Raw genomic sequence first — 61,573 nt, forward strand, 5'->3', positions numbered from 1 at the left:
TTATGGAAATATTATTTATTTTGCTTGTGACTTAATTTATTATCAAAAGAACTTTAAGCATGAATTGTATTTTTTTATATTTGTACTAAATTTTTGAATAAGACGAATGGTCAAACGTTGCAACTAAAAAATCAAACATGTTACATTTTAAAACAGAGAAAGTAATAGTTTGCCAGAACTGATATTTGTCGGTGTCAAAACGACATAGAATCAATGGCGAGAACTAGAAATTTAACAAAGGATTAATTACGGATTTTTAAGGTACGTTAAATGACTGTGAGTACCAATCGGATTTCGCGCGTATAAATTCTACAAGGTAACATTAAAACTAAAATATATATCTTTGCGATAAAATTATGGGTCATATATTATTTTAAAATAAATAAATAATAAATATATCTTACCAAAATTTAGAATAAAATATATATTAGATATAAATATTACCATACTACTATTGCTGCAAGTAGAAGGTAAAATAACATTGTCCTTAATTAGACTAGACGCGTCTCACGTGCATCTTATTCATATATGGTTAGACGACTTTGATTGACATTATCGTGCATGTGTAATTGTGTATCGATCATCTCCCGCGCGCATTCAACTACAGTAGCAGACGGCTGGACGTTCACCGGGGATGGAGGTAGCGCTGCGCACGGCGGGGTGGCTGGTCGGCAAGCTTGTGGACCTGCTGTCCGGCGACCTGCTCACGGCGCTGGACAACAGCTAGAACCTGGGCGCCAACGCGCACGCCATCAGGGCGGAGCTCCTCTACACGCAGGGCCTCCTGCACAAGGCGGATGGCCGGAATCTCGCCCACAACCCATCGCTGGCGGCGCTACTGATGCAGCTCAGCAAGCTCGCCGAGGACGCCGATAACGTCCTCGACAAGGTCGACTACTACCGCATCCGCGACGACATCTACCACATCCAAGAGGCCGGCGACGCCGACGGTCTCTTCCGGCGGTTCACCATCAACGCCCGCCACGCTCTCGGCAAATGCCGTCGCTCTTTCACCTCCTCCTTGTCGTGCCGTGGCGCCGCCGCCATCGCCACGGCTGCCGAGCCACGCCCAGTTGAAGCGGAAGAAGTATTCTTCAATAGATCCATGGAGTCCGAGAGAATCAAGTCGCTGATGGCGCAGATGCAGCCGCTGTGCGCCAAGATCTCCAACTTCCTGAGGCTAGAGCTGATGGGCGGCCCAACGCACAGCAGCAGCAGCACTGCAGCACTGGACACCGCAGCTGCTTTCAGCGAGCGTGTCATCACCACCACCTCAACCAGCCTCGAGGCCAATCTCTACGGGAGGCAGGAGTTGTTCTACACTGCCACCAAGGAGATCACCGGCGTCCGCGAGGGCCTCACCGTTCTCCCGGTGCTCGGGCCTGGGGGAATCGGCAAGACCACCTTCGCCCAGCACCTGTTCAATGCCGTGAGGGTCAAGAAGCACTTCCACGTTAGGATCTGGGTGCATGTCTCCCTCGACTTCGACATGCTTCGCCTCACCAAGGAGATCTTCAACAGCATAGTCTCCGGTGAGCAAAGTCGACGAAGCATTAATGTGATGGAGCCACAAAACCTTGAGCAACTCCACAGACAGCTCGAGCAAATGCTGCAATTCAAGAGGTTCTTGCTCATCTTGGATGATGTGTGGTCATGTGGCAGCGAGTACAAGTGGAACAGGTTCTTGGCCCCGTTCAAGAAGACGATGGTGAAGGGCAGCACGGTCATAGTCACAACTCGATCTGAAGAAACTGCAAGCATGGTTAAATCTGGAACTGTCGTGGACATACGCCTAGATGGCCTCGGTCCTGAGGCGTTTTGGGCCTTCTTCTTAGCATGTGCCTTCGGTGACCAAAAACCTGCAGACAACCACAAGGAATTGCTTGATATAGGAAGAGAGATTGTGCAGAAGCTCAAGTTCTCCCCGCTCGCGGCAAAAACCGTGGGTCGGTTACTGAAGAAGGATCTTAGCAGGCAACACTGGAGTAGAGTTCTTGACAGCAAAGCATGGGAGAATGGAATTAGTGTCAACGAAATTATGCCGGCTCTCAAGCTTAGCTATGACTGTCTCCCATTCCATCTACAAAAATGCTTCACATTCTGCGCCCTTTTCCCTGATGATTACCAGTACCAAGAGTCAGAGCTGACTCACCTGTGGTCAGCACTTGGTGTCATAAACTGCAGCGGTCAGAATGATAGAATTCGAGACATAGGTATGCAGTACATTAACGGACTGCTCAACAGTGGGATTTTTCAGAAAGTTGATGGGGTAAAATTCTCACATGAAAAGGGCAGAGAAGTAAAGCACACATACTATGTCATGCATGGTTTGTTTCATGAACTAGCACGGATCATCTCATCACGTGAATGCCTCAGCATAGACTGCTCCAACCCCAGTCATGAGCATACCACCCCACCATCCATCCGACACTTGTCCATCAGGACTAGATGTAAAAGTGAAACTGCAGATACTGCAGGCAGTCTCAAGGATGAAATTATAAACCTCAAGGAGCAAGTATGTATTGCAAATCTGCACACTTTGATGTTTATTGGGGAATTTGATGAAAGGTTCTCTGGAGCTTTTAAAGAAGTACTTCAAGAAATCAAACATGTGCGTGTGCTCCACCTTTTCCAAACAATGGTTGAATTTCTATCCCCCAAACTTATCCACCTCCGGTACTTAAAAATTCAAGCATCCCAAAATCCAATGTACACGCAGTTACAAACCCAAACTCCTGCTGCAAATGATCCCCAGACATCCTTACCCTCCAGCCTCCCTAAATATTATCACTTGAGATTCTTAGACCTGCAAGATTGGACGGGCATGAGTACAGTGCCTGAACACATGCACATCAGCCATCTCATACATTTGCGCCAGTTTCTTGCTAGCAAAGAACTCCAATCCAGTGTTGCTGAGGTTGGAAAGATAAAGCCATTACAAGAGTTGAAAAAATTCCAAGTTCAAAGGGAAAATCGTGATGGATTTGGGCTTCAACAGTTGGGGCAGTTGAGAGATCTTGGAGGAGCACTCACCATCTCCAATCTACATAAAGTCAAAACAAGGGCAGAGGCAGAGAAAGCTAAGCTCAAGCTGAAAAGGAATCTAGTCAGATTAAAACTAGTTTGGGATGAAGCTGGTACTGAACAAACCGAGGAGGAAGCAAATAGCATCGAGGGTCTCCAACCACCTGAAAATATCAGGGAGTTGTGCATCAAGAATCATAAGGGTAAAACTTGTCCAGTTTGGTGTCACAGCGCCATGTCCTTCAAAGTCTTAGAGGTTCTCCACTTACATGGTGTGTCCTGGAACCCACTTCCCCCTTTTGAACAAATTCCTTACCTCAGGAAGCTTAAGCTGGAGAATATTGCCATCGAAAACTTTGAAACAAGGGGCAATTGCCTAGAGAATCTGAAGAGCATTGAGTTCATTGGTATGCTGAGCATGAAAACATGGGTGAGCACAAATTTGTTTACTCAGCTCGAGCAATTAAAAGTTTCAAATTGCCCACAGCTGATAGAGCTGCCGTTCTCACAAAACTTGCAGCTGTTGCAAACATTGAGACGAGAAGGTTCCCGTCCTGACTTGCAGATTCTTAGGATGACTGTTTGGAGGCAATTCCAGGCTTTTCCTTTGGAACAAAAGTCCTCAACAATGCCAAATCTGCGTGAACTTGTTGTTCAGGACTGTCCAGAGTTGTATCTACCTCCCTTGCCTTATACATCTAATTTATCTCCCTTGCCTTATACATCTAATTTACAGTTGGTTGAAGTCACAAGGAAGCAATATAAACTTCTGTACAACAGATACACGTTGGAAGTCGTAAGTCTGGATCTGGACAGCAATTTGTGTGCCTTGGGTAAACTGGATAATGGATTGGCATTCCATCACATGCAACAGTTAGTTCGTGTGACCATCAAGGAATGCTCGTCTGTGCCATTAACTACCCTGCAGAAGTTAGGCTCACTAGAAGAATTGGCTATAGAGGATTGCAGTAGCCTATCATCTGGGATAGGAGTGAATGGTGTCGTCCAGATATCAATAAAGCATCTTGTGCTCAGTAACTGCAACATCACAGGGAAGGAGCTGTCGGAGATTCTTGTTTGCTGTCCTTGTCTTTCTCTTTTAGAAATGGAACATTGCACTGGCGTAACAGGGCTGTGCATGCAGAAGAGCAGCCATGGAATGGACGGTGATAGTGGTACTGGTATGTTGCGATTCCCATCCAAGTTCGCCAGCACATTAAGGAGATTATTTATATTCTCCAAGAATAAGCTGGACCTGACTGTGAAGGGTGAAGTGCTCAGTGAGCTCGTGTCCCTCCAGTGGCTGCAGCTTGGGCAGTGCGTCCTCTCATCTAAAGACAGGTGTCCTGCTAACGATGAACTTCCCCTTGAAAACAACCTCAAAGTATTGAGGGCTTATGGTTACGACATGCACAACCTGGACGGATTGATGACAACAATTGCAACTGTCATGGCTGGTTCCAAGCAACTGGAGGAGCTGGACATTTGCAGCATCTCAGGTGTCCTCGATGATCCGATCTGCCGCCGCCTGTCAGACTCCCTGCGCAGATTAACCTTCCGGAGTGACATACTGGTGAAGGACTTCACAGAGGCGCAGGACATGGCGCTCCGGCGACTCACGTCAGTCGAAGAGCTCGTCTTCTATGGGTGCAACAGCTTGCAGTCTCTGCCCCCATCGTTGCGGTTCCTTCCTTCCCTCAAGAAGCTCGAGGTCTCCTTCTGCCACTGTGAAGGGGACACCCGAGACCTACAGAAGCAATGCAGCGATCTGAGGCAAGATATTAAGGAAGTTGTATTGACCTTCACCCCATAAATCTTGTTCCAAGGTAATTTACCTGTTAATTGCCTCAACCATTTTTGTTCCTTTTAACCTTGCTTCTCTATATATACTGCAAACTCAGTACTATATGATTGAACACCAACTGAGCTCCTTTATTATTTCTAGTGAGGGCAAACTAAACAGGCTAAAACCTGCTCCTCATGCAATAATGCAAACATAAAACATGCAAACGAAATATTTTATTTTGTGTTATCAAATTTATTTTCCTTTTACCATTCCTAATTTAATGTAGCACATGACCAAAGCATTTGATACTTGCAACAAGAGTGGGTTAGTGGACCAAGAAATTGTGTTTACCTCCACTGTGCACTGCTCTGGACGCCCTGTACTCGATTGTTCTCTAGCTAACGCAAGACGAGCATTGATACCATTTACTTGCATGTATAATAAATTTAAATATATTCTCCAAAAAATAATCCAGTTATATACTCCTATAAGAGAAACTGAGGATGTTTTTTTATAAAAGAGAAACCAAAAACATCATTCTGATGGCCTTTAAATAAATAAAACATTGTGTGGGAGCACACACAACATTGGTGTTGGCTGCTAATGAACAAGTAGCTTTTATCCCCATGTCACATCAGGAAAAGAGGAACTCTCAAATATAAACAAATGAAATCAAATTTTTAGCCCCATAATATACTTGTGATTCCAACTGTTTAAGAAATGGCAAAAACTAAATCAGGGCCAGGCTCTGAAAGATATATGGCTCCCGTCGCCAGTTGCTAAATTCCAATAAGGTGCTTACAATTTACAAGATCAAAACTGATTGCTCTATCGGAACTATTGACAGCACAAATAAAATAATCCATCAGTGGTTTTTGAATTGTATTTTACTAGGTTAAAGAATGGGCAGTAAGAGTCAAAATGGGCAGAGGGTGTTTCACTATATCATTGGGGATTTTGACACTGCGACATTCAATTGAACACCTCATGTGCATGGCAAAAATAGTTTACTCACTCATCGCAATTAAAATCAAATGGGCAGTAAGAAGTCAAAATAGCTTTGCTCGTCCATCACAGTCAAAATTAAACCGGAAGGAAGAAGACAACAAAAGAAAAAAAAATGCATTCAGTACAACTCTGTTGGCCCGGCGTTATAGCGGCGTGAATCCCTTAGGCGCTCGAGAAGATGATGTCGACGACCGCGTAGGAGGTGGCGGCTGATGGGATAAGCGTTGAAGCAGCAAAGGTGGGCGGCGGGCAATGGAGCGCGCAGGCGACAGAGAGAAGATGGAAGAGGCGCGGGAGATCGGCTTGGAGGGGGGGCGAAGATGACTCAAGTGACTCCGGATCGGTGACAGCGTGGTCGTGGGTTTTTCCGTGTGCACGGAGGCGGTTGACGAGCCGGAGATGGGGGTGGCGCGCTCGGAAACGGTTGACGAGCCGGAGAGATTAGGGGCAATGCAGAGGGGAGCGGCGAGGTTGTCTGCACGCGGGGAGGCGGTCGACGAGCCGGAGATTTTGACATCCTGGACCTTTTCGAAAACTTATTTTACAGACAAACTCTTAAAAAAACTTAATGTATGAACAGATACTTTTAACCGCGTCAACGTCATTGGCGTCGTCGTCCAATAGGACGATGCCAACATCATTAATGCCATCCTCACCAATATCATTAGTACCATCTTCCAAGTCATTATGTTAGATTCATTTGTCTAGATATTGACGCCGTCCTATTCAACCACGATGTCAATGACAACCTATGCCGTCCTATTCAATGACGACGCCAATGATATTAGCGTGATTAAAAAGATCTATTCGTGAAATAAGTTTTGTTCCAAGTCTGTTTGTAAAATATGTTTCGAAAACAGCCAGAATGTCACAATTCCAGACCGGTGCGGTGTTGGAGGTTGTATGCGAATGTGGGGGCGTGCGAACGATGGATTCGACGATCTAAGCGTTGGATTAGGGGATCGAATGGTTCACACACTCTATGGGTCTGCTTGGGTGAGGATTCAACACCACCGCTACGTTTTTTCAAATGCGGTTTGTGTTTTCCTTTTTTTTTCCTCATACGTGTCGTGATTTTTGTTTGTCTGTTAGTACGTTCAAAACGGATCGAAATTTTTCCGGAATCCGGACTTGTCTTTTAAAACGGAACCAATCGGTCCGAATTTTTTTGGAAACGGTACCAGGATCAGATTTTTTCGAAACCGAAAACAGATACGGTAGGAGGACTATTCGCCATAATGTGAAATCAGTCGGAAACTTTCGGGATATTTTTCCGAAACTCCGAACAACAGCATCAATAAATTTTGGTCCAATGGCCCAATCGGGCCAGCCAGGCCCAAAGATTGCACTGAAGTCTGAAAGCCTGATACAGTGATGCATGACAAATTTTTTGAATTTTGAAATTTATTTATTAAATTATTACAAATTTAATTTTGTATTTAAAAAATTCACAGATCTAACCTCCTGCCGCCTATAGGAGGCGGAATGCTGATGTGGCAAACGGATAGCCGGTCGGGAGAGACGGCCGGCAACGGCGGCGCGACCAAAATTGCGTTTAGCCCCCTACCACCCTCTGTAAGGGCGGCAAGGGATAAATGCCAAAATGGGTCGGCACGGCCGAGAGGGGAGGGAGGCAGGGGTGGCCATTTTGCAGGCGGCCCCTGCCGCCCGCCCATACAGAGAGCGGTTTATTCGGTGGCTTATATAAGGCCGCCAGCCCCCTCCCTCCTCCTTATTTTCCCATCCCCACTCCACTCACTCTGAGTTGCGGGGAGAACTACATTGCGGCGGAGCTCTGCTGGATATTCGCTGTTGGGAACTACATAAGTTTTCCAAATATTTTGATATGCGAAATAAATGTTGTTTATATGACAGTTGATTTAGCATGGGAAATTTAGTTCATACAAAATTTATTTATAGTGTAATAAAACATAGTAAAATAGAATTAAGTTAAATAGAAAATAAAAGTAGCTTATCTTGTAGTTAAGAAAGTTATTAAGTACAATTAAATTTTGTGCAAAATGTAGTTAGGCTGTAATGTAGTTAACAACATAGTTGCAGTTTAAATTAAGCTGAAAATCTAATTCGTTGTTAGCGTGCTGTTGTTAATGTAGCTTATACTTAAAATAGAATTATTGCTTTAGCATGCAATAAGTATTGCATGGACTTATTATTGCAGGAAATTAATGATATAGTTAATGAGAAGTTAGTTTAGTGGCAAGTTGATGTAGGTTATATTGTATTGTACAGTATAAAAAACAAGATTTTGTTTATTTGAAAATGTAGTTAGGTTGCGTTGTAGTTAATAATGTAGTTATAGTTAGTCTGTAATATAGTATAATAGAATTCGTATTGTAACATCGTCAGAATTTTAGAGTAAAATTTTTGCGAAAATATTTCAAGTTGTCGTTGTTTGTTTTGTCAAGTTGGAGCTCTTAGAGTCCATTACATTTCTTTTATCCTTTCCATTCGCCGTAATTTATCTAAATCTTCGTCATCAATTCAAATTCACATGCATTTAACTATCACCTAATTCCCACTATTAATCTAAGAGTCTAGCATGGATCCAAATTTCTTTTGCAATCATTTGATATAAAGTTCTTATCAAAAAAAATCCAGTGTTCATAAGAATCCCTATTCAAAGTCATACCGATATCCATAGACTGCAGTCTTATCTATTTAATTTTATTTTATTCAAATTATATCCAAGTTCCATATCAAATCTCTACTTAAACATCTCTTATCATAAATTTATCCTGTTCACGGACAGATTCACTCCGTCTTCGGGATTTGGCCTGTTTAATTTTTTCCTTCGTCGGTCGACCCGTTTTTCTCGGATCAGCAAAAACCAGTGCATCTTTTTCGGTTGGCCCAAGCCAGCCAAGGTCGGCCCACTCCCATCCACCGTCGTAGATAGAACTCATCCGCAGCGCTCCTGCAACCGACGTCGTCGTCGTGATCTTTCTGCCACCCGACCGCCTCTGGGGCCGACATCGCTAGAAGCTGCAGTTGTAGTCGGCAATTTCGTCGACATCCATATATTTTGCCATGTCGTGATCCACGCACCATTTCTCTCTCCCTCTATTGCTACAGTTCGTCATCCAGAGCCCAGTCGATCCCAAACAAAAGTTGTGTTGTTCATCTCTCTGTTCGAGCTCCCGTGGTAGAGCTCGAGCTAGAACTCCACTGCCACCATTAACGATGTTCATCCTCTTTTGTGTCCGCCCCGTTGGTCGCCACAAAGTCAATGTAGGCCACCGTGACCCCTCCTTCGTCTTCATGAAGCCACACCGCCTCCCACGGCCGGAGTCGTCGCAGTCAGACTCAATTTTGCCAGAACTCGAGTTTTGGTTACCGACGCCCGTCTGCAAAATTCATCGCTTCCTTTGCTCCATCCTCCAAGTTGAAGGTAAAAATGGAATTCTTGTACTTTCTCACGCGTTTCCCCTCTATTTTCTCCTCCAAATTTATCGCCAGAATCATGGTGTCACCATCTCCGGAGTTACTGCTGGCGTTCCCCTGTTCCTCACCGTCGGGTTGTACGGTGACCCGCTGCTTCGCGCCGCCCCGCGCCCAGCCTCCTGCGCTGCTGCCGCCGTCGCCCTTCCCTTGACCTCTCTGGCCGTCGCGACCCTGCTGAAGCTCGCCGGAGCGCCGCCGCCTGGCTCTGTTTCCTTTGTTTGGCCTCCACGGCGCACGTCGCGCCACCGTTGCCGACCATCCCGGCGTCCGCCGAGCCCACATCCGACTCCGCCTCAATCCCTAGAAGCTTCTCCGTCTGTCTCCCTTGCCAACCGCCGTCTCCACCGTTGTCTTCACGGTCGCCGTCGTCGGCATGAACCAGCTCCCGCGGCCGTTGGCCCTCTCGCCGTGGTTCTGGCCGCCGTAACTGAGGGAAACGGAACCCCTTAGGTCTTGTTCGGCTAGAGAGGGATTAGGCGGGATTGGGTCACAACCCCGTGGATTTCTCTCCCGCGAAATAAATCCCGGTTCAGGGAAAATCGCTGTTCAGTTAAGCCCAGTCGGGGTTCTAACCCGACCCATCCTAGGATTTTTCTATTTCGTTGGGAGGGGAAATAACCCTCTCCATCGGTGGTGTGGAAAAAATCTCATCTTATATGATAATGTGTACACTCTGAACCCGCTACTTTCTTTAAATTCCTACTAAAATGAACGGATGTTTTTATGGAAGGGATTATGAGAAAATTCGAAATTCAAACCTCACATGGATTGAATGACACGGGTGGTGTTCACCTAATCCCCTCCGAGATAGATTACTCTTGGGGATTAAATCCCAAGTAACCGAACAAGATCTTAAGACCTTAGTATCTCGGTCCCGGGGCTCGCTTCCCCTCTCTTTTCCGCAACCTCCCAGACCGCCGACGATGCCGGCTGCCGGCTGCCTCTCTCACGTGAATCATCAGAGATGGGACAAGAGAGAAAGGAAAAGAAAGAAGAGAGAGAAAACAAGATTTTTTCTATTTAAAAATAATTCCAGAAGACCCTTTTAACCGCATATCAATTTGACCATCCGTTTGATCTCCGATTTCAAATCTGAAACATATTCTAGACTTCTTGAATTATCCCAAATTCAATTGCATCGGTTTCGTCGCCATCCGAGACTCCGAAGTCATAACCTTAATTTTGGCCGGTCCTAGGGTTTACTATTCATTAATACCGGCGAAACCACTCGAAATCATCCTTTAACTCAATATATTATTATTTGGTTAGCCACTCTACTATACTGAATAATTATGTTGTCAAATCCGGAGTTTATCCTAACATATCGACGATGTTTGAAGCGTTGATTTCATATTATTTCTTTCAACCCGACCTCATTTAATTCCTAAATTCTTTTATTCTTATACGCTAAACCATACACAATTCAAGTTATTGATTTAATTTAATATCTCAGTAATCTACCATCATTATCTACCCATTCGTTTGATTTAAGCCAACCATACCTGATCCTTGGACTATCTTTCGATACGCATGATTTAATCTTAAATGTGTATGCAACTCAATCGGTTACTCTTGTTTCGAATCTAATCATTTGCGACCATTGACCAATTATGGACCACTTATATTTCTTCTATCTATATCAATTTCTTTGTTCATGACAATACCTTGAGTTAAATCCTAAGTCTCTTTGTTGCTATACACATAAAACCACCCGCTCCTCTTATAAAGCCACATATGATCATAGCATAACTATTCCAATTAACAATTCAAACTTCCACCATTATCATCTGTTATTGTAAGCCCTAAGCCATATCTATCCAGACCTTTAACCCTAATATTATTTTTCGAACCAACCAGAGTCTATTTAAATCCATCTATCCTTCATTTTGTTATGATATCTCTTAGAATCACCACATCAGTCACACGACATTAGTTTCACAACTCATACAACAACCTAGCTATAGACATCCTCCTAAATCCAAGTTTACTTTATTTACCACAAAATAACCTTGTCTGACTTATCGTCTTCTCTTTCGACACCCTAACACATAGCCTCTCCTATATACAGTTTAAGCTATCACCTCTATTCAATGGTTTAGTAAGTTCTAACCTTTAATTAGCCATTATCTATTTGTATCCCTGTTTTATCCGAATCAACTCTTACCTCGAGTTGTGCTCGATCTTTATTACGTGGAATTTAAATCAATCTCACCTTATGCAAAACCATATAAAATCATATCACAATTTCATGATATCTTCTACTTCTGGACTATATCATACACTACTCTGACTCTAGATCACAACCTTATAGGTATACAATCATAATTTTGATCCTATATCAGTCAAAAAACCTTCCAAATCCCTTCCATCACCCATTCACCCATCCAACTTTTGGTTGTTATTTTATTGTTTATTTATAACTTTTAGTTTTATGGTTTTGTTTATTGTTTATTGTTGTGTGCGTGTGCTAGATCATATGGAAGAAAAGTCTATCAAGCCGCTGCAAGAGCTGATGTGGACCTGTTGACATTAAAATGTGATCCGACATGTCACACACGAAGGCCTGGGAGTCAATCTTAGACAGCTCCAGTGCATGACCTAATTCGTAGAACGATGCACGGGCTTGCCAGTTAGTTTGATCCTGCAACTGACAAGATAAACAATAAAACAAGTCCATCGACTATCGAGCCGATAGGTGACTTGATATCCAGCCGATCGGATGCTAGTGCAGCAATGGTTAGTCGATAGGAGAATCGATCAGTTATAAAAAGCTTGGATCAGCTAGAAACTTGATAGAAATAGAATTAAAGTAAATATTAGACCAACGTAATCCACTAAGTTACTTATTAATCTTAGCCGATCGGACGAGCCCCTATAACCAAATCAAACTAGACATACAGAGATTGGACTTAACCAAGACAGTATGCAGTCGAGCACGATATAATTATAGGAAACATGAAGATCGATAAGGCTAATAAATAAACCGATGAATAACTTGGAATAAACAATGAATGCTTTGCTGCGATCGGCTAAACCCAACTTGCATATAATCCTCATAAGCCGATACAACATAAATAACTGCCGATCTAAATAAATTAAGTCGATTGGTGTAAAAAGAACATAGTAAGGCAGTCGGCTACTCTACTGATGTAAATATAATGAACATATAGATCGGCAAAGATCATCGGCTATAACAGTGGATAATCAATCAAGATCTATAAAATATCTAACTTAGCTTACTAGAAATAATCATAGCAGATCGAACCCAACCGAGACAGTTCAAGATTACGCCTAGCAATGTCAGGCTAGATACTAAATAGATCTGGATTGCTAACAAGCCAACGAGCCGATCGCTGATAACTTATCGACTGGTACTCCGATAAAACAATGAGCAAAATACATCAATCTGATAAAAACCATCTGACAAACGTAATATACTAGATCGGACCTAACCGAGATAGTACTAGATTGAATATGTTAAACAGCAAATAGCAAACCAACGTAGATCGCCCAAAGTGGTCGACTAGATCAACTCAAAACACGAAAGTGATCTAAGTTGAACTGATACGATAACTAGCAATCGCGCAGCTAGATTAGAAGATCAGACTGAACCGAGACAGTTCTAATCTAGTCGAACGATTACCGTGGCCCGGCGGAATGATGGACTTACCCCTCCGCCGGAGATTGAAGCGATGCAGCCCCGCGTCAGGTGCCAAGTTCTGCCGGAGATGAAAACCTCCGACAAGAGGGTGGCGATGCGCCGAAAATAGTTGATCTAATTGATGTGTAGATGGAAAACAATGACCATGGGTATACATATTTATTCCCTCGGGTTGAGGCTAAGCCATGTTGGACACGACATACAACTCCTAATAGATAAAAAGAAATAACAAACTCCTATGTAGATTCTATCTCTAACACACAAGTCCCAATCGGACTCTAACAACCTTAGAGATAAATGAAAAATCTAAACTAACTCTAATAAACAGATAAAATTAAATTACACGGACTTTGATTATTCCCGAATCTATCTGTAACATTCCAGGCCTAATCGGACTCTATTTCTTATCCGATCCGGACTCCATCGGCTGAATCCGAGTCGTATTCCGCCTGGTCATCTATCCGATTGCCCTGTTTCCTGTCTGATTCGGTCTTTAATTATAGATTAATCCACGCGCGCTCGTCGCCGTCGCCACGCGTCGCCTCCGCTAGCTTGTCCGTGCCGCGCATGTCGTCGTCCTGTGCCGCTCGGCCGCCGCCTCTCTCTCCCTCGGCTGTCACCGACGCTCGCCACCGCACGAGCCGCTACTCCCGTGCGTCGTCACCGAGCGCGACACCAACGCCACCGTCGGGCCGTCCCACCCTGCCACCTCTGTTTCCTCTTCCTTGTCCCTCTCCCTCCCTCGGCTCGTCACCGTGCACCGCATCCTCGCACGCTGGTAGCGGCGCGTGCCGTTGCCTCAACGCGCGCAAGCCACGCTGCCATGCCGTAGCCCCGTCCTCTCCCCTCCCTCGCACCGCCGACGCCGCCCCGCGTCACCGCCACACTACCCCGCGGTCTCCTTGCCACTGTCCGCCATCGCCCTGCACCGCTCCTCCACCGCCGTGCTGTGTGTCATCGACCTCACCGCCGTCGCACCTGTGCCTCTGCTGCCTCACCGCTCCGCCGCACGCTGCTGCCTTTGTTGCACTGCCGCTTTTCCCTGGCCGCCGCCACCTCCTCCATGCCTAGCGCTGCCATGCAGATGCGCGTCGTGGCCGTCCCACGCTGCCGTGCGCCGCAAGCCGCCGTCGCATAGCCATCGCCGCCTTCCCCGCGTCGCCAAGCCACTGCTTGCCGGTCGCCGCCGCCGCCGCCGTACGCAAGCATCGCCGCTCGGTAGCGTTGTCGCTGCGTCGCCGTCTCGCTTAGCCGCCGCCGCTAGCCGCGCCATCCCCGTGCACCACCCGCAGTTGCCGCCTTCGCGCGCATGCTGCTGGCTGCCGTGTGTGCTCGCCGCGTGTCACCCCGCCGGCCCTCGTCGGTCACCGCCGACCAAACCCGTCGCGGGCCGTGCGCCACCACCGATCGTCACCCTTGCCTCTCGACGCCGGCCACGTCGATCGCCGCCGCCCGGTGAACCTCTCCCTCCTCCGCTCCGGCCAAGGCTGAGCCATTTCCCTTCCCTCTCTCTGTTTTGCTCTCACTGACGGGTGGGCCCGGCTGTCAGTCTCCCTCCTTTCCTCTCTCTCACCGACAGTCAGGGCCCGCTTTTAGTCTCCCCTCTCTGTATCACTGCCAAGTAGGAACTATGTGTCAGCAGCTCCTCTCTCCCTTCAGCCAGCCTGTGGACCCAGTCCACGGTGCACCATCGCCCTTGAGTCACTGCCTAGTGGGCCCATCCTATCAGCGACTGCCTCTCTCCTCGCTGATGTCATCGCCTCGAATTAATCGCGCAATAATTCAATTACAGTGTTTCCTGTTTAGTTTAAAAACCTAGAAAAATTCAAAAATTCATAACTAATTCATCTAGTCTCTGTTTAAGTCCATTCAAATTTCATTGAATCCAGAAAAATACCAAGAATCCATTAAAAATAGTTGCTTTCTCTCTTTTAGTAGTTTTATAGCCTGTTTTCGCCTGTTTGCCATAGGTTTTCCGCCCGTCACAGCGCTGATCGTTCTCGAAGACATCGCTGAAGTTCCTTATCGATTAGAGCAAGGCAAGTGGCACCCCATCCTTGAACATATTGATCTGAATATTATAAAATTCCCTGCTTTACATTCAAACACGTATTACTTTATGCAAATTTACTTTACTTTATTTTTTACCTATTGGGCAATTACATGTATTTATCTGTTGATTTCCCATTTATTATTATTGTCATCCCAGGGTTAATTTGACTAGAATTAGGGTTAGGCAATGCTTAGTCATGCTTAGTTCAACTAGCTCATGGGGTAATATTTCATAAATGCTAGACTGTAATAGTTCTTGATGATGATTAATCTCTCGATGTGGATTAATAACTACTAAAATATTGCTTATGGTGGCTGTGGGTGCATGGTTTTAAGAGTCACGCCCATGGCAGTTAAGGACCGGTTCTCAGGAAACCCTAGGAGTCTTACACGTACTAACCACAAGCCGTGAATGGGCAAGGTGGGATTTGAAGCGTAGCTTTGAACTTTTTGACGTACCCAAGCAAGGGTGGGACATGGCATACTGGATGACCACCGTACCCTTAGTGTGCGACATCTTCGTCGTGCCGCACTGTCCACACCGTGTGCTACGCCAGTTTGGTCTCCTTCGGACCTTCCCAGTGCCAGTGCATGCAGCCTGCTGCCGACCACAAGTATGTAATGTTGTATTGTTGTAATTAGGCATACGCCATTCATATGCTAATTAAGCCATTTTCAATTGCAGATTTACTCGATGTAGGCATGGTCTAGGGACGCGTTGCGTTCCACGACTACAAACTTACGTGGCCGACTGGCTCATCACTACGGAGGAGACCGTTTTGGAGGAACGGCTGCACACTGACGCGGACTATGAGGAGTACCTTCTTTGGTACCAGGCACGGACCCGTACCCACGTTACGCACACCCCGATGGAGCCTGTGGCACATGCTGCCAGGGTTGGTGACCAGTACCCCACGCACCGTGACCAGGAGTACTTTCGTGCGATCAGTCATTCGTCATCATCGAAGACTCTCATTCTGTATGTTCTTTGGAAGTAACGCATATTCTTTGGCACAGGTGGACACCACGCATGCGATACACGGCGAGGTGGACGCACTTGTCCGACGTTCCGTCGCCTGTAGAAGAAGATTACAGCTGTTGTGCGTGCACTGAGTTGTCATGGCGACGACGTTGTTGCACGACGGGGTGGCGGTTCCTCGATGTGTGGTCGTGATCGATCATCGACCCAAGGTACGAAACATTGCTGGTGAAGCATCACATATGACAATATGATATATGTACCAACAATTGAAGTACAAATTACTCGACGCTGTATTTTTGAGGCACAGTAGCGGGAAATCAACGCAGGCTGTCGAGTTGTCGAGGCATGGAGGAGGTACTTCCACTCAGGTAACCAACACGTCAAAGTAGGCTCCGTGGACGGGGACGCACGGTGCGGGAACATCATCACAGGTGTTAGGAGCAGGTACTCATCGAGCGTTCTCCGCGCAGCAAGTGGGGACCTCCACACAGGCGCAAGGTGGAGGTACGCAGGGATGGGGGTCGTCGCAGCCTGTAGGTACCATGACGACTCCCATCGGCACATTCTTGTAGGTGGACCTATGGACCTAGACGACGTCATCAGCCACATCGTCGATGTTGGCATGGGCGACCGGACAGGCAATAGGGTGGTTCTCCGATGCCGGAGGGACGTGGACCCTTGAAGGAGGTTGGACCGCCCATCCTACTGGCAGGTTGGCGGTACACGACAGGAGGTAGCTCGTCGGGATGGGGTTCGGGGGTTTTGGCGGCGACGATTTCAGCACTGATTAGGATGGCATCGACACCTTCTAGCTTAGTGGAGCTCTGCTTCCCACGTACGTAGTTTCCTACCTCCTCGACTCCACTACTCCCCACTCGTACTACCCGCGGCGTGCCACTAGATCCTCTTACGTACTCGCACTCGCAGGGCCACGTGAGGGCGCAGGGGAAGAGGGGTAAGTGGAGCAGGAGCTAGGTCCGGGGACTTAGGGTGGGGGTTAGCTAGTACCTATTTGCAGACTTGTGTTCTAGTTCTATTTACATTTGTCACCCAGACTTGTATGTACCGATATTATGTATGACTTTTTGTACCACTGCTTTGTACATGCTTCGTTCGTCCTATATCATGTCGCAACTAACGATGCATCGATGTTCTCCGATTAGTAGATAGCTGCCATGGTGTACTCGAAACATGACAGCCCAATGGCATCCTATCGTGCATGTCTGGCCTACCGTGGCTGAGTAGTCACGTCCTATCGTGTATGTCAGCCCGACCCATGGGCGAGTAGTCACAATCAAATTTCATTGCACCATGTGCAAGCATTTACATCAACCATAACAGGCCCCACTCGTCTGAACGACAACCTGTGCTCAAGTTGTCACAATAAACTATCAACGAATCACGACAACAAACTTGTATAGCATGCAATAATACCTTAGGTTCAAATATTAATCGCAAGCTATACACAATGTCTTCTGAACGATTGTATCTTGGTTTAGCTAGTTATTTTCTTTCCGCATACTAGGCTCTAGGCGATTGTATTGTATGCAATAATATCTGTTCGCATGTCAAACCTATTTGAACACCTAAACTAAACTAATATCGCTTCCAGCTAATGTTCAACCCGTTCTCCTATCGACATACAATCTAACGATTCATAAAATAAATAATTAGCTGCAACATTAAAAATTTTAATCCCCTTATATATCGATGCAATCATCTAAATCTAAGAATACAAATATAAACTTGTCTAAGTACAACTCTTTTAACTTATTAAATATACTTTAGTTCACAATTTATTTTCATTTCGTGTTTTTATGCAACAAAGATTGCCGTTAACCGAAACTACATACCACTCTTAATATAAATAACTTTAATCTAACACTAATTTATACTAGAATATTTACTTTAACATTAAATTTTATTAACATTAAAACTAATGATTCATAAAAAATTTATTAGCCGGAACATTTCAAATTTCAATCCCCTTATATATCGACGGAACCAACTATGAATATAGTTGTATAAATTTATCTGAGTACAACTCAATTCACTTAACCAAAATTTACTTTAGTTCACAATTTATTTTAATGACATAGTTCAATATTATAATAATGTTTGCCGTAAAGCAAAACTACAAAGCCAGTTTAATAAAAAGTAGCCTTAATCTAATACTAATAACTCTAAACTATTTTTACACATACTTACCTAAATCTAACACTATTTGTAACACCAATTAACATTTCTAACATTAACCGTCCTCTTTCAGGGCGGCAGGGGCCACCTGCAAAATGGCCACCCCTGCCTCCCTCCCCTCTCGGCGGCGCCGGCCCATTTTGTATTTACCCCCTTGCCATCATTACAGAGAGGGCGGAGGGGGCTAAACACAATTTTGGCTGTGCTGCCGTTGCTGGCCATCCTTCCTGGCCGATGGCCATTTGCCACGTTGACATTTCGCCCTTCTAGAGGATGACACAAGATTAGATCTGCAATTTTTGAAATGCAAAATTTAATTTGTAAATAATTTAATAAATAAAATTTAAAATTCAAAAAATTCGATACCTAAGTACGTGTTGTGCTGTGCAGCTGCTGCCGCCCCCGACTGCTGCTACTACGGCGGTCGTGCCTTGCTGCTCATGACGCCAGCTTTGACTCGTCGCCCCAGATTTATATGTTGTTTTAGAGAAGGCGTGGATATATATTTTGAGGTGTTTTGTATTACGATAAATTTTTGATATCGTATTTGTTCCGCTTCGTATTCGTTGCGATTTCGTTTTTGATATTGCCCTTTCGTTTTCGTATCCAAGATTTCTGTTTCCGGTTGCGGTTCCAAAAAATATGAAAACAGAAATGGTAGAGATGGTTTCGTCTGTTTCCGATGCGTTTTCATATGTATTTATTTTTGTAGCCGCACATGTCGGGGGTACGAAGGGGAGAGGGAAGACGGCTGAATGACTCTCTTTTAAAAAGTACTCCCTTCATTTCACGATGTATGAGTTTTTAGCCTTGCTAGACATATATATATATAAATTATATATATTTATTAATTGATAAATTTAGATAAAGATAGAAAGTCTTATAGTATAAAACAAAGGTCGTAGTAAAGATAAACATGTGTAACAGAATTTTACGGTTATAATGAACTATATTGGTCTATATGACTTGCCACTTCTTTTTAGACGAGAGCTGATCATGTGAGAGGGATTAAATTTATTCCATAAAAAAATGGCAAAAGGTTACTCTGCATCCTGGGTCGGCGGCCGACGGGCGGATCATGGAACCGGGAGCAAGAATCGGCACAGAATCCGCCGCATCATGCCCTCTTCCTCAACGCCCGACAAGCCGTGCGGACGTGCGGCGATGGCGCGGCGTTTGGCGTTCGCTCACCCGCATCAACGCCGGCTTCTGCGAGTTCGCAGCGGGAAACCGACGCATGGGAAGGCCGAAGGGGACGAGGCGCGGTTCAGCATGCTAGTTCGCTAACAATTTACTGTTGCATCGCGATGATTTATCCCTGGTGCAGATACAAATCGAAGACTTCTTGTAAACCAGACTCTTGTGCCGATGGTGTATGGACTCAGGTTAACTGTCTTCCTTCAGAACTCACCCAAACAGGAGAAGCTGACTCTAGAAATCGATGAGGTACAAGATTTTACACCTATATACTGAAATCTTTGCACACGTGTAATTGTCTATGCACTATTGTTATAAACCTTACTTTTTCCCTGCTATAGGCGTGTAGAGCGGGTCTAATGCGTTGGCAACCGGATACGTATGTATACATGTATATACGTGTGTATATATAATATATATTTATATATATTGGCACATTAACTTTAGACGTATAAATTTTTATACGTGCAAACTTTTGTATATAACTGTCCATATAAAGATAGATATAAATGTTATATGTACACAAAAAATTATACATATATACTTAATATAAAAGAAATCTTTATACATATAAATCTATACGTGTAAACTTTATACATACAAAGTAAAAATACCTATTTTATAAAGTAAAAAAAAAGTGCCACACGCAGTGTCGGCGGGTGTGCAGATTAGACTTTTCAAGGCATGCACCCATGAAATTGAAGACGAGGTTGAAAAAACATTAGGGGCCATTTTTTTTATTTTTGAAGAAAAAAACAAACCAAATATTAGGAACAGAAGATAATTTCTCAACAAAACTTTTTATATAGACGTTCGTAGCGATCTAAAAGCTAATAATGAAAACTAAACTACGATGAAAAACCTCAGAATTAAGTTAAAAATTCAAATTTTATCTTATAAACATAAAAGAAATAAAGATAGAGATGATCATTTATATATGAGCACCTCGAGCTTGTCGAGATCGTAGCTCGGGGGGTGATCCTCTCCTCCTGGTCAACCATGTGTTATTATTACTGGGAGACAAACAATTTGTCATGCGCTGCTGGTGATGTTCTGACAGAGTGGATTGTTTACCTGTTAGGAAAATTTTGTATTGTAACAGAATGGATAATTGGTTTGGAATGTTTTGCTGCAATGATCGTGATCAGAATGCTGAAGCTCTCGATACTTGTGAAACTGTTTCTTACATGTTTTATTTATGTTCGATATTTACAACTTACAATCTCTTTACCCGTTTTCACTTCTGGTTGCCATCATGCATTAATTTTGATTATTTGATTTTGGTATTTGCCATCTTTGGCATCTGTATTTCTGCATGTATTTTTGTTCCTTATTTATCCTTTTTGTGGCGCCCCTCCAAAGGACAGCCTGAACTGTTTATTTCTTTTGTCGATCAATAGTGATTCGTAATACATTGATTAATTACTTGAACTGTACAAGTCAGTTTGAGTCAGTATAATTCTATTTCTTCACAAGAAAAAGCGACCCAAAATTCTGGAACTCCCCGTAAACGCTGCGGAAATACTATATCAATCGGGACAGCTTTGGATGCGACTGCTTATGTCCGACGGGGATGCGGTTGCTTCCGGAATCAAGATCGCTGGCTGGGTAACGCCGCCTCCGCGCTCCGTAGCGACACCGAGATCGGCCTCGGCGACAGCGGCAACGCGATCGCCGTTGCCGGAGTGATAGAGGCGGGGCAGGACGCGACGAAGGTTCAGCGGGCGCTGTTCGCCGACAGCGTTGGGCAAGCTGCCACGGCACTGTATCTTGTGCTATTCAGTTAGTCGGCAGGGCTGTTCCTCCGGAACAACCTCGTCACTGTTGTCCTCTTTTGGGGGTGGCCGAGGCATCAGTAGGCCTCGCAAGATCCCCGCCAGCGAGTGGTTAGGACGACAATGCTACGGTTGTCACTTCTCCCGCTGCTCTTCCTTACGGGCAGGCATAGGAGGCTCTGCAATATTAAAACTTAACTAACAAGTACATTATGATATTACTGCTATAGTATGCTACGATATCGTGGTTTTCTTTTTGTTACTTTGTTTTAAACCAGTTGATAGTCATATAAATTACATAGGTAACATAGTGATTAAAATAGGTGATACCTGAAGGATATCAACTTAGTACATGGTATCTCACATGTACCATATATGATATCTTATAGTACCAGACATGATATTGTGACCAGATAACATGGTACTACGTATATACATGATACCTCAAGATACCGAACATGGTATCATATTCAGGTAACATGCTACCTTACATATACTATGTATAAGACCGAGAAGGAAACGACGACAGCTCCTGCTCCATTCGTTGGCTTGCAGTGGACGTGCTACTCGCTGATGACATTGAGCAAGATGGAGCGCGCGGAGGTGCGCCAGAATAAGCGGGAACCCTTGGAAGCTCCTGCTCGTGGGACTACCTGTGGCCGACGCGCTCCTTGCCGGCGCCGTTGAGCAAGGTTGAGCATGCAGAGGCATGTGTGGATGGCACAAATCATGGTGACGATGAGGAGCACAGCGGCATTAATCACTACCACGGCAGAGAGGAGAGCGCGGACGGCAGGATTCACTGCCGCGAGGAGCATGGGGGCAGGGAGTCAGCGCCGAGGAGCACGTCATGTCTTGATTCGCTGTCAGAATCAGGGATTTATTATCTTATTGTCTGAACGCTAAACCATAGTATAGCAGGCCCATTTATTTTTTCCGTTGAGCGTGAAGCATCAGAAATAAGAAAAAGAAAAAAAAAGAAAGTACCTCGGCTCATTTTAAGTCTGTTTCACCGTATTCCTTTTCTTTTGTCAGTTCTTTCAAAATGTTCAAATTTCTTGTTTTAAAAATAATTTAGTAGGGGCCTTATCTAAAATATAATTAAAATATTTTAAAAAATAAAACCAAGTCCTTCTGGATGATTTCTTGGTTCTTGATTTTCTGTTTCCACAGCCAGTGCCAGTGGGGTCCAGCTCGGTGCGATCGAGACATTGACTCGCTCTGTTTTGGAAACCGGTCGAATGAATTCAGAAGAAAATTCATTCTTCCTATGAACAGAACGAAACGAATAAACAAATAAATAAATCCCATTCCAGTAAAACAAATCTTTGGATCGATGATATGCAGAGCTTCAGTATAAATACTTGCTCGTGATAGAGTGATAGTGATGTGATCTGTGGTTCCCAATTTTCCAAAAAGTTTTCGATTTGGTAGAGTCGCGACACAACTCGATCCGGCTTCTGAATGAACACGCCTTTGAGCCTCACAATCGCAGCACCACATCTCCTATGGTTATCAACCGTGTCGAAAATCTGACAGACCTAGCTAAGAAAGCTAATCACTACTTGTGAATCGAAGACCACAAACAAGAACAAGATAGATCGCAACCAAGATGCAGATGATGAATGATTAAACTCATGAGTTGAGGTCTCACAAACCAAATAAACGACGAAACTATTATAAACGTATTAATCTAAGCAAAACCCAAAGTCTAACAATGATGGCAGCTACTACTAATATATAGAGTTTAGGGACATGCAACACCTCTTACGTAACTTTAATGGACTCCAACACGATACATGGCCCAAAGGTTTCGGCAATATAGCACCGAGATAGATTATGAATGTCAAGTTGTTCGAACGATTTCCATTAACTCATAATGAATTTGGATGTGGAACCATAATATTATTCTAAATGCTATCTTCCTAGATTTCCATCGATATAAAGAATACCCTATTCAATCTCATATGCGACCTGGGAGTCCGTTTTAGTTTAGATTGGTCCTAGACTCCGAATCATACTCGAAGTCGACTTGGTTTGGGACTCCGTGTTGATTTAGATGCCTCTTGCTGGTATTCCACACCTCTAAGTCACTCTGTAAGTGTCTCCTTGCCCTCTCCACTGTTCCTAGTCATAGTATAATCATTAGGTAGCAAGCTATTCTCAAAATCATACAGAGAATAACTTAGGAACGAGTTCACCTATAAATTCAGTTGTCGCTGACATTGAATAATGAACAGAGAATTGTTGTGTATATCCGAAAGTGTGATGTCCTCATCAAATGGTCAGATAATGGCCTAACCAAAGCTCATGCACAATGGAAAACGAAATGATCATAAGCATAATGAGATTACTGCACCGTTCGATCGATCTTTATGCAGTTCTGATCGTGTCCGTACTATGTAGCATATGATAGTTCGAAGTTGAGAATAAACAATAACAAACCTAGCTAGATCAGTATTAAACATTGTTGATTCTTAACTAATATCCTAGGGTGACATATCGACCTAAATTATCAAATTTGACAACTCAAATAGCAATCCTAGACTAGGTTAATGCTAATCCCGACAAATCGGACCGAACCGAAACAATATAGGATTGATATTAACATAATAAAGACATAACCAACGATCTATGAATCTGGTAACCCAACCAATAGACCAACGAATAACTTACTGGCTGAAACTCCAGTAAAACAACTTATGCATATATTTCAATCTAATGTACAACCATAATTACCGGTAAATATAGTTGATCGGACCTGACCAAGGCAAAACTATATTCACTACTCTCACAGATATAAATTAGATCAATAATATGCACAAACTGTGATTGAGGAATCAAAATTATTCTAAACCAAGCAGGGTAAATTAAAACAATCACAAAACTCCAGATAAAACTGTCAAATAGATCAAATAGGATATCAGACCAAACCAAAAAAGTCCCATTTGATCCACTCGTCAGGTTCACAGATGTGAAATTACATCTCGAAGTTGATCAACCTCGATCCAACAACTCACTCCATCAAATTGGATGGCAATGTGCTGAAAATATGTTTATTGATCTATGTCTGATGATTACAACCCACCGGGACCTCTATATTTATAGCCCTAAAACTAAATCAAATAGATATCGACACGTATATTTTATTATCTTAACCAACACGAACTTTAGCTTTCACTAGTAATCGTGCACGTGCAATACACGCTCAACAATATTTATCCTTAAACATTCCAGGTCTATGAACCTACTATATATAATGTAGTATTACATGAAATAAATATATGCATACGCCAGTAATGCAGTATGAAACAATTACGATTTGTTCGTACCAAGGTACCAAATAAACTCTCCCTCTGCTTGTCCACTTTCAGTTGCAACTTCCTCATTAGCTCTCCTCCATCAACCATTCTTTTTGTTTTGTTGTTGTACCACCAAGAAAAATTAATGATTTATGTGAGAAAAAATAGAGGCTTACTACTTTTCATCTGTAAGTACTAATCAAATTGTTGAAACTTACAATTAGCATGGATTAAAAAATATTAGTTTTTTTTCATACACTCATAAATAATCCTCCTTAATTAATACCAAAATGTAGCAGAAAAAGTATATCAAGTATAACTTGTATTAGTATAGAAAAACATAGTCACATGGAAATGCACCAAAGATGCATCTGGACAAATAGAAATATAACAAAATAGCACAAGAAAGATTCATATCATTGAACAGTTAAGAACAAAGCTTATTGTATTTTAACAACCGTTAATGGATTTTACAAAAATAATTAAAGTAAAATAAGTGATAAGTAAACATCAAAAGTGACTAAAAAAGCATACAACATTTTCGTTAATTTTCTATTATGGAAGCATATGCATTTCCTGGGAAATGTTACCGTTACACAAGCTAACAAAACATTTCTATAACATCTAGCCCTTGGGAGTTCTTATAATTAATAACTAATATATATGAAGGGAAATAGAGAGAAGAATTAAAAATGCTTCCACTCAGGTGAATAATGCTATTTTCTACTATTTGCATCAAATCAATTTGTCTAGTAATATGAAATTTAAAACTACAAAATTGACCCTAAATAGTTATAGGTAACATATGGCTAGGCATGAAATCCGTATCCTCTCTCTAATGATACAAGTGTACTTCAACAATTTAGGGTAACAATAACATGTTGCAATGAATTAGTTCTAAGAACTTTACCTGAAGGCTATGAAGTATGAACTCAAGAACTCAGCCGCATCAGCTACGTCATGCCTCGTACCGAGCCTATCATTGCTCCTGGACATCTTGCATTTAAATTAACGATGATTCTATCTATACTTAAAATTAGCAATGTAAGGCATCAAAATTCACCAACCATCCCAATATGTTGAGTACACGGTAAGAAGGAAAATAGTGCAATATAGTGGTCAACTAGTTGGCTGGTTTTAAAGTGATTCCAATTTCCAAATTCAAAATAGTCCAAACACACCTTCTAATTTCCATATTCTTCCACCCCCTCTCCTTTAAAGTGATTCCAATTTTCACTATAAACATGTTAATATAGATTTGAAGTCTTTTATTTGTCCCCGATGGAAAATATCAAGAGAAAGATTTAGAACATTAGAATCACCGTGAGTTGTTGCATATTCATGTTGAATTCAACCAGCCCACCTATCAGTAATACAATGTTGGAAGCAGAGATTGCAAGTGACATAAACAACCATATTAACTTGCCTCAAAAGCTCAATTAATCAACATAGATTCATCCTTAATTGAGAGGACATTGCAGTTGATATGCAATCAAATTCGGCACTATAAATTCTAAAAGTGAGTTTGGCTGTAGTATGGAAAGAGTTTTCCATATGTGAATTGTTCATGATGCAGTATAATTAAGAAACTAAAATTGATTCACAATAAATCTGAAAGCATGCTCTTCCCGTGATTCACAATAAATCAAAGTATCAAACTAAAGGATGTGACTACACAGATGCATGCTGAGACCGGCTCTAGATTGTTTCAGTGACATTTAATCAAACACACACTAGGCAAAATAGAGTATGTCGAGTATGTTCAAACAATAGAAGAATTTTAGTAGTTGATCATTTGAGTCACAACCAAATTGCATGAACGAAAGAAATGAATTGAAAATTTGGAATGGCTGCAGAGATTGAAAGCACTCAATGATATATGATTCCGATAATTGGCGATGGAACCATGCTGCCACCTAAGATGATGTGCCAGAACTGGATCATGACATGACTGCAAGATCCAAATTAGTTTGCTACACTGCAACTAATCATGAGTAAAATGGTCTAACAACGCCACACTGTAACTAAAAAATAAATTTCATGAGTAAAATAACCTGCAACGAAAGTTGGAGTGTTGAACTAACGATTGAGCATTCAGTTAAACACCTTCTTGGTAAAAAAATAAAGCAAATCCACAATCAAATAAGAACTTACTGCTAATTGTTTAAGACAAAATCAAATGGTAAAGTGGAAGGGGAAGAGATCAAACCAAAACAAAGAAATTTTTTGTGCCGACAGCGGTAGGGAGAGCGGGCACAGGCACGATGGCGACAGCTTGCACTGGGGCGCCGGAGGTGGGCACCGGCCGGTCGGAGTGGGGCGGGCGATGGCGGGAAGCGGCGGCGGCCTGCGTTGGGTCGCCGGAGGTGAGCGCCTGCCAATCGGAGGTTGGGGGCAGTCGCCGATCGGTGGGGGCATGCAGCATTACCCGGGCCGGCCGGGAGAGCGGGGGCGGTGGCAGCTTGCGCTGGGCTGCTGTGGCGGCTTGCGCTGGGTGGCTTGCTGGCGTCTGGGAGAGCGTCACAATTTTGGTGGAGGAGTCAGGGGCGATTTTGGTGGAGGAGCGAGGAGCAATTTTGGTGGAAGAGTCATAGTAGAAGTCAAGGGCGATTTTGGTGGAGTTAGGGGGTGTGTCCTATGTAGGATTGCAAGAGAGAGTTGCTTCAGATCGTCCTGGACCATTGGATATGTACATCTAACAGTGGAAAATTAATCGAGTAAATCTTGTGTATATTTGTTGGTGTGACCATAAAACAATTACAACTCCTCCTTTTTATATTAATATAGATAATAAACCCAACCTAATCCAAACTACCTATGTTACATTTATCTGTTTCCATAAATGGACTTGATATTCTTCCTTGAATCGAACGACTGTCCATATCCATATTTTTCTTTGATCAGACTCCTTTCTTCTCGTCTGATTCAATCTTTGGTTCTAGTCCGATTCGGACTATATCTTAGGCTGCGTTCGGCCAAGGGACGCTAGTTAACTTATGTGTGGCGCGGAAAACGTAGTAACAGATTAGTATATGATAAATTAATTATAAAATATTGAAAAATATAAAATAAAATAATATGATTTTTTAAAATAACTTTTCTATAGAAAATTTTTGTAAAAAATATACCGTTTAGCAGTTCGGCAATCGTGCGTGTGAAAAAGAGACAAATAAGTTATCTTATAGGAAGAACGCGGCCTTAATAGCTTCTCCCTGCCTTGTCCAATAGTATTTTTAACCAACCACATCCAAATCACCGCATCTGCCATTAACGGTAAAAAAACCAAATTTTGCTGTTAACATTTCTGATACGTACGATAGATGAAATCTTGGCGTATCACAGATCCATGTTCTGTGCATCTACCAGATAATGCATTTAGTTAATATTAAAAATATGATTTTATCAAATGTGTAATTTCAATATTCAAGCATGTAATTAGTCGTCATGGTAACCTAGAGAGGAAAAAAGAAGGAAAAACAGTGTTTTGTTGTATAAAATGGTGCACTTCGTGTTAATGCCGTATTTCCTCGTGCAAGACGGTTTGGTTCGTGCCAAAAAGTTTCTCATCATGGAAAACGGTGTTTTCCATCCAAAACGATGGGTTTCGTTCGCTATGCTATGCTGGGTTATGCATAACGGTGCAATTGCGTGAAGCCTTGTTTTCCGTCAAGCCAAAAGAGTGTGTTTCTTTGTGCAATTTGTTAAATTGGAACCTGTAGTCGTGTTTAAACTATAGTTATGTCTACCATGAAATTAACGAGTAAGAAATATAGTACTAACAGTTGACAACTGTATATAAAGTAAATTGTACTCGTGGAACTAATTTAACCACGCTAAAATATTACAAAACATCTCGTACGCATTAACCCTTAACAAAACTAATCTCTGCAATGGACCAACGAATTTTTTAAAAAGTAGAGGTTATGCGCAAAAGGAATATATGTATCTAACCTTATAGCAATTTGAAGGAAAGAATTAAACTTCAAAATCTTCCCCCTATAGGTTGCTATTTAGACCATTAATATTTTTCTAATCTAATGAATCAGATCTATTTATCTTGCCACATTAACTATTAGTAGTATTAATATTTTTTCTAATATTAGTAGTAGAACTCTAAATCAATGATTAAGATTGTTTTACTGAAGATAATAGTGGTAGTAAAATTAGCAGTAGATAGCACTGTAGCCAATCCCTTATGTTCTTCGGTTTCACAGTATAAGACTTTATAGTCTTGCCTAGATTCATATGAGCCAATGCCTTATGTTCCTCCGTTTCACAATGTAAGAATTTCTAGTCTTGCCTAGATTCATATTGATGCTAATAAATTCTAGACATATATATAAATTATATACATTCATCAATTGATTAATTTAGACAAGTCTAGAAAATTTTAGAATATGAAACGGGGTACTAGCAAACAAGAACCAATAGTTTCCAGAAATACTAGCGAACAAGAACCAATAGTTTCCAGAAATAGCCGCAAGACAAATTGTAGATGCTAAGGAAAACAATATTTGTTTCAGCATAATTTTAATATTTATAATATCCATAACAGTAGCATATGCAATACACGCATTGATGGCTAATGACCATGATTTGCCAAAATTAGTGCTTCAGCCTGTTTAAGAATTTCGAACCTAGGGGTGGCAATTTCCCACGCGGGGCCGGGGACCCACCCCTACGGGGCCGGGGGCGGGGCAAATTTTGCACCCGTGGGGAATCGGGGCCGGAGCCCCGGTTTCGGGCGGGGGCGGGGGATAGTGTATACCCGTGGGTGACCCACGGGGCCCCGAGGGAGGACAAATAGACTGTGCATAGAAAGTTTTAGGCCCATCTACTAAAGCCCATTTCACCCGCTCTATATAAATGAGGAATCCTAACCTAAAGTAACCATCCTCTCTCTCTCCAGCTCTCCCCCTTGTCTCACCGTGCGTCGGCTGGCGACCGTTGGGCGTGCAAGGCCGTGGGCGGCAGGGGGAAGGGGGGCTTCGGCGAAGGGGCGGCGGCGCAACGCGGGGATCTGGCGAAGCGGTGGCGTCAGGTGGGCGGCGGCGCAGTGCGGGGATCTGGCGAAGGGCGGCGTCAGGTGGGCAACGGCGCGGCGGGGTTCGGCGACAGCGCTGCGGCAAGCAACGACGCTAGGACGGGGCGCGACGAGCCGAAGACGGCGCTGCGGCACACCGACGACGACGTGGTGTGGGAATCCAGCGATGCCAGGCGGGGCCGTGGCGAGTCGGCACACCGGCAACGACGTGGTGCAGGAATCCGGCGACACCGGGCGGGGCCGTGGCGAGTCGGCGATGGCGTGGCAGGAGGCCGGCAAAGCCACGCGTGGTGAGGGGTCGGGTCCCCGGCGGGTTCAGGGATGGGGCGCATTCCTTCCCTCAAAGAGTTGTCGGGGCCGGGTTCAGGTTTTGGAATCGGGGGTCGGGGTCGGGGCCGTTCCAGGCAAACAATTGAGGATCCTATAATCAATTGAGGATCCTGTTGGTTAATTGGTAAGCGTGGTGGTGAACTTAGATCAGATACATGTGTACATCAACACTAATTTTATTGTTTTTCTTTTAGGACAGATATATTTTCTGTTTGGAATTCAAACTAGAAGGTGATGTAAGAAAATTTTGAGATCCCTCTCCCAATTCAGAGTTATAGGTTCTTTCTTTTTGATAATTGATGAATAAACTACCCTAACTATTTGCTTGCCCCCTAAAGAATGAAACCTATGTTTCATTCGAATAGAATTATGCATACTTCTTCCATGTACCGATTATTTATACATGAGGTGATAATAATTATTTACCTATCTGAAAATTACCTCTGAATTTATTTCTCTACGTTTTAATAATAGCTGAATTGTGTCCTCCCTCATCTGGACTACTTTCAGATGAGAAAAGGGAATTGATGGAGCTATAACACCTTCAGGTACATTAACTCGGCTAACTAAATTGGTGGAGAGGTGCTACGATCATGTCAGTGTGATAATCCCTTTTCCGATTTCATAATATATTTTGTGTTCTTGCATAGGTCTGGATCAAAGTTCACCAAGTATGAAACTAATTATGCACCTGTTTGACAATTATAAAAAAATAATCAAATTCTTGTCAGCTTGTGTAACATGATCTTTCATGAGCTGAAGATGTTCTCTCAGTTAGCAGAATAATAATGGTGGCTAACAGATTGGCTAAAAAGTTCAATAATGGATCCTTTGACTGAACCACACGTGAAATATATGGTAGGGTGTCCAAATGGCATAGTCCACCCTTCATACTATACTATGCTTGAGGCGTTTCTAGTTTGTAAACAATATATTGACCTTAACTTTCTCAGGTTGCCATTTAAACTTTAGATAGCAGGGGTGATCCATTATGCACTTTTAGTGACTTATAGGTAGTCAGTATGTATTTGTTTTGATACAGTCAAGTGCTTATTTTCAGGTATATATTAATAAAAGTCTTCTGGGAGTATAAACTCTGCCACATCTCATTTTCCCGAATTCTTTTGTTCTATAGATTTGCTCAGTTCTCACTAAAATACCATGTATCAAATATAAAATATTAGTCTCTATATACATTTATGTTTTAAAGGGTAGTATAGACATCTATGTCATTAGCCTTAGTAGTAAGATTTTTATATGTTAACACTAATTTGCTTGATTTGGCATCTTATCTAACTTCTTCCCTTCTGACATGTGATTCACCCCAACCCAAAACATTCCGTAGCTGGTTTTAGGAGGGCAAATGTTTTCCCTTTGTCTAACTTGTTTGCACAGTGACACTATTTTGTTATCGACCTTGTTTGATTTATGTTCTTTTATAGTTCCATCACAAAATTGGTTTAATAGTAATGCCTACATATGTTTAGTTCCATCACTTCTGGACCACTTAAATCACACACACTACTAACAAGCTTTAAACGGACGGGGTGTTCAGCAGGCCGGCCAGAACCTCGCGCCCAGCTAGCGACAGCTCCGGCATACAGTGAACAGCTTGCAGGCACCGGTTGTACTGAGGCGGTCGAGCACCTCGGCAAGCAGGTCGTCCTCGTCAGTGTCGAAGTCCTCGAACAGTGCCGCGCCGGTGAGAAGCTCGCCCATGACGCAGCCGAGCGCCCACATGTCCACCGCCGGGCCGTAGTGCCTGTTCCCAGCGAGCTGCTCCGGCGACGGGTAGGTCAGCGTGCCGACCAGCGACTGCTCGTACGGCTCGCCCGACGGCTTCACCTGTGTTGCCGCACCGAAGTCGCAGAGCCTTAGCTCGCCGGCGGAGCTGACGACGACGTTGTCGGGCTTGATGTCGCGGTGGATGATGCCGGCGGCGTGCATCGCCTTGGCCGCGGCAAGAAGCTGCCGTATCATCCCGTGCGTGCCGTCCTCGGAGACTCGGACGACGGCCCCGAGATTGATGGTTAATTCATCTCTAGAAAGTACCAGCTAACTCTCTATCTCTCTCATCCTTTCTTGAAGCACAAAAGTCAAAAGAAAGCACACTGACATATCTACTTATATCTAGTAGCTTGTAGTAGCTTGCAATAGTATTGCAAGTAAAACGTAGAATATTCAGGCCTGGTTTAGTTCCAAATTTTTTTAAAAAAAACATCGCATCAAATTTTTGGATACCTAAATAAAGCATTAAATATAGATAAAAAAACTAATTGCACAGTTACGGAAGAGAAATCTTGAGACGAATCTTTTGAGCCTAATTAGTTCATGATTAGCTATAAGTGCTATAGTAACCAACATGTGCTAATAACGGATTAATTAGGCTCAAAAGATTCATCTCGCGGTTTCCAGGCTAGTCGTGAAATTCGTTTTTTCATTCGTGCCCTAAAACCCCTTCCAATATCCGGTCAAATATTTAACATGACACTTTTCCAAAAAAATTTCTCAATCTAAACACCACCAGTATCATGAACTTTCCCATGTCGTTTTGACAGCCTATAAATAGGCAGGCTGTGCATGTGTATGTGTAGAGAGTGGTGAAGAAAGCAAATGCAACCCAGCCCTCTAAAGTGAAGCAATAAACAACCAAATCTAGCTGTACATTTCAAGTATACTCATGAGCATCTCTCTCCCTCCTTGACATCATCCCTAGTCCTTTACTCTACAAATAATAAAACACCAACAACTGGTATCAGAGCGCCCAGGTTCGAGTCGGGCGTATAGGAGGAGCGTGGCGTATCGGCATTTCTATTTGAAGCTATAGGTATGGCTTCAAGTTCGGGCGCCACGGTGGCACAGTCTATGATTCCTGTCTTTGTAAGAGAAAATTATGATATATGAAGTATCAAGATGCAGACGCTGCTGCTATCTGAAGGATTATGGGATGTAATTGAGAATGGCTACAAAGAGTATACCGCTGAAGACAATCCTACAGAGGAACAGAAAAAAGCTTTGGCGTAGAACCGGATGAAGGATGCCAAGGCCTTATTCTTGATCCAACAAGGAGTTGCGGAAAGTTTATTTCCGCGTATTATTGGCGCTAACAAGTCGAAGGAAGCATGGGACAAGTTGAAGGAGGAGTTTCAAGGATCTGAAAAGGTACTTGCTTTTAAACTTCAAACTCTAAGAAGACAATTTCAAAATTTACAGATGAAGGAGTCAAAAAAGATAAAGGATTACTTTTCAAGAGTTATTGAGATTGTTAATCAGATGCGGCTCTATGATGAAGATATCAAGGATCAAAAGGTTGTTGAGAAAATTTTAATCAGTAGTCTGCCTGAAAAATATGAGTATATTGTTGCTGCTTTTGAAGAGTTAAAAGATTTATCAACTCTCACAATTCAGCAACTAATGAGCTCGTTGAAGTCCCATGAAGAGAGAAAACTTCAACGTGAAGGGAGCTCTATTAAAAATGCATTTCAGTCAAAATTAAGTTTTAGGCCTCAAAACTTAAGGTTTCGTGGGAACTTTCAGAAAAATGGATTTCCACCGCGAGACCGTGGTTTTCAGAAAAATGTTTTTTCAAGGCAAAATATACCGAAGGAGGAAGGTCAAGAAAAAAGACAAAAAGGTACGTCTAATTCAAATTTGTGGTGTGATATTTGCAAAAAATCTAGTCATACCACATATATGTGTTGGAAGAAAATGACTTGCAACAAGTGCAAGAGAAAGGGTCATATTGCAAAATATTGTAGAACTCGAGAATTTAGTCGGGCTAATTTTTTCACAAGAAGAAAAATCTGAAGAAATGGTTTTCTCTTGTCAAACTGCTCAAGAAGAAAAAGATGATGTTTGGTTTATTGACAGTGGTTGTACTAACCACATGGCTGCTGATCCAAAATTATTTCGAGAAATGGATTCATCTTATCATGCAAAAATTCATTTGGGCAATGGTTCCATAGCCCAAAGCGAAGGCAAAGGTACGGTTTCTGTTCAAACTGCACACGGTCCAAAATTTATAGAAGATGTTTTACTGGTACCTGATTTAAAGCAAAATTTGCTAAGTATTGGACAACTTCTAGAACATGGGTATGCAGTTTATTTTGAGGATTTTTCTTGCAAAATATTAGATCGTAAAAATAATTGTCTGATTGCTAAAATAAATATGGAGAAAAACAGAAATTTTTTATTAAGGATGAACCATCCAACTCAAATGGCTCTCAAAAGTGAAGTTGATATTTCTAATTTATGGCACAAGAGAATGGGACATCTCAATTACAGAGCACTAAAGTTGGTCAAGACAAAAGGTATGGTTCATGGCATTCCATTTATTACCCCCAAGTCTGACCTATGTGGAGGTTGCGTATTTGGAAAACAAATACGAACTTCTTTTCCACGTACTGGAGCATGGAGAGCTAGTGCACCGTTGGAACTAGTGCACACTGATATAGTTGGTAAAATACCAACAATATCAGAAGGAGGTAATTGGTACTTTATCACATTTATTGATGATTACACAAGAATGATCTGGGTATATTTTCTAAAAGAAAAATCAGTAGCCCTTGAGACATTCAAAAAGTTTAAGTCTACGGTGGAAAATCAAAGCAATCAGAAAATTAAAGTTTAACGTAGTGATCAAGAGGGAGAATACATCTCAAAAGAATTTGAGAAGTATTGTGAAAATGCTGGCATAAGAAGACAATTAACGACAGGCTATAGTGCTCAACAAAATGGTGTCGCCGAAAGGAAAAATCGGACAATTAATGATATGGCAAATTCTATGCTTCAAGACAAAGACAAAGGTATGCCTAAATCTTTCTGGGCTGAAGCTATTAATACATCAGTTTACATTTTAAATAGAAGTCCTACCAAGGCAATATTAAATCATACACCATTTGAAGCTTGGTATGGTAAAAAGCCTGTCATTGGTCATATGAGAATATTTGGTTGCATTTGTTATGCTCAAGTGCCAGCACAAAAGAGAGTAAAATTTGATAATAAAAGTGATAGGTGCATATTTGTTGGCTATGTTGATGGTATCAAAGGTTATAGACTTTATAATCTGGAGAAAAAGAAAATTATTATCAGTAGAGATGTGATTTTTGATGAAAATGCTAGAAGAGACTGGAAGGTTCCAGAAATTACTAGCAATACATCATTGCCAACCACTACCATCACACTAGGCCAACCAATTATGCATGATAATCATGAAGTAGAAGATCATACTCCAAGCCCACAGCCATTAAGTCCAAGGTCAAGTTCAAGCTCTAGTTCACACTCAACCCCAGTAAGTGATGAGCTTGTATCTACACCGGAATCACCTCCAAGACGGGTAAGAAGTATGATTGAATTATTAGAATCTACTTCTTAACAAAGAGGTTCAGAACAACACGAATTTTGCAATTATTCTGTTGTTGAGCCACAAAGTTTTCAAGAGGTTGAAAAACATAAAAATTGGGTAAAAGCCATGGAAGATGAGATTTATATGATTGAGAAAAATAATACTTGGGAATTGGTTGACCGTCCTGAAGACAGAGAAGTTATTGGAGTTAAATGGGTTTATAAGACAAAATTAAATCCAGATGGCTCAGTACAAAAATACAAGGTAAGGCTTGTGGCAAAAGGTTTTAAGCAAAAGCCTGGCGTTGATTACTATGAGACATATGCTCCTGTTGCAAGGGTAGAGACAATTCGTACAATAATTGCTCTAGCGGCCCAAAAGAGATGGAAGATTTACCAACTTAATGTCAAATCAGCTTTTCTCAATGGGTATCTTGAAGAAGAAATTTATGTTGAACAACCAGAAGGATTTTCAGTTCAAGGGGGAGAAAATAAAGTATATAGACTGAAGAAGGCATTATATGAATTAAAATAAGCACCAAGAGCATGGTACAGTCAAGTCGACAAATACTTTATTTAGAAAGGATTTGCCAAGAGCATAAGTGAGCCCACTCTCTATATCAAGAAATCAGGTACGAGTATTCTAATTATCTTACTATACGTTGACGATTTAATTTATACTAGCAACAGTGAAAAGATGATGCAAGAATTTAAAAAAGACATGATGAATACATATGAAATGAGTGATTTGGGCTTATTGCACTATTTCTTGGGCATGGAAGTATATCAAAGTAATGAGAGAATATTTATATCACAAAAGAAATATGCTGAAAATATCTTAAAGAAATTTAGAATGGAGAGTTGCAAATTAGTCACAACCCCCTTGTTGCCAAATGAAAAGCAAATGGCAAAAGATGGAGCTGAAAAAGCAGATCCACAAATTTATAGAAACTTAGTTGGAAGTTTATTATATTTGACTGCAACATGGCCAGATATTATATTTGCCGCCAGTTTATTATCAAGGAATATGTCTAGCCCAAGTCAGTTAAATTTTACTGCTGCAAAAAGAGTTTTGCGGTACATCAAAGTGACCGCAGATTATGGCATATGGTACAAACCAGTTAAAGAATCAAAATTAGTTGGTTATACCGACAGTGATTAGGCTAGATGTCTTCATGATATGAAGAGCGCATCAGACTATGCTTTCTCACTTGGCTCAGGTATGTGCTCCTGGTCTACAAAGAAACAAAATATTATTGTTTTATCTTCCGCAGAAGCAGAATATGTAGCAGTATCAAAAGTTGTGTCACAAGCAATCTGGCTAAGAAGAATTATGGAAGATCTAGGCGAGAAGCAAAATGAGCCCACAATAATTTATTGTGATAGTAAGTCTGCTATCGCGATCAGTGAAAATCCAATCAGTCACGACCGGACGAAACACATCACTATCAAGTATCATTATATTCGAGAAGCAGTGGATCGTCGAGAAGCTAAATTGAAATTTTGTCGCACGGATGAACAATTGGCAGACATATTTACTAAAAGTTATATCAAAGGAAAAATTCATCTGCAATAGAGAGCAGATCGAAGTATGAAGAGATGAATTAGTGGGGAGTTTGTTGGTTAATTCATCTCTAGAAAGTACCAGCTAACTCTATCTCTCTCATCCTTTCTTGAAGCACAAAAGTCAAAAGAAAGCACACTGACATATCTACTTATATCTAGTAGCTTGTAGTAGCTTGCAATAGCCAGTAAAATGTAGAATATTCAATGTATCATGAACTTTTCTCCCATGTCGGTTTGACAACCTATAAATAGGCAGGCTGTGCACGTGTATGTGTAGAGAGTGTGGTGAAGAAAGTAAATGCAACCCAGCCCTGTAAAGTGAAGCAATAAACAACCAAATATAGCAGCACATTTCAAGTATACTCACGAGCATCTCTCTCCCTCTTTCACATCATCACTAGTCCTTTACTCTACAAATAATAAAACACCAACAGAGATGAGGTCGTAGAGCCTGCTGTCGACGGCGAGCTCCATGGCAAGGAACATGCATGTACCCGAGTTCGGCGTCCTGAACCACGTCGAGGATCTCCACGATGGACGGGTGGCCGGAGCAGGCGGCCTGGCAACGGATCGTGTCGTCGGTTTCGCGGTCATGTCGACACCGTGGCGGCGGATCCATTTGAGGGCGACCTTCTTGCCGGTTCCGCGGTCCCGCGCCTCGTAGACGACGCCGAAGGCGCCCTCCCAATGACGTCGAGCCTCTCGTAGTCGTGGATACTCCTGAAAGCAACAGCAGCAGAGGGGAGGATGGAGGAGCGCATCCTCTTGCTCTTGGCGACGTGATCATCTTCGTCATCCTCCTGCGCGGGGCGTTTGCTCGACGCCATGAACTCTAGCTTGCTAATCTCTGCCGCGCAAGTGGATTAATGGAAAGTAGCAATCAAGAAAAAAAATTGAAGCTTTATTTGGGAGAGGGAGAGGGAGAGAGTGGGAGACCGACACCGAATCGGTCCGCGCACCTATTTCCCTTTGGAGTATATATTTTTGTGGGATGGTGTCAAATCTCAAGGTTTTCTTTGTCTTTTTGTTTCGGTTTCTTTTACGAATTGTCAGACTGATTTTTCATGTAAGTCAGGTAGCCAAAATAAGAGAAAACATAACACAAATATATCATGAGGTAGTAGTAGGAGTGAAAACTTCAACTATTCTGAAGCACTTTCCGTTTTGTATGCTGCCATTAAGTGTCTCCTACCTTTCCAATTTATATTAGTGTCATGTCCATCAGTAATACATTCCAATGCATCATAATTCAATGTACCATCTAAACAATTCATCCTGAAATCTGAAACTTATATAGATTCATGATTAGATAAAACCAAATGATCACCTATACTTGTATGCCAAAATGCATTATTTTTATTATAAGAAATCTATCGGAGATATGGGTCCGGAGATATGGGCCTGGGGTATCCCCTGTATATGGATGGCGTGCGGCGACTGTGGGCCCAAAGACCCAAGCCCCAAGGGATGAGGGGAAAGGGGACATGCCACAGGAAGTCACACACCCCCAGGGGGTCGTGCTCAAAAGTAGGCCAGCTGAATGAGCGCTAGAGGGGTCGGGGCCCCCTGACCCCCTCGTCGAGCGGGCTACATATCACAGGGCGCACCCCGTGTTAGACGTAGTCTCAGCGCCCAACCATTGTATTTATTATGATGGAATGGCGTCTGGTGCACTGCGTCGCCCTCATGATGGGTGTAGGCATGCGTCTGTGCCGTATTAAATGCGGCGCAGGCGCATGCCATCCCCGTCTGCTCTCCCGTCATGGAAAAGGCGAGAGGGGACAGACCACCCTGACAACACAGTATCGTCCCTGTCACCACAGGGATGGCCTGTCCTCCTACCGTCGCTATCACATCTAATGTGATGGGTAGCCATGGAGAGACAAAGATAGCTTACTTAGCTCGAGTTACCGAGCCCCAAGGAGCGCTCCCTTTCATACCTGCCCACTGACGGATGGGAACAAAGAGAGGAGGCATGGTTGCCTCTCCCCACCTGCCCACTGACAGATGGGACTGAAGGAAAAAGGGCATGGTTGTCTCTTCCTACCTACCCTCCGGCTGATGGGACCGGACAGGAAATAGGGTGGCGCCAACATGGTTTCACAACATATCCAAGGAAGATAGCGACCTACTCACAACAGGAGGAATGATGGCCTACACAACTGTTGATAGGACAGGTGACTGTTGTGGTGTCCCCTTATCCATATAAAAGGAGGCCCTGATCAACATGTGAAGGGGGACTGCCCGGAGATTCCCATAAAAGCTTGTAACACATTCAATCACGTAGTGCTTAAACATCAGGAGTAGGGTATTACGTCTTGCGACGGTCTAAACCTGTATAATTCCTCCTTGTCCTCTCGAAAGCCCGATGCTCGGGAATCGGCTTGGCATTTACTTTCTCATTTGCATCAAGGTTTTTGAGTCCCAACTTTACACCCCTGGGCCGAACTCACAAAGGGGGTCTCATGGATCTCCGCTTGAGGAGCTCATGCTCCGATAGAATCTTAAAGGTAACACAAAAGCTTAGATATTACAACCACAAAGATTTCGAGTGGGAATGGTTGTAGAGCCTACCATCACCACCAAATCCTTCTCTTGAAAAGAAAGATAAGAATATGCATAATGAAGTGAACTAAACCAAACTAATCTCTCAGATATTTTTGCAGTTGCCAACGCCAAAATTGCACACACTAGAAAATGTAGAGTCATCAAAATGGAAATCCTCCGATTTCATGTGAGATCGAACTATCAAACTAAAATACATCAGGTGAACAGCTCAACAGATTGTTTTTTGTACAAATGAAAGGAGTGCATAGACTAGATTGCATCAAGTGGCTGACAACACTAGTCACCCCATTGGCAACGTCACGATTTCATGGCATAACAATTAGTTTTGTGTGGAAACTAACTAATCTAATGCAATTGTGAATTGTCAGGCTAGGAACATAAAGATGTATCAACTAAGGTGCCTGCATATACTAAGACAAGGTGAAATATGCTAGATCAATAAACATACCTTTACCGCCAGATAATCGAACTCCAAATGTTTAACACCAGAAAGGCTCCAGAGGTAGTGACGGAAATCAACAGTACCAATAGGAAAGGCTGGCTCATCACTAAGAACAACTGATGCTGTTACTACTGATCCGACGTCCTTTAGTATTGGTAGTCTACCCCAAGGGCGACACACGGTGAGAGAAGTAACACTCCGAGTAGAAATAGAAATCCTGTCGTCCACGGGGAAGCCAGAGGCATTGATGGTGAAAACCTTCAGTCCATGGTGGCAGGTGATCTCATCATCCATAATGATACAGTCATGTAAGAAGAGATCTTCCAACGCAGGACAGCCCGTCCGAATTTGCTTGAAGAAACCCTTGTCCAGAACAACATTAGAGAACCTGATGTTTCTCAAGAATGATGAAGTGAATGCAGAGTGATCAAGCTCCAACCAGGGGTTACGCGCGACAACCTCCACGAGCATCGCCTGATTCTGCAAAACGTGGCCGATCCACCGGTTGGCGTCTGCGGTCTGCCGAATCGGCTTCGGCGTCTTGGCCGCGCGACATGGAGTACCTGAGACAGAAGGCGACCACGTAGTCGACGGGCTCGTCGGTGTTCTCCAGCATCCGGTTGACGAATCGCTTGAACACCACCTCGTCTTCGGCTTCTTGCTCATACTTCTCGCTAAACTCCTCGAAATCGACGTTGATGCAGGGCACGGGGCGCCAGAGGTTGAGCCACCGCCGTGACAGCACGCAGGCCTGCCCGGCCTGGCGCACGGGCATGAAGGACATGATGCGCCGGATGATGTGATCGGGGAGGTCGCTGAGCTTGACAGCGCCATGGGCGCTCGCAGCGGCCATGGATGGTGATGCCACCGTGATGGTGGGCGAGCACTCAGAGGCCTTTCGTCGAACAGGTTGCCTGCGCGCAAAATCTGCAGAATGGTAAAACAAACAAGCCATGAATCCGCAGCTCAATCGTAAGCAAGATTTGACATCATAGCGCAAGATTCGAGCGTCAATCGATGGTAAAAAAATAAACTCCAGCAATCGAAGAGGAAAAACGCAAGAAGCATTGGAATTCGCGGCTCATAGTTTCTAAAAGAAGAAGAAGAAAAAGAAATCGAATTCGTCGCAGCTCAACCGTAAGGTAGCACGAGCAGCTACAAGATCCGAGCAGAACATGCATGAAAAGGTTAGAGATCGAAAGAGGAGGAGCCGATCGAGAGACGGAAGAAGCAAACCTCGAATGCTTTGCTCCAACGACGCAACGTGATCGAGGCAAGGAAACTCCTGTACTCCTATACTGAGGAAGCTACTGATATTTATTTTTCATGTGTTTTTTTATCTATGTTTATTTGCTGGCAGTGAAATTTATTTACTGCCTGTAATTATTTTTATGACAGTGAAATTAACATTTTTTTTACGAGGAGAGTTAAAATTAAGCCGTCTCTAATGGCTTATATACCTCCGATTTTGAGCTTGATATTTCTGGGTTTATATTTTCACTATATGCTTTATGCAATTAAACTATACCAAATTGGCAAAGTTATGTTAAATGCCAGAAATTTGTACGCAGCGGTTTGGATGAAAAATATGACGATAAACCTTCGGCTTTGGTACGAACCAAACGAGATGAAAAATAGTACTATGAATTACGAACGAAAGAGTCACCTTATTTGCATTGCAAACAAAGTATGTATCTCAAAATTAGTCTGACAGGAGGGGAAAGAAGGAGGTGAAGAAAACGAACAAAACGGAGGTAAACCATATTGAGTATTAATTATTTTAAAACATAAACATATATTAACATGATTTTTGAATACAACTTTTCTATAGAAAAGTTTTTTTGAAAAACATGCGGGTTAGTAGTCCAAGAAGAATGCGAGTGAAAAAATGAGAGAGTTTTGATCGCTTACCACTCCTATCGAATTTGGTAACAAAGATAACTAGGATTCTATAGCTACATTGAGATTAACATATTACAACCTTACAATACATAAAAATTCATAAATACAAGTTTCGATCAAATAGTTGGAACACAAATAGCAAGAGGGCCTTCTTTCAAGGAGACATCTAAACTGAAACATGGTTGTTTCCAAATGCAAATACAACCACTGATCTGCTGTTATAAGGTAGCTTACTTTGGAACTCTGGTAGTTTGTAATGCTTTATAAAAAAATCTCAAAATCATTGTATACATTTGACTGAAATCAAACAGAATGGGTAATGAGTGGTAAGGGAGTGCAACAGATCACCCACTTCAAAACAGAATGGATATAACATGAATATACAGTCAGTACTCATCATTCCGTTATTTATTCATTTTAATCTATACAATCTCTTGCTTTGAGCCTTTCAATCATTTAATTAATTTATGGCAAGATTTATAATAACTCCAACATTTTTTTTGTCAATTTTCACCTATTATATCTCATTACATGGTTGAATGTTCATTTTTTTTATTTGCATTAGACTATGTCGCGGTACCGTTAGCATAGGTGTATTAGCTCGTGTGTATGATGAAGCATAATTTGCATAACGGATATCAAGGCCACTAATACAGAGCTCTCCTGCAAACTCTTCCAACTGTCCCAGCTGTTCCAGAGGCGTCCTTCTTGACAGAGAATTTTTTGAGCTCTGTTAAATGCTTCGTTTTCCCAACCTCAGGAACATTGGAATGGAATTTCTTTGTAGCAAGAAAATGTCATAAATTTATAAGACAGCTAAAGTCCTTAGGCAAATTGTGACTACCACCCTAGGATTCTAGATCTAAGAATATCAAGTGATAAAGCTGAGACACTGTGCTAGGACTACACACTTTGCAACCCAGTGGTGATCGAATTTTTGGGTGACGGAGGTGAACAAGTCTTGAAAAGTTCTAAGACAAGGAATTTGGGGAATTCATATACATAATACTAGCTAAATACCCGTGTTTTGCCATGGAGAAATATGAATTATACGTATATTAGCATTGCTAACATTGAATTTTATGTGAATTCATATACGGATGTCAGATTTATTGCCACCACTATTATCTTTTTTTTAAGAATAGTATAGATGAAGAAAACACGGAGAGCTTTTAATTCATTTAATGTATCTTTTAAGACATTGGCAATTCTTCTACCTCTATGACTTCCAAAATCATCGCACTATGCAAATTTCATCAGTAGCGAAAGCTAGTGCCTTTAATTTTTTTCTTCTTTCTTACCTTTCAACCTATTATATATGTTCCTTTCACTTTTGTTATTTTGCAACCTACACATTTTGTGATGTCATCTCTACAATTTTTACGGTATTTGATATGATTTATACCTGACTCTGGACTTTGATCTCTTGTGATAACCACCAGAACTTTTGTTACTTGATGTCGTTTCTGTTCTCCTTTGAGGGGGTAATCTTTTGATTTTTTTAAGAAAAAGCCAAACGATATATTTGTAAACGAAAAACGTATTTTTCTAGCGATGTAAAAGTCAAGCTCAAAACAAACTATGTTGAACAAATCCAAAATTAACTCCACATTTTAGTTTAAAATTTTAAATTTAACTCGTAAGAATAAGCACAAGGAAAAAAATGACCTCAGGGCATTCACCATGCAAGTCACTCCCTCGGAAAAAGAAAATGCCACGTACGATAATGCTACACACTCCACAGTGCAGAATGCTTCACATGAGATCCACAAAAAGTCTCTCCATTTTTTTCCAGAGCCAGGATCAGCTCATCCTCTGTCTCTCCTCTTTCTCCCCTCTCCTGAGCTCTCCCCGCACGGAACGACAGAATTGGCGGCGGACGGTGGCGGTGGCCGGCCTCAACGGCGCATAGTGGGGTGGCGAATCTAGCAAACAGAGGTGGTGGTCGTCGGGGGGCAGCACATCTAGCGGTGGTTGGCCCCAGCGACTCGTCGGGAGGCGGCAGATGTGGCAGGGCCCGGCGGCCGGCCTCGGTAGCACGTCGGGACCAGCGGCGACCGCAACTTTCTCCGACGTCTCTCCCTTTCTACGAGTGACCTTTTCTCTCTGCGTGCATGGCTCCATCCGACACCATCTGACAAGGATCGAGGGTTTGCGCAACCCCGCCGGGCATGGTCGAGGCACAACTGATGAATCGGCTCCAATGTAATGGGCCAGAGCCACCCGCCACGTTAAAACATAGTGCATGCCCTCGTATGACTATTTCCGGACGTTCTGGCGCCGCTGCTCCTCTGGATGCGTGCACTGAACAGCCGATTGGTACAGAGGACGAGATGCGGTTTTGCGGGGCTGCGTCTCAGCTTCGGTCTTCACATCCAAACTCCGAGGGTCCATTTAGATTCCAAAAATTTTTGCAATGAATATCACATCAGACGTTTGACCAAATGTCGGAAGGGTTTTCGAACGTAAATGAAAAAATAAATTATAGATTTCGTCAAGAAACTGTAAGACAAATTTTTTGAGCCTAATTAATCCGTTATTAGTACATGTTGGTTACTGTAGCACTTATGGTTAATCATGTCATAATTAGGCTCAAAAGATCCGTTTCACGATTTCTCACGTAACTGTGTAATTAGTTTTTTTTTCATCTATATTTAATACTCTATTTATGTCATCTATATTTAATGCTCTATTTATGTGTCAAAGATTTAATAAGATGTTTTTTTAAAATTTTTTAGAAATTAAACAGGGCCGGAATCGATTTGCGGGTCGACTCGACCTCCGACTCTGGTGGCCATTTCGACGAGAGAACAGGTCATCAGTTCGTCAAGTCAATGAACAGCGACGTCGGTGGCCGTATATAGATCTAATTAATATATAAAAATGCATCGACGCAAACCAAGAGTAATCGCTATGCGAAGTTGGTCGAAAACGCATTATGTCAGACACCATTACTATCTTATCGTCCAATGTCTCGTCGTAAGACATCTTTTTCCTAATTTTCAAATCATATTTCCTGCGTTGCTGCTTTCAGTATAAGCCATGTATCAAATAGCATGTAAACTATATGGCTGAGATTTTTGTCCATTTCTAATTAACGTGATTTTTTTGTTACAGAAAAATCTAAGAAATGACATTAACAAACAACTAATTCCAAGAAATGTTATCGACCATTGCGAGTTGTGAGAAATGTTATTCTACAAATGAATTTGTTAAACAAACACTGTTGAAATTATGGTTCTGTTAGACATTATCAGTTAATTAAGTGTTATAAGATGAATAGTCGTTAATGGCGTGAGATGGACAGAATTTTAACGGTGTTGACATTTTCTAAACAAAGTCATTTATGTGATGACATATCGTATAACTCGTGCTCATCAGTAGAATTTCTTAGACTTATCCATTTGTCAATGATATTTTTTAGATTTTCTCCTTTGGTTAATGTAATAATTTTCATTGTTTTAACATTAATAAACACGTAAGCTTCCAAGAGAGAGCCTCCGATTAGTATATGTACCAAAATTACCGAGATTAACTATAGAAAATATCAACAACAAAGCATATGAGCTCGAGGGAGACAGAGTTTCTGCTGCAATGTTGCACGAAAGAACTGATCAACTAGCTCCACAACCCACAGTAGTCGCGTATATTCCCCAAGACGTAAGATCGCAGAGCGAAAAGATATCCCGATGCAACAATCTGCACGTACGGCACGCACACGTACAGGTTCAATATACCGATATCATGATTTATTTCGGGGGACCGAAATTTCGGGATTATTTTGGAACTTTCGAACAGAATTTTCAAACAAAATTTGATTTTCAATTGAAATTTGATCGAATTTTCTGAAAATTTAATTTTAAATTAATAATCTATCAACTTCCTAAATTAATGGTAACAACAAACAACATTTGAATTCATAAAGTGCATCAAAAAATATAAAAATATGGATTATAATAGTTTAACCAAAATTAATTTTTGGCCGAAATTCACCAGCTATCGGGACCTACTGATAGAACCAAAATTTCGGTCCGAAACTTTGAACCACTGCAGGTCGTGGGCTCAAGCGTTACAGATTTACAACAGATTCAGGTAAACTTGAGGAAAGAAACGAATTAATTAATACAGGGCTATGGTAGCAGCGCAAATGGTAGATTTTATTCATTATCTAAAATAGTGGAGGATGAAACACAATGCAAAGGAATACAAAGTTAATTCTAAGCATGAACTAAGAAACAGTACAAGGGTTACTAGCAAACAATATAGATACGGAATAGATAGGTAGTATTAGATAGCGGTGGCTCCGGAGAAAGCCCAGGAGAGAACGAGCGCAGGGATGGAGACGAAGAGCACAAACTTAGGGACTCTAGTGTTGCCGCGGATGGCCCTGCGTCTGCGTGACAACCAGATGGCATACAGCGCCTCAGCCAGCCCAAGGAAGATGAAGAACGGCAGGCACTTGTAGTAGGCAAACCTTGCCGCGCGGTTTTGGTCGCCATAGTAAATGAAGAACAATGCCGGGGCTTCCCTTGCAAAGAATCCACCGATGCCGGAGGACATGGTGGCGAGGCCGACGAGGCCTATCCTCTCCAGATTGTCATGCCCACCAAGGAGCACTTCCAAGGCCTGCTCATGGAGCCTCCTCCTACCTTGTTCCCCATCGTCCTCGCCACCGTCGACGGCCGCAGCAACGCTGCCGCTGAGGATGACGCCGACAGAAGCAGCGATGCCAGCTTCTTGTACCTTCTGGGCACCATTGTCGTCGTCGTTCACGCTGAGTTGGACTTGGCCCTTGGCTGCCGCCATCACACTAGTTTGCTATAGCTGTTGATTGAATGCGCGCGTGATTGTCCTTTTGCATACTTTCCATGCCTAGATGTGTTTATATATATACGGACCGTGGTGTATATGTATGTATATGCTCATCGATCATGGACCGACACATTAATTATTTAGTACAGTGGGATGCGCGCGCTTGGCGGTGGCGCAGCGGCAAAGGCGTGTTTTATAACTTATTCGCATCGCTATATCTTTTGTTAAGTTGTGTTTTCTAACTGCTCGATTACTGGCTAAGCAACCAATATGCGCTGCATATAGGTAATGCGCGTGAGAGGGTGGGACTGGGACTGTATGTTATTTAACATTGATTTTTAAGATAACAAAAGTTTTATTGAACCTGACCTAATTAACTACATCAAAATGATACTGAGTCCACCTTCAACCCCTGCATAAGTATGATGCACACAGCCAAAACACTCACCCAAAACTAACTATATTGAAAGGTTTAATGGTTATTAATCCAAAGACTAGCCCGGTCGTCATCAAAACACTTAGGTAACATGTTTCGGTGTCACCTGTTTTTTTTCTCAAACGCGCAAAGGCTTATGCGTCAATATATTAAAAAAAAAGAGTTTTGGTACACAACGTAATCAAGCCAGACCGGCCTCGTGCAGAGATCCTCAAGGAAGCAAAACTACCACAAACACACCTGGAACTAGACTCTTACATCGAAAGGGGGAGGGAAGGGGAATGCTACACACGCTACTCTCCCAAAAATCCACCAAAAGAAGCTACTCCAGCGGAGGACCACATCTAGCCCTCCGAGCGGATGGTCTTGATCAACAGAAGAACCAAGGACAACACTGTGATGCCACCGCAATGATCTTTTGCAAGTGTAATGTTAAGGTACTTTCTATAAATATATTAAATATTTTATTTTAAACTTTGGTAAGATATTAAATATATCTCACCATGTATTTTCATAAGTATATTAAATATATATCTAACCATAATTTATGGGAAACCTGTTAACTAGGTGTATTTTTATGTGAAACCTGGTCGACTAGTAATCGTGCACGTGCAATGCACGTTTTCGGCTATATCTGTCTAAAGATAAAAAAAAATAATGTAAAAGTACATAAAAATCTAGATACCTCTCTATACAGTCTTAATATGTGAGAAAACATAATATTAGAACTCTATAATATTTGATTGGAACAATCTTAAAAAAATAGACGCCGCATCTTTTGCATCCCCAACAATTTCCCTATACTTAGATCCAAATATTGTTTGCCAGTTAGCCAGGATGGAACTAACTATTAAATAAAGATCAATTCTTTATGCAGTGACCTATGTGCAGCATGACATAGCCCTCTCTAACCGTGTTCGTTCCATCGGCTTAACAAGCCAAATTACTTCGTTTTCCATGTGACAGTGTCGTTTTTTTTTTGCAAAAAATTCTATAAGAGTTGTTTTAAAAATTACACTAATCTATTTTATATTTTTATAACTAATTATTAATTAATCATGTACTAATCCATTACTACATTTTCATGCCGGATAACGTATATACCTACATCGGAACGAGGTCTCTATGTCATTGCGTCGCCTTGGTCTCTTTGTCTGTTGTTGCCTCTACCCGTTTTTTTAGACAATGGTCGCCTCTAGGCTATACCGAATAAACATGAATGACAGGATCTACATACAAGCCTGCAATCTGTATGTTATACATCAATTGCTCAGATGATTGGTAGACTACAATTCTGCCGTAAATAATTTCAATACTTATAGTAGTTGGACCTAAAGCTAGCTTTCTCGTTGTCTCAAGCCAAAAAAAGCAGGCGATGCAATTTGACAATATGTGTATGAATACTAACAATATATCTAACAAATCTATTTAATTCTTAAAATCCAACTACGATTGCCACCAAATATATTTACATAATATCAACTGCGGAACCAACAACATTTTTCACATCTTGGACATTAGCCTCCAACGCACAAGGTAGCAAAAAGGTCCGAAATTTTTTTATGTATTAATATTGTAAAATTCATAGCACTGCAGAGACTATAAATTCATAGCACCTAAGTTATAGCAACTGTAATCGTACTGTATATACTATTCCCACTGCAGAGGGTATAAAATATATCTACGTTTGGAGCCACAGTTTAGAGATGAAGTAGATCAACTAACTACATATCTTTGCTAGCTAACTTCTGCGATATGCGGGTGGAAACAATACTAATTCTCATATCGACTAATTGAACAGGTCAAACTAAGTAACTGCGTGATGCTATATTGCTACGTACAAATTGCCCACTTGACACGGAGCAGGTGTTGACGTGTTGTGCAAGTATACTGCAGGTCATAGATAGCGCAAGATTCGAGCGTGAATCGATGGGAAAAAAAAAGAACACCAGCAATCGAAGAGGAAAGACGCAAGAAGCATTGGAATTCGCCGGCTCATACTTCTGAAAAAAAAAGAAGAAGAAGAAGAAATCGAAATTGTCGCAGCTCAACCGTAAGCAAGATACGAGGTAGCACTAGATCCGAGTAGAACATGCATGAAAAGTTGAGGGATCCAAGAGGAGGAGCCGATCGAGAGACGGAAGAAGCAAACCTCGAATTTGCCTTTGCTCCAACGACGCAACGGGATCGAGGCCAGGAAACTAGTATAAGGGCAAGGCCAGAGTAAACATCTTACTATTAGTATCCTCCATGTCATCTATAGATGGTTTAACAGACGACCTAACAGAGTAAACATTTTACTATTAGTATCCTCAACATCATCTATAGATGGTTTAACAGATGACCTTTACAGTAAGGCAGCATATGCTGTCTCTAAGCCGTCTCTACACAAGCACGTTACGTTAAATTCTCAAATTGTACCTTTTGAGTTATGTAGGATCAACCGTAAACATCAGCTTTGTAGTCACTGTAAACTGAAGAATTTGTTCAATCAATAGAATAAATCATGATGGTGTAAAATTCCTAATTCATTCCAGCTAAGAATAATTCAAATTGCTAGTTGATCCACAAAAGAATGTCCGTAGATTGACAAAATATCTAATTCATAGATCGATAAAATAACTTGGTTTGTTGCAATGATCAATACACCAACTTTCGACAAAAGAAATTAGTCCATTACAGTGATCCATGCAGTGACATACTAACAATAGAAGGTAACAACACAACTGTTCTTAGATGACACCAATGGATTACTAAAAATTACTTTATAAGTAGATTTTCTTGCTGAAGCAGTACCAAAACAAGCTGCCAGTCTGCCAAATTGAGCATCTTCACCACCTGTGTCATTAAAGTAACATTATTTCCATGGAAAATAGGAGCTGGTGATTATAGAACAATTGCAGTACATATTCTGGAAGGCAAAACAACTGGAAGGAAGTTGTACTATTGTAGATAGAAATAAAAGGACTATTAAAAGGACATGCTTGATTATGTTGTTGTTTGGACCGTACAGTGCAAGTAGACATGCACATACCTCCTAAAACCATAGCAGAAAGCACCAACAAGCTAGCACCAAAGTTTTCCATGTCCCTGAAATAAATAAATAAAGTGATCAGTGAATTAATTAAGATGTTTGTTATTGTAATTGAAAATGTGAAAACAAGATGCTCAATATCCAACCATAACTAAGTGCGACGGGTATTGCTAAACTTTTGCCAAATATGTTCAACCAGGTCCCTTTTTAGTTGGGAATGTGTGGTGCACGAGCACGTATTGTAGCTTTCCTACGCAGCACCTCATTAAAGCACGGATTATGCCAAATGGTTACTTCAGGAGGGAGAGAAACCGATGCAGCAGGGTTCACATTCAGATCAATAGGATTTTAACTCCCTCTCTCTCATTTTCAACTATCATATTATGGAGAATAACACAAGCCTTCATGATTCTCCAAACACTCTTTCGTTTACACGATCGTGCGGGACGACGCACAATATTGAAACGGGGCTGCAGGACCCCAAATGCACACTCCACGTCTTTCCTTACCCCTTCTTGATACTGTGCATATAACTTGTGCTTCTCTGTTTGTGCAGCAGCTATTGCCTTCACAAAGGTAGTCCATTCTGGATATATTCCATCGGCAATGTAGTAACCTGTGTTATACTCAATACCATTCACGGAAAACTGTATTTTAGGAGCTTCCCCTTTCAACACATCAAGAAACAGTGGGGATTGGTTCAAGACATTGATGTCATTATTTGACCCGGCAACACCGAAGAAAACATGCCATATGCGGAGGTCGTGAGAAGCGACCGCTTCAAAGATAATGGTTGGCACTCCATAATCACCGCGGGTAAACTGCCCTCTCCATGCTATTGGGCATTTTTCCCAACTCCAATGCATGCAGTCAATACTGCCTAGCATCCCAGAGAAGCCCCTAGACACATTAACTTGAAGTAAACGCTCCACATCTTCATATGTGGGACGTCGCAAATACTCTGAACCGAATACACACTGAGGAAGCTTCTGGATATTTATTTTTCTTGTGTTTTTTTATGTATGTTTATTTGCTGGCAGTGAAATTTATTTTACTGCCTGTAATTATTTTTATGACCGTGAAATCAATTCTTCCTCCTTTTTTTACGTGGACAATGAAAATTAAGCCGTCTCTGGTGGGCTACCTCCATTTTGAGCCTGATACTTCTGATTTTATATCGTTGCTATATATGCTTTATGCAATTAAACTATACCAAATTGGCAAAGAACCTAAATTCCCTATGCCATATCGCAAGTCTCAGAAATTTCTACGCAGCGGAGATGAAATTTATGAATTAGAACAAAAGGATCACCTTATTTGCATTGCAAACAAAGTATTTCTCGAAATAGTACGTATGAGATGAGGGTAAAGAAAGAAGGAGAAAAAAAATGCACAAAACAAGGTGAACTATTAGCACATAATTAATTAAGTATTAATTATTTTAGAATTTAAAAATAAATTGATATTATTTTTAGATCAACTTTTCTATAGATTCTTTTTAAAAATAATATATGGGTTAGCCGTCTAGAAAGAGTGTGTGTGAAAAATAAGAGAGTTTTTATCGCTTGCCCCTTGCATCGAATTTGTTAAGAAAGATAACTACTATACTACAGCTACATTGAGATCAAAATATTACAACCTTACAACACATATCTGCGTCCATTCTCTCACGCATAAAAATTCATAAATACAAGTTTGGATGAAAAAGTGAGAACACAAATAACAGGCGGAGGGCCTTCTTTCAAGGATACATCTAAACTCAAACATGGTTGTTTCCAAATGCAAAATGCAGGCACTGATCTGCTGTTATGAGGTGGCTTAGTTTGGAACTCTAGTAGTTTGTACTGCTTTACAAAAAAAAAATTCTCAAAATCATTGTATGCATTTGATTGGTACCAACAGAATGGCTAATGAATGACAAGGGAGTGTAACATATCACCCACTTCAAAACAGAATGGAGATAACATGAATAATCAGTACTGTCCTACTGGTCATATTACTTGTCTTCCAAGTTTTCAATCTAGAACAATTAAAAAAGAATAGTAATTTCAAGTCAAATGATATTTCTCCGAATGACAACAGATTATATACCTGAAACTTTGTCTCAGAATGACAGGAGTGACCAATGGAAATACCTGATTGATAGAACAAACAAAAGGGTGAAAGCAGATCATTGTTGGATTGTTTCACTACGCGTCAGGAAAACATGACAATTAATTGACAACCATATGAAAAACTCAAACATGTATGTGACACGTATTCCCGTGATATATCATAAATATGTTCTTGCAGCATACGAGGTATACCAGTCTGGTCATGAGTCAAGACTTGTTTGTTTCAACTTACAAGAAATGAACCAACTCAAGACGCACAATATTTTGTACTCAAGAGTACCAAAAAAGCAGCCAACATGTACATGTCTATGTGCTTAATTTCGAACTCAGATGTAATCGACGAATGTACATCCAAACCAGAAAAGGAGGTTTGGACAACACACGAATAGATCCTGTAATGTTTTCATATGTGGTCAGAACGAAAAATTGCAGGTAACTCATGCTTGCGCTGGCTCTAGTGTCGGATCTTAATCTGAACAGGGGTGCCATTCTTCCACACTGTTGACCAAGGAAACATCTTTTTTCAAGCATATGACTTCAACACTCAAAGAGTATCCCAACAGCTCTTTTATTCCATCATCTATTCTAAAAATAGAGGATAGAGGATGAAGAGTAAAAATAGTGCTCCAACAGAACATCTATTCTATCTTCAATTTTTATATGTCATCTTTATCAGGAATATTTAGATGTTCTCTCTCCATCATCTAAAACTTAATTGTCCCCACTTTGGCCACTATAAAACATAAAACAAATGCATGGTAGTTACATGTATCAATAAAATATAATAGACTAGAATATAGATGTTCTAATATGGATGATCTGTTAGAGCACACAAATATATAGAGGATGAAACTGTTTTAGATAACCATCCAAACTAAGATATAGAGTACTAAATTTAGATGAGCTGTTAGGGATGCTCTTAGGTTGCTCACATGTCACACATCTAAATGATCTTTCTTTAAGCTCGCCAATGATTCTTTTAGCTGCTCCCAGATTAAACTACAGCAGAAAAATCAAGTAAGTTATATCCTCGGCTTTCATTCGTACGCTTTTCGAACATGGAGTAGTTCATCATCTTAACTTTGTAGAGTAGGTTTTTAATTTTATATTAATTAATTTTATCGCTTATATTGTTAAAAGCTGTCAAAAAATCAGAAAATGTTTTATTTTTTATCAGAAAAAGAACATAACCATGATGCATTTTCAGTTGCTAGCCCCAAGATTGCATCAAACTTAGAGCACATAGAGACAGCGAATGGGAACTGCTCGAGTCTCATCGTGGAATCAAGCTGCCAATATTTGCAAACGAGATATTTGCAAATTTGCTTTTGCAGCGGATGAGGTGATTGTTTGGATTTTTTTATTAAAAGACAAATGATATACTTGCAGAAAAATAATTTGTGAATAAAATTTTATATACATATTTTTACCGAAACAGAAGTCAATGCTAAAAAATAAAATTCAGTGGAAAAACCCAAAGACGCTGTGGCTGCAGTCTCTGCCTGGGTTGAGGAGGTGGTCTGGGCCCGCAGGGAAGTGGGGCGGCGGGCTCCTGGTTGGGCCGGTCTCCAAGGCCTGGATGAGCTGGATGGGAAAATTCAAATTGTTATGAATCGAATTTTTTGGATTTCATATTAGAGGGAAATAATTATGTTTTATTTTATTAGTTCCTTTTCTCTTAGGCTCGTACTTTCTAATTGGATTTATGTGAACTAAATTTCTTGCAAATAAATAATATTCAATGCGCATGGAATGACGTAGATTGTAGTGTGCATTAGTTTTGGCGTTCTTCACCAAAGATATTTGAATTCTTAATTAGAATAATGCATTGTTTGGGTTCTTGTATTAGTATTTTGAGAGTTGGGGATTGACAAAAGATTTTAGTACACAGACTATTTATTATCAAAATGTTATCTTGGCCACTGGTTGTTCTTTGTTGGAATCTAATTGATTAAATTTTATTCTTAGCCTAAACAAAGATCACCTTTCTGCTTATGCAGAACGAAAGTGATCTACTGACCTACTTAGAAGCCATTGAAACCGAATTTGCTTGATTAACCTTTGGTTGATGTTTTTCTTGTTTTCTCTTTTTTTCTCCTCCTATAATTAACTTCCGTTGTAGGGAAAGGAGATTTGTTGTTGGATTGATCTTGATCAGGTTTTGGACCATCCGCTAGATCTGCCATTGTCGAAAAGGGCCCGGCCTACCCCAACTCACCCTAATCACCATAACCGTCTGATTCAATGGATGGTCTACCCAGCTAAGGTAGGTCAGCTTCCCCCACTCCACACACAGAGCTTCATTTCACTATAAAACAGGCTCATTTTAGTTGAAGGAGATCCACTCATCCACATACCCCATTTTTAGTATTATGTGATCATTGCCATTAGCAATTTAAAATTCAAATTTCTTAAACTAGGTATACATGTTATTAGCAACTACTACACTCTTTCCAAGATAAGAATATTTCTAAGTTGTTTAGGCTATGTTTAGTTCCCAAAAACATCACATCGAATTTTTAGACACCTAAAATAGAGCATTAAATATACATGAACATTAAAACTAATTACATAGTTATGGGGGAATCGTGAGACGAATCTTTTGAGCCTAAATAGTACGTGATTAGCCATAAGTGCTACAGTAACCTACATGTGCTAATGACGGATTAATTAGGTTCAAAAGATTTGTCTCACAGTTTCTTGGCGAAATCTGTAATTTATTTTGCAATTAGACTACGTTTAATACTTTAAATGTGTGTCCGTATATCCGATGTGATGCTTTTGCAAAAAATATTTGCAAACTAAACAAGGCCTTAGTATAGACAGGAGATGTCAAAATATTCTCTTAACAAGTTAAGTACCTTATAGGCCTTGGGCAGGAGAGGGAATGGGACATGTGGGAACCGGGCGTCCTTGAGGCGCGTTATATAAACGTGGTGTGTTTCGCGCAACATAGCTCTAGTGATAACTACACTTAGTAAATATCATATTTATATTGATTGCTTGTTTTTTCCCTCTCCTTTTGTTTCTGACAATTTTTTACATGCAAAATATCATCACTTACAGTGTAATTTGAACTGCATCTAATTTTGTTTTATTTTCAAAATTCCATCTCCATCGATCAAAACTCAGAGTGAAGCAACAATATAATGTATTAATTATACATACATATGACATGGTATTCCAAACTTTGTTACAATTAGACCACATATAGAAGTACACATGGACCTTTATTTACAAAACTTACTAGAGTTAACAACATAAACATGCATTGCTACACAAATATTAATTAGGAACTCCACTAATACTTTGTTCGTAGGTCATAATCCCACTTAAGTGGGAACAATTGATTCGGTGTCACGCATTAATCAATTACCATGCCATGGTGAAATACATGAGTGATGGATGATTGTCTTTGCATTTTTATTCATAATAGTGGTACTTAATTTTCCATAATACCATGAGAGAGTGGGTTGCGCATCACCATTGCCTCAATTGTTATACCTGGTCCAAAGGCCAACATTACTCCCCACTCATGTTGCGGTTCATCACCTTTCTTCTCCCAACGACGCCGCAATTCATCAAGAACAAATGCCACTGTTGCCCCACTCATGTTCCCGTACTCACTCAACACATGGCGGCTAGCTGCAAGTTTATTCGGCTGCAGGTGGAGCTTTCCCTCTATGTTGTCAAGGATTGCACGACCACCGGGGTGCACTGCCCAGAAGAGGTCATTCCAGTTAGGGTCCATGTTTCCGATCGATCGAAACGTTTCAAGCAAGCACTCTTGAATGTTGTCTTTGATCAACGTTGGCACCTCGATGGAGAGGTGGAAATCTATGCCACTACTCTTGGCCTGCATGCCAAGTACATGCTCACTTCCTGGTATCGTAGTCTGTGTGGCAGCGATCATCTCAAATAATGGACGCTCGCTATCGGCCAAGGGGCTAGAACCAACAATGACTGCACCAGCACCATCCCCGAATAGTCCATGGCCTACAATTTTGCTTTCATCGGGCGTTGAGAAGCATACCAAGGTCATCTCGGACAAGGCCACAAGGATACGTGCGTTATGGTTATTCTCAGCAATCTCCTTGGCGAGTTGGAGCGCTCGGCCACCGCCGGAGCAGCCATGAAGGCTTAGGATGGTGTGGGAGACAGAAGGTCGTAGCCCAAGTAGTGACGCTAACTGGAGGTCAGCGCTAGGGGCGCGACAACCAGAGTATGTGCTAAAGATAAGGTGGGTGATGTCAGTGGCCGGGCGGCCCCACTCGGCAATAGCCTTTCGTGCAGCAGACTCGGCAAGCTTCGGGACCTCGGCTGTGACGATGTCTATGCGAGCTTCTAGGGAGGGCAGGTTTTTGTCAATGATCTCTGGGTGAGCACGAATGAGCTTTTCATCAAGATGGATGTAGCGCTTCTCAATACCTGATTTATTACCTGAAATGGAAAAGGAAGCCCATATTTCTTGTAATTAGTGTTTATTACTGTAGATGTTATGAAAAAAGGGAGGCTAATGCTTAGTTTTTGTTCCAAAGAATTACCCCCTGCTTTTTTACTTGATACCATTGACTTTTTTCATCTTATTAAAAATTATATGATCATTAACAATTTTGTTGTGATTTGATTTATTATTAACAATAGTTAAAGAATGACTTATAATTTTTCATATTTGTAAAAAAATAAATAAAACAAACGGTTAAATATAGATCCAAAAGTCAACAAATCATAAAAGATAGAGGAGGTTCAGATAAAATTATGTGATAATATGCCAGCACTTTACATAACAGAATCACACATTAGGTTTATTTATGTCCTCTATTTAGAAAGAGATGCACATATGTTTTATTGAACAACAATTTTACAGTTCTTGAGAAGATATTAGGAGGTACTAAAAAGTCAAACATCTTACATTATGAAACGGATGTAGTAATGATGAAGAGATGAATATATCATTCACCAACTATATATATTGTCTTACCAAAACTATTTCTTTATGTATATAAAATATTTCAAAATAGTTTTATATATTGGTTTTGTTTTTCTTCTCTTAAATACCAAGTTCCAAAAAATACTAACGTATATATAATTCACATTCCTCTGGAGCAAAGAAAACGTATTTAGCTAATTAGATAACAAGGATGCATAGAATCTACCTATACCTTTTCTTCGACACAGTATAAATGTGTATGGTTTAAAATAATATAATAAACAATGGCAGGAGAGTCATGAGGGGTTAATCGCACAATTTGTTTCCGATGAAAGTTAACGCAAAAAATAATTTATAATAACAATAACAATAAGTAATAATCAATGGAATTAATTAATTAATAATGGATCTTTCTTACATATCCTCTTCATCTTGTCCTTGAGCTCAGTGAGGTGGTCGCTATTGGTTAGACCGAAGTAGTAGTCGGGGAACTCATCCTGCAGCACAATGTTCGCCGGGTTCGCCGTGCCGATGGCGAGCACGGCGGCGGGGCCTTCCGCGCGCCGTGTGCGCCGGCGGCTGTCAGCAACGGCGGCGGCGGTGGCGGTGGCAGCTCCCGGCATGGCCGACGCTAATTGATGAACTTGTGCTAGCTTGTGCAAATTCGTTGTGTTCAGCGAGAGATGAGTGAAGAATGTGCTATGCGATGCGTCTATGGATGAATGGAAACTCTAGCTGATGTCCGTGTGGTTTTATACTGGTTCATCGACGAGCTGGGATATATAGCTCGTCCCCTATTATGTCTCATGTCTGCATTAGTAAATGTCTTGGAAAAATTCCTAAACAAGTCAGCATATGTTTCATGATGTATTTTAAAAACGAGATGATTTTTCTGTTAACAGCATATAATATAATACCCCCTCCGTTTCGTAACGTAAAATGTTTAACTTTTTTGCCTATAATGTTTGACCATTTGTCTTATTCAAAAAATTATGAAAATATTATTTATTTTGCTTGTGACTTACTTTATTTTCAAAAGAACTTTAAGCACGACTTGTTATTTTTTATATTTATACTAAATTTTTGAATAAGACGAATGGTCAAACATCATAAAAAAAAGTTAAACATCTTATATTATAAAACAGAGATAGTATAACTTAGTAGAATATATTACTTATATCTGAATAAAATCACATTTTAAGAGAAGAATATATATCTATTTTGCGCACGACCCAGTTTATGTTTGTTTCACAGGTTGTCCGGGCTGCTTTATGATCTGTGGTTACGTTTTATTATATTAGAAGGAGCTGCAATGTACCTGGCTTATACTGTCGTATCATGATATATATTTTTCCATTACATCTGCAAAACATTGATGTCTAATTCATTATTACTATTTGCACGATACTGTTTACACTAGAGTTTGTAATTAAATACCTCTCCGTATTTTAATAGATAACATAACTGACTTTTTGACATATTTTTGATCATTCATTTTATTTGGAAAACTTACATAACTATCATCTATTTTGTTATTATTTTATTTATTAATAATTGCATTTTAACTAAAAGTTATATTTTCACATATGTACACAATTTTTTTAAAAAAAATATATTATCAAACGTATGTCAAAAACTCAAAAGAAACATCTAATTATACAATATACTAGTCTAGGATTTGATAGCCAAATATTTTCTACGGAGCGTGTGATCGTGAAGCTGTTGAAGCAGTGCAAAATTAAGGATTCGGATAGTTAGATTAATATTTCCACACAATCACCGTACACATGCATTAAACTTAATCTTCACTATTAAACGAGTGACACAAGAATCAAGGGCCCAATTAATATGGATCAACTCGTGCACTACTTGAGATTATGCGCATATCAATATAATGCATAATAACTCAAGATCGATCGATATCATCCTACATATAATTTTTGTATGTAGCATGTGATCTTCAAGCTATTCGTTCGTGTACTACTCCTCTATCTTAATTTGAGATATATAGTAGTTAATAATTAACTTCTCTGCATGATCAAATTAGTGGCCTGTGACATGTTAAGTCCTGTGATGCTCCAGATCTTCGGAGATTATAAAATTTAGAATATATATATATATATATATCGACACACATGGTTCATGATGCAGTGACAATTAAATTGCAAAGCTTCCTCCGAGGTAGTGGGGTTCATGCATCCAGTTTGGCTGGGATGCCGATGAGTAGTCACCTAGCAAGTTACACCTAAATAAAGCATTAAACATAGATGAACCAAAAAACTAATTGCACAGTTAAGAAAGAAATCTTGAGACGAATCTTTTGAGCCTAATTAGTCCATAATTAGCCATAAGTGCTGCAGTAACCAACATGTGCTAATGATGGATTAATTAGGCTCAAAAAATCCGTCTCGTGGTTTCTAGCCTAGCCGTGAAATTCCTTTTTTCATTCGTGTCCGAAAACCTCTTCCGACATCCGGTCAAATATTTAACGTGACACTTATTGCAAAAGTTTTTTCAATCTAAATGGCGCCTTAATCGCAAATAATGAGTTCATTCCACATTTCCATCTGCAGATGCTATCGAGGTATCATATTGTTTAAAGGGCACTTCGGGATAAAATAAACTTTGGACGGAGACAAAAGAGTACTCCTCCGTCCCATAATAACTTCATTTTTCGTTTTTTCGTGTCTAACGTTTGACTATTCGTCTTATTTGAATAATTTATAAAAAAACTTAAAAAAATTAGTCATGCATAAAGTATAATTCATGTTTTATCATCGAGTAAGAATAAATATTAATTAAAAAAGTTTTAAATAAGACGAGAGTTAAAATATTGTATCACAAGCTAAAAAAATGATCTTATTTTAGGACGGAGACAGCAGATAGCAGTAATACTGCAAGTCTGCACTGCACAGGTAGGCCTTAGCTTTGTTTTTTCAGCTATAGTGAGGAAAAGAAGTACTACTACTTAGCATGCGTAGAGTTGGAAAAAAAATTTGGAATAGTAACATGTTTAAAACATTAAACGTAGTTTAATTATAAAACAAATTTCAGATTTCGTCTGAAAACCGTAAGATGAATCTTTTGAGTCTAATTAATCCGTGATTAGCATATATTAGTTACTGTAGCGCTTATGACTAATCATGTACTAATTAGACTTAAAAGATTCGTCTCACAATTTTCCCCATAACTGTATAATTAGTTTAGTGTTCATGTATATTTAATGCTTTATTTAGATGTTCAAAGATTCGATACGATGTTTTTAAGAAAAATTTTGGGAACTCTTTACGTTAATAATGGTAAAAAATGAAATATTATGACAGCACACGGTGAACTCACCGTGACTTCTTTTTGGCAACGTATATTGGCATATATGTAAGAGTAAAATATAATTCCGGTCCTTAAACTTGAGAGCGGATGCCATATAGATCCGCAAACTTAAAAATTACAACATCTTGAAACATAAACTTGGGAGCAAGGTTCAAATTACTGCCGGTAACCGCCACCGGCCTTCCCACGGAGGGGTGGGAAGCTTGGTACGGTATGTACCGCAGTTTTGAGTTTAAATATGAGAAGAATTTAAAATTTTTGAGAAAATTTAATGAAAAAAATATATGTTGTATAGGTTGATATATAATATAGTGTTGTCAAAGAAATTTATGAAAAAGGTATATTTTCGGCGCAATTAAAAATCATAACAAAAAGTTTCGGAGGAAAAAATAAAAAAATAGTCTATTGTAAATAATATTTTGTAAGAAGATGGCTAATAATATTTTATTATTGAGTCATTATTAATTTGCACCAGACACACGTTGTACATAATATTAAAATACAAATATCTAATGATGGATACAGGAAAAATATGCATGGTCGAAAATTATATGTGCATGTTAGTACATATATAATAGTTTTGTTCGTAATAATGGGTAGTAGGTATATTTGTGACGCAATAATTAAAATAAAGTTGTTGATACTCGTTAAAATAAATTTGTGACGCAATGTCAAAAATTTAAAAAATGTCATGTTAAAAATTTCTTGTTGTCCTATAACATGTCCTAAATGTCACAAATATAGTCACAAAATATTTTTCTTATTTTTCTGTATTTTTCAGATTTTTTAAAGTCTGTTTTGGTATTTGACATCTCACAAATTTTCTTGGTTTTAAATATTCTTCTCTCCGCGGTTTCTTGCGGAAACCGCGGTTTTCGCAGCCAAAACCGCACGGTTTTGCACGGTTTCTGTCGTTCTCGTGCATTGTTTCGGCACGCATTAGCCACGGTTACCATGTGAAACCGCGCGGTTTCGGCTGCGAAAACCACGGTTACCGTAAGAAACCTCTCGGGAATTTATCGGCAATGTTTGAATTCAAATTTTTTATTAATTTATCGTGGTTTTTGCGGCATCCACGGTTCGTGCAGTAACCGTGCTCCCGCGGTACCACGGCCCGGGAGGGAATTTCGGTAAGTTGAACCCTGCTTGGGAGCTTGGGAGTGGATATTGTTAGGTCTATAAATTTAAATTTCACATTTAGATCCATTCTTGGTTTAGTGATTTATAGGTAGTTCAAACCTTAATTGACCTAAATGATATCCGCTACAAAGTTTAAG

General features: G+C 41.0%; 3 protein-coding genes and 1 pseudogene across 3 annotated transcripts; 1 reads left to right on the plus strand and 3 right to left on the minus strand.

Annotated features, from left to right (window-relative positions):
- The first annotated feature begins 841 nt into the window (after positions 1–841).
- On the plus strand, positions 842–4,837 carry LOC102717099 (putative disease resistance protein RGA3). Its single transcript, XM_015841434.1, has one exon. The coding sequence runs from the start codon at positions 842–844 to the stop codon at positions 4,835–4,837; it is 3,996 nt and encodes a 1,331-aa protein (XP_015696920.1).
- Positions 4,838–31,353: 26,516 nt separating this feature from the next.
- On the minus strand, positions 31,354–37,555 carry LOC102717377 (annotated as a pseudogene).
- Positions 37,556–39,503: 1,948 nt separating this feature from the next.
- On the minus strand, positions 39,504–46,446 carry LOC107305031 (FBD-associated F-box protein At1g60410-like). The gene is given in 3 exon segments (XM_040528212.1): positions 39,504–40,257; positions 40,259–40,652; positions 45,998–46,446. Coding segments are annotated over 3 exon segments (1,374 nt in total). The 3' UTR covers positions 39,504–39,726.
- Positions 46,447–55,478: 9,032 nt separating this feature from the next.
- On the minus strand, positions 55,479–57,589 carry LOC102717654 (bisdemethoxycurcumin synthase-like). The gene is made up of 2 exons (XM_006662090.2): positions 57,385–57,589; positions 55,479–56,476 (listed from the first exon to the last, which is right to left on the minus strand). Exons 1-2 carry the CDS (start codon positions 57,587–57,589, stop codon positions 55,479–55,481), a joined length of 1,203 nt encoding a protein of 400 aa, XP_006662153.2.
- Positions 57,590–61,573: the final 3,984 nt, after the last annotated feature.

This window comes from Oryza brachyantha, chromosome 10 (genome assembly GCF_000231095.2).
Source record: "Oryza brachyantha chromosome 10, ObraRS2, whole genome shotgun sequence".
NCBI lineage: Eukaryota > Viridiplantae > Streptophyta > Magnoliopsida > Poales > Poaceae > Oryza > Oryza brachyantha.

Bases quoted from the DNA above. Each gene is read 5' to 3' on its own strand.
- LOC102717099 (XM_015841434.1), top strand. From the start codon at position 842: ATGCAGCTCAGCAAGCTCGCCGAGGACGCCGATAACGTCCTCGACAAG.
- LOC102717654 (XM_006662090.2), bottom strand. From the start codon at position 57,589: ATGCCGGGAGCTGCCACCGCCACCGCCGCCGCCGTTGCTGACAGCCGC. The intron at 56,477-57,384 runs GTAAGAAAGATC...TTTCCATTTCAG, and splicing joins GGACAAGATGAAGAGGATAT to GTAATAAATCAGGTATTGAG.